Source organism: Pseudophryne corroboree, chromosome 3 (genome assembly GCF_028390025.1).
Source record: "Pseudophryne corroboree isolate aPseCor3 chromosome 3, aPseCor3.hap2, whole genome shotgun sequence".
Classification (NCBI taxonomy): Eukaryota; Metazoa; Chordata; class Amphibia; order Anura; family Myobatrachidae; genus Pseudophryne; species Pseudophryne corroboree.
The window spans coordinates 546,742,835-546,814,199 of record NC_086446.1 but is presented as its reverse complement, the minus strand read 5'-3'; the positions used below and the strand labels follow the sequence as shown (position 1 = coordinate 546,814,199).

Below are 71,365 nucleotides of genomic sequence, written 5' to 3'. Positions count from 1 at the left end.
AAAAAAGTACATAAATTGACATAAAATATTAATGAGAAAGGATTTTTTTTTTATTATTGATTTGCTGTTTAGTAGAGAAAAGTACTTTGACATCAATGACTTATTTTTTCTTAGGAAAAATAATTATGGCAGCAGTAGGTTTTGATCCAAAGCCTCCAAAGAAACTGGAACCTTAATCCAGCACCTTAGACACTGCTGATTTTTAGCTCATGCATCTGGATCATATCAATCAGAAAGGACTTTATTATTATTGTTTTTCTTATTAGTGGAGAAAAACATTTTGCCATCACTGACTGATGTTTTCATAGTAAAATCATTATGGCAGCAGTGGGATTTGAACCCACGCCTCCAGAGAGACAGGAGCCTAAATCCAGCGCCTTAGACCGCTCAGCCATGCTACCACATGAACCTGTCTGACTGAAAGCTCACAGTTCTGGATCATATAGTTGAGATTACAGGGGAAAAAAGTGTTGTTTTAAATCAATACTTGAAAAGAAGTTCATGTTACAAGTGTTTAAAACACAAAAAGTTAAGGAAGGATAAAAAAGGTACAAAATTAGTAGACAATATTAATGAGTAAGGATTTTTTATTATTGATTTGCTGTTTAATAGAGTAAAACACTTTGACTTCAATGAATGTACTTTTCTCTTGAAAATAATTCTGGCAGCAGTGGGATTTGAACCCACTCCTCCAAAGAGACTGGAGCTTTAATCCAGCACCTTAGACCGCTCGCCATGCTACCACATATCTATTTTTGCTCCAAAGGTCATAGTTTATTATTTTACATATTATTTTTAAAGTTTGAGAAGACTTGAAATTGTGATAAACTGTTTTAAAATCTAGGAAAGATGAACTTATCAACCTTCCAATATTTTACTTTAGCAACTTAGTGGCCTTAGACCGCTCGGCCATGGTACCACATGGACACTCTTAGCTCACAGATCTGGGTCATATAGCTCAGGTTACAGTAAAAACATTTTTTTAAATCAATATTTAAAAAGAAGTGTAATGCAAAAAGTGTTTAAATTATGTACAAAACGTTTTGTAAGGTTAAAAAAGTACATAAATTGACATAAAATATCAATGAGAAAGGATATTTTTATGATTGATTTGCTGTTTAGTAGAGAAAAACACTTTGACATCAATCACTTATTTTTTCTCAGGGAAAATAATTATGGCGGCAGTAGGTTTTGTACCAATTCCTCCAAAGAATCTGGAACCTTAATCCAGCACTTTAGACACTGCTAAATTTTAGCTAATGCATCTGGATCATATTGATCAGATGTTGAGGAGTAAGGACTTTATTGTTATTGATTTTCTTATTAGTGGAGAAAAACACATTGCCATCACTGACTGACGTCATAGTAAAATCTTTATGGCAGCAGTGGGATTTGAACCCATGCCTCCAAAGAGACTGGAGCCTAAATCCAGCGCCTTAGACCGCTCGGCATTGCTACCACATGGACCCACCTGACTGAAAGCTCACAGTTTTGGATCATATAGTTGAGATTACAGGAAAAAAATGTGTAGCTTTAAGTCAATACTTAAAAAGAAGTGTCATGTTAAAAGTGTTTAAAATACAAAAATGTAAAAAAGGTACAAAATTAGCAGACAATATTAATTAGAAAGGATTTTTTATTATTGACTTGCTGTTTAGTGGAGAAAAACACTTTGACATCAATGACTGTCGTTTTCTCTTGAAAATAATTATGACAGCAGTGGAATTTGAACACATGCCTTCAAACAGACTGGAGCCTTAATGCAGCATCTTAAACCGCTCAGCCACATTTCTACCTTGACTCCATAGCTCCTAGTTTATAATTTTACATATTATTTTTACATTTTGAGAAGACTCTTGAAATTATGATAAACTGTTTTAAATTCTGGGGCAGATGATGAACTTTTTAACCTACCAATATTTTATTTTAGAAGCTTAGTGGCCTTAGACCGCTCGGCCATGGTACCACATGGACACTCTTAGCTCACAGATCTGGGCCATACAGCTCAGATTACAGTACAAACATTTTTATTTTGTTTTAAATAAATACTTAAAAAGAAGTGTCATACCAAAAGTGTTTAAGTTATGTACAAAATGTTTTGGAAGGTTAAAAAAGTACATAAATTGACATAAAATATTAATGAGAAAGGATTTTTTTTATTATTGATTTGCTGTTTAGTAGAGAAAAGTACTTTGACATCAATGACTTATTTTTTCTTAGGAAAAATAATTATGGCAGCAGTAGGTTTTGATCCAAAGCCTCCAAAGAAACTGGAACCTTAATCCAGCACCTTAGACACTGCTGATTTTTAGCTCATGCATCTGGATCATATCAATCAGAAAGGACTTTATTATTATTGTTTTTCTTATTAGTGGAGAAAAACATTTTGCCATCACTGACTGATGTTTTCATAGTGAAATCATTATGGCAGCAGTGGGATTTGAACCCACGCCTCCAGAGAGACTGGAGCCTAAATCCAGCGCCTTAGACCGCTCAGCCATGCTACCACATGAACCTGTCTGACTGAAAGCTCACAGTTCTGGATCATATAGTTGAGATTACAGGGGAAAAAAGTGTTGTTTTAAATCAATACTTGAAAAGAAGTTCATGTTACAAGTGTTTAAAACACAAAAAGTTAAGGAAGGATAAAAAAGGTACAAAATTAGTAGACAATATTAATGAGTAAGGATTTTTTATTATTGATTTGCTGTTTAATAGAGTAAAACACTTTGACTTCAATGAATGTACTTTTCTCTTGAAAATAATTCTGTCAGCAGTGGGATTTGAACCCACTCCTCCAAAGAGACTGGAGCTTTAATCCAGCACCTTAGACCGCTCGCCATGCTACCACATATCTATTTTTGCTCCAAAGGTCATAGTTTATTATTTTACATATTATTTTTAAAGTTTGAGAAGACTTGAAATTGTGATAAACTGTTTTAAAATCTAGGAAAGATGAACTTATCAACCTTCCAATATTTTACTTTAGCAACTTAGTGGCCTTAGACCGCTCGGCCATGGTACCACATGGACACTCTTAGCTCACAGATCTGGGTCATATAGCTCAGGTTACAGTAAAAACATTTTTTTAAATCAATATTTAAAAAGAAGTGTAATGCAAAAAGTGTTTAAATTATGTACAAAACGTTTTGTAAGGTTAAAAAAGTACATAAATTGACATAAAATATCAATGAGAAAGGATATTTTTATGATTGATTTGCTGTTTAGTAGAGAAAAACACTTTGACATGAATCACTTATTTTTTCTCAGGGAAAATAATTATGGCGGCAGTAGGTTTTGTACCAATTCCTCCAAAGAATCTGGAACCTTAATCCAGCACTTTAGACACTGCTAAATTTTAGCTAATGCATCTGGATCATATTGATCAGATGTTGAGGAGTAAGGACTTTATTGTTATTGATTTTCTTATTAGTGGAGAAAAACACATTGCCATCACTGACTGACGTCATAGTAAAATCTTTATGGCAGCAGTGGGATTTGAACCCACGCCTCCAAAGAGACTGGAGCCTAAATCCAGCGCCTTAGACCGCTCGGCATTGCTACCACATGGACCCACCTGACTGAAAGCTCACAGTTTTGGATCATATAGTTGAGATTACAGGAAAAAAATGTGTAGCTTTAAGTCAATACTTAAAAAGAAGTGTCATGTTAAAAGTGTTTAAAATACAAAAATGTAAAAAAGGTACAAAATTAGCAGACAATATTAATTAGAAAGGATTTTTTATTATTGACTTGCTGTTTAGTGGAGAAAAACACTTTGACATCAATGACTGTCGTTTTCTCTTGAAAATAATTATGACAGCAGTGGAATTTGAACACATGCCTTCAAACAGACTGGAGCCTTAATGCAGCATCTTAAACCGCTCAGCCACATTTCTACCTTGACTCCATAGCTCCTAGTTTATAATTTTACATATTATTTTTACATTTTGAGAAGACTCTTGAAATTATGATAAACTGTTTTAAATTCTGGGGCAGATGATGAACTTTTTAACCTACCAATATTTTATTTTAGCAGCTTAGTGGCCTTAGACCGCTCGGCCATGGTACCACATGGACACTCTTAGCTCACAGATCTGGGCCATACAGCTCAGATTACAGTACAAACATTTTTATTTTGTTTTAAATAAATACTTAAAAAGAAGTGTCATACCAAAAGTGTTTAAGTTATGTACAAAATGTTTTGGAAGGTTAAAAAAGTACATAAATTGACATAAAATATTAATGAGAAAGGATTTTTTTTTTATTATTGATTTGCTGTTTAGTAGAGAAAAGTACTTTGACATCAATGACTTATTTTTTCTTAGGAAAAATAATTATGGCAGCAGTAGGTTTTGATCCAAAGCCTCCAAAGAAACTGGAACCTTAATCCAGCACCTTAGACACTGCTGATTTTTAGCTCATGCATCTGGATCATATCAATCAGAAAGGACTTTATTATTATTGTTTTTCTTATTAGTGGAGAAAAACATTTTGCCATCACTGACTGATGTTTTCATAGTAAAATCATTATGGCAGCAGTGGGATTTGAACCCACGCCTCCAGAGAGACCGGAGCCTAAATCCAGCGCCTTAGACCGCTCAGCCATGCTACCACATGAACCTGTCTGACTGAAAGCTCACAGTTCTGGATCATATAGTTGAGATTACAGGGGAAAAAAGTGTTGTTTTAAATCAATACTTGAAAAGAAGTTCATGTTAAAAGTGTTTAAAACACAAAAAGTTAAGGAAGGATAAAAAAGGTACAAAATTAGTAGACAATATTAATGAGTAAGGATTTTTTATTATTGATTTGCTGTTTAATAGAGTAAAACACTTTGACTTCAATGAATGTACTTTTCTCTTGAAAATAATTCTGTCAGCAGTGGGATTTGAACCCACTCCTCCAAAGAGACTGGAGCCTTAATCCAGCGCCTTAGACTTCTCAGCCATGCTACCACATACCTATTTTTGCTCCAAATGTCATAGTTTATTATTTTACATATTATTTTTAAAGTTTGAGAAGACTCTTGAAATTGTGATAAACTGTTTTAAAATCTAGGACAGATGATGAAATTTTCAACCTTCCAATATTTTACTTTAGCAACTTAGTGGCCTTAGACCGCTCGGCCATGGTACCACATGAACACTCTTAGCTCACAGATCTGGGTCATATAGCTCAGGTTACAGTAAAAACATTTTTTTAAATCAATATTTAAAAAGAAGTGTAATGCAAAAAGTGTTTAAATTATGTACAAAACGTTTTGTAAGGTTAAAAAAGTACATAAATTGACATAAAATATCAATGAGAAAGGATATTTTTTTTATTCATTTGCTGTTTAGTAGAGAAAAAACACTTTGACATCAATTACTTATTTTTTCTCAGGGAAAATAATTATGGCGGCAGTAGGTTTTGAACCAATTCCTCCAAAGAATCTGGAACCTTAATCCAGCACCTTAGACACTCCTGATTTTTAGCTAATGCATCTGGATCATATTGATCAGATGTTGAGGAGAAAGGACTTTATTATTATTGATTTTCTTATTAGTGGAGAAAAACACATTGCCATCACTAACTGACATTTTCATAGTAAAATCATTATGGAAGCAGTGGGATTCGGACCCATGCCTACAGAGAGACTGGAACCTAAATCCAGTGCCTTAGACCGCTCGCCCTTGCTACCCCATGGATACTTTTGACTCAAAGCTCAGAGTTCCGGATCATATAGTTAAGATTACAAGAAAAAATTGTGTAGTTATAAATCAATACTTGAAAAGAAGTGTCATGTTAAAAGTGTTTAAAATACAAAAATTTAAAAAAGGTACAAAATTAGCAGACAATATTAATTAGAAAGGATTTTTTATTATTGACTTGCTGTTTAGTGGAGAAAAACACTTTGACATCAATGACAGTCGTTTTATCTTGAAAATAATTATGACAGCAGTGGAATTTGAACCCATGCCTCCAAACAGACTGGAGCCTTAATGCAGCATCTTAGACCGCTCAGCAAAATTTCTACCTTGACTCCATAGCTCATAGTTTATAATTTTACATATTATTTTTACATTTTGAGAAGACTCTTGAAATTATGATAAACTGTTTTAAAATCTAGGGCAGATGATGAACTTTTTAACCTACCAATATTTTATTTTAGCAGCTTAGTGGCCTTAGACCGCTCGGCCATGGTACCAAATGAACACTCTTAGCTCACAGATCTGGGCCATATAGCTCAGATTACAGTACAAACATTTTTTTTTAAATAAATACTTAAAAAGAAGTGTCATACCAAAAGTGTTTAAGTTAAGTACAAAATGTTTTGGAAGGTTAAAAAAGTACATAAATTGACATAAAATATTAATGAGAAAAGATTTTTTTCTTATTGATTTGCTGTTTAGTAAAGAAAAACACTTTGACATCAATGACTTATTTTTTCTTAGGAAAAATAATTATGGCGGCAGTAGGTTTTGATCCAAAGCCTCCAAAGAAACTGGAACCTTAATCCAGCGCCTTAGACACTGCTGATTTTTAGCTCATGCATCTGGATCATATCAATCAGCTTTTGAGGAGAAAAGTCTTTATTATTATTGTTTTTCTTATTAGTGGAGAAAAACATTTTGTCATCACTGACTGATGTTTTCATAGTAAAATCATTATGGCAGCAGTGGGATTAGAACCCACGCCTTCAGAGAGACTGGAGCCTAAATCCAGCACCTTAGACCGCTCGGCCATGCTACCACGTGGACCTGTCAGACTGAAAGCTCACAGTTCTGGATCATACAGTTGAGATTACAGGAAAAAAATGTGTTGTTTTAAATCAATACTTGAAAAGAAGTGTCATGTTACAAGTATTTAAAATACAAAAAGTTAAGGAAGCATAAAAAAGGTACAAAATTAGTAGACAATATTAATGAGTAAGGATTTTTTATTATTGATTTGCTGTTTAGTAGAGTAAAACAGTTTGACATCAATAAATGTCATTTTCTCTTGAAAATAATTATGGCAGCAGTGGGATTTGAACCCACGCCTCCAAAGAGACTGGAGCCTTAATCCAGCGCCTTAGACTGCTCGGCAATGCTACCACATATCTATCTTTGCTCCAAAGGTCATAGTTTATTATTTTACATATTATTTGTAAAGTTTGAGAAGACTTGAAATTGTGATAAACTGTTTTAAAATCTAGGAAAGATGAACTTATCAACCTTCCAATATTATACTTTAGCAACTTAGTGGCCTTAGACCGCTCGGCCATGGTACCACATGGACACTCTTAGCTCACAGATCAGGGTCATATAGCTCAGGTTACAGTAAAAACATTTTTTTTAAATCAATATTTAAAAAGAAGTGTAATGCAAAAAGTGTTTAAATTATGTACAAAACGTTTTGGAAGGTTAAAAAAGTACAAAAATTGACATAAAATATCAATGAGAAAGGATATTTTTATGATTGATTTGCTGTTTAGTAGAGAAAAAACACTTTGACATCAATTACTTATTTTTTCTCAGGGAAAATAATTATGGCGGCAGTAGGTTTTGAACCAATTCCTCCAAAGAATCTGGAACCTTAATCCAGCACCTTAGACACTGCTGATTTTAGCTAATGCATCTGGATCATATTGCTCAGATGTTGAGGAGAAAGGACTTTATTATTATTGATTTTCTTATTAGTGGAGAAAAACACATTGCCATCACTGACTGACATTTTCATAGTAAAATCATTATGGAAGCAGTGGGATTCGGACCCACGCCTCCAGAGAGACTGGAACCTAAATCCAGTGCCTTAGACCGCTCGCCCTTGCTACCCCATGGATACTTTTGACTCAAAGCTCAGAGTTCCGGATCATATAGTTAAGATTACAAGAAAAAATTGTGTAGTTATAAATCAATACTTGAAAAGAAGTGTCATGTTAAAAGTGTTTAAAATACAAAAATGTAAAAAAGGTACAAAATTAGCAGACAATATTAATTAGAAAGGATTTTTTATTATTGACTTGATGTTTAGTGGAGAAAAACACTTTGACATCAATGACAGTCGTTTTATCTTGAAAATAATTATGACAGTAGTGGAATTTGAACCCATGCCTCCAAACAGACTGGAGCCTTAATGCAGCTCCTTAGACCACTCAGCCACATTTCTACCTTGACTCTATAGCTCATAGTTTATAATTTTACATATTATTTTTACATTTTGAGAAGACGCTTGAAATTATGATAAACTGTTTTAAAATCTAGGGCAGATGATGAACTTTTTAACCTACCAATATTTTATTTTAGCAGCTTAGTGGCCTTAGACCGCTTGGCCATGGTACCAAATGAACACTCTTAGCTCACAGATCTGGGCCATATAGCTCAGATTACAGTACAAACATTTTTTTTTTGTTTTAAATAAATACTTAAAAAGAAGTGTCATACCAAAAGTGTTTAAGTTATGTGCAAAATGTTTTGGAAGGTAAAAAAAGTACATAAATTGACATAAAATATTAATGAGAAAGGATTTTTTTATTATTGATTTGCTGTTTAGTAAAGAAAAACACTTTGACATCAATGACTTATTTTTTCTTAGGAAAAATAATTATGGAGGCAGTAGGTTTTGATCCAAAGCCTCTAAAGAAAATGGAACCTTAATCCAGCAATTTAGACACTGATGATTTTTAGCTCATGCATCTGGATCATATCAATCAGCTATTGAGGAGAAAAGTCTTTATTATTGTTTTTCTTATTAGTGGAGAAAAACATTTTGTCATCACTGACTGATGTTTTCATAGTAAAATCATTATGGCAGCAGTGGGATTTGAACCCATGCCTCCAGAGAGACTGGAGCCTAAACCCAGCGCCTTAGACAGCTCAGCCATGCTACCACATGGACCTTTCTGACGTAAAGCTCACAGTTCTGGATCATATAGTTGAGATTACAGGAAAAAAATGTGTTGTTTTAAATCATTATTTGAAAAGAAGTGTCATGTTACAGGTGTTTAAAATACAAAAAGTTAAGGAAGGATAAAAAAAAAGGTACAAAATTAGTAGACAATATTAATAAGTAAGGATTTTTTTTATTGATTTGCCGTTTAGTAGAGTAAAACACTTTGACATCAATGAATGTCATTTTCTCTTGAAAATAATTATGGCAGCAGTGGGATTTGAACGCTGGAGTCTTAATCCAGCGCCTTAGACAGCTCGGCCATGCTACCACATGTCTATTTTAACTCCAAAGCTCATAGTTTATTATTTTACATATTATTTTTAAAGTTTGAGAAGACTCTTGAAATTATGATAAACTGTTTTAAAATCTAGGACAGATGATGAACTTTTCAACCTTCCAATATTTTACTTTAGCAACTTAGTGGCCTTAGACCGCTCATCCATGGTACCACATGGACACTCTTAGCTCACAGATCTGGGTCATATAGCTCAGATAACAATTAAAACATTTTTTTAAATCAATATTTAAATAGAAGTGTAATGCAAAAAGTGTTTAAATTATGTACAAAACGTTTTGGAAGGTTAAAAAAGTACATAAATTGAATATAAAATATCAATGAGAAAGGAAATTTTTATTATTGATTTGCTGTTTAGTAGAGAAAAACATTTTGACATCAATCACTTATTTATTCTCAGGGAAAATAATTATGGCGGCAGTAGGTTTTGTACCAATTCCTCCAAAGAATCTGGAACCTTAATCCAGCACTTTAGACACTGCTAAATTTTAGCTAATGCATCTGGATCATATTGATCAGATGTTGAGGAGTAAGGACTTTATTATTATTGATTTTCTTATTAGTGGAGAAAAACACATTGCCATCACTGACTGATGTTGTCATAGTAAAATCGTTATGGCAGCAGTGGGATTTGAACCCACGCCTCCAGAGAGACTGAAGCCTAAATCCAGCGCCTTAGACCGCTCGGCCATGCTACCACATGGACCCACCTGACTGAAAGCTCACAGTTTTGGATCATATAGTTGAGATTACAGGAAAAAAAGTGTAGCTTTAAGTCAATACTTAAAAAGAAGTGTCATGTTAAAAGTGTTTAAAATACAAAAATTTAAAAAAGGTACAAAATTAGCAGACAATAATAATTAGAAAGGATTTTTTATTATTGACTTGCTGTTTAGTGGAGAAAAACACTTTGACATCAATGACTGTCGTTTTCTCTTGAAAATAATTATGACAGCAGTGGAATTTGAACACATGCCTTCAAACAGACTGGAGCCTTAATGCAGCATCTTAAACCGCTTAGCCACATTTCTACCTTGACTCCATAGCTCCTAGTTTATAATTTTACATATTATTTTTACATTTTGAGAAGACTCTTGAAATTATGATAAACTGTTTTAAATTCTGGGGCAGATGATGAACTTTTTAACCTACCAATATTTTATTTTAGCAGCTTAGTGGCCTTAGACCGCTCGGCCATGGTACCACATGGACACTCTTAGCTCACAGATCTGGGCCATACAGCTCAGATTACAGTACAAACATTTTTATTTTGTTTTAAATAAATACTTAAAAAGAAGTGTCATACCAAAAGTGTTTAAGTTATGTACAAAATGTTTTGGAAGGTTAAAAAAGTACATAAATTGACATAAAATATTAATGAGAAAGGATTTTTTTATTATTGATTTGCTGTTTAGTAGAGAAAAGCACTTTGACATCAATGACTTATTTTTTCTTAGGAAAAATAATTATGGCAGCAGTAGGTTTTGATCCAACGCCTCCAAAGAAACTGGAACCTTAATCCAGCACCTTAGACACTGCTGATTTTTAGCTCATGCATCTGGATCATATTAATCAGATATTGAGGAGAAAGGACTTTATTATTATAGTTTTTCTTATTAGTGGAGAAAAACATTTTGCCATCATTGACTGATGTTTTCATAGTAAAATCATTATGGCAGCAGTGGGATTTGAACACACACCTCCAGAGAGACTGGAGCCTAAACCCAGCGCCTTAGGCTGCTCAGCCATGCTACCACATGGACCTGTCTGACTGAAAGCTCACAGTTCTGGATCATATAGTTCAGATTACAGGGGAAAAAAGTGTTGTTTTAAATCAATACTTGAAAAGAAGTGTCATGTTACAAGTGTTTAAAACACAAAAAGTTAAGGAAGGATAAAAAAGGTACAAAATTAGTAGACAATATTAATGAGTAAGGATTTTTTATTATTGATTTGCTGTTTAATAGAGTAAAACACTTTGACATCAATGAATGTACTTTTCTCTTGAAAATAACTATGGCAGCAGTGGGATTTGAACCCACTCCTCCAAAAAGACTGGAGCTTTAATCCAGCACTTTAGACCACTCGGCCATGTTACCACATATCTATTTTTGCTCCAAATGTCATAGTTTATTATTTCACATATTATTTTTAAAGTTTAAGAAGACTCTTGAAATTGTGATAAACTGTTTTAAAATCTAGGACAGATGATGAACTTTTCAACCTTCCAATATTTTACTTTAGCAACTTAGTGGCCTTACACCACTCGGCCATGGTACCACATGGACACTCTTAGCTCACAGATCTGGGTCATATAGCTCAGAGTACAGTAAAAACATTTTTTTAAATCAATATTTAAAAATAAGTGTAATGCAAAAAGTGTTTAAATTATGTACAAAACATTTTTGAAGGTTAAAAAAGTACATAAATTGACATAAAATATCAATGAGAAAGGATATTTTTATTATTGATTTGCTGTTTAGTAGAGAAAAAATACTTTGACATCAATTACTTATTTGTTTCTCCGGGAAAATAATTATGGCGGATGTAGGTTTTGAACCAATTCCTCCGAAGAATCTGGAACCTTAATCCAGCACCTTAGACACTGCAGATTTTTAGCTAATGCATCTGGATCATATTGATCAGATGTTGAGGAGAAAGGACTTTATTATTATTGATTTTCTTATTAGTGGAGAAAAACACATTGCCATCATTGACTGACGTTTTCATAGTAAAATCATTATGGAAGCAGTGGGATTCAGACCCACGCCTCCAGAGAGACTGGAATCTAAATCCAGTGCCTTAGACCGCTTGCCCTTGCTACCACATGGATACTTTTGACTCAAAGCTCAGAGTTCTGTATCATATAGTTGAGATTACAAGAAAAAAATGTGTAGTTTTAAATCAATACTTGAAAAGAAGTGTCATGTTAAAAGTGCTTAAAATACAAAAATTTAAAAAGGGTACAAAATTAGCAGACAATATTAATTAGAAAGGATTTTTTATTATTGACTAGCTGTTTAGTGGAGAAAAACACTTTGACATCAATGACAGTCGTTTTATCTTGAAAATAATTATGACAGCAGTGGAATTTGAACCCATGCCTCCAAACAGACTGGAGCCTTAATGTAGCATCTTAGACCGCTCAGCCACATTTCTACCTTGACTCCATAGCTCATAGTTTATAATTTTACATATTATTTTTACATTTTGAGAAGACTCTTGAAATTATGATAAACTGTTTTAAAATCTAGGGCAGATGATGAACTTTTTAACCTACCAATATTTTATTTTAGCAACTTAGTGGCCTAGACCGCTCGGCCATGGTACCACATGGACACTCTTAGCTCACAGATCTGGGCCATATAGCTCAGATTACAGTACTAACATTTTCATTTTGTTTTAAATAAATACTTAAAAAGAAGTGTCATACCAAAAGTGTTTAAGTTATATAAAAAAAATTTTGGAAGGTTAAAAAAATTGACATAAAATATGAATGAGAAAGGATTTTTTTATTATTGATTTGCTGTTTAGTAGAGAAAAACACTTTGACATCAATTACTTATTTTTTCTTAGGAAAAATAATTATGGCGGCAGTAGGTTTTAATACAAAGCCTCCAAAGAAACTGGAACCTTAATCCAGCACCTTAGACACTGCTGATTTTTAGCTCATGCATCTGGATCATATCAATCAGATATTGAGGAGAAAGTACTTTTCTCTGACGTCCTAGTGGATGCTGGGAACTCCGTAAGGACCATGGGGAATAGACGGGCTCCGCAGGAGACTGGGCACTCTAAGAAAGAATTAGGACTACTGGTGTGCACTGGCTCCTCCCTCTATGCCCCTTCTCCAGACCTCAGTTAGAATCTGTGCCCGGCTCGAGCTGGTTGCACACTAGGGGCTCTCCTGAGCTCCTAGTAAAGAAAGTATTTATTAGGTTTTTTATTTTCAGTGAGATCTGCTGGCAACAGACTCACTGCTACGAGGGACTTAGGGAAGAGTAGCGAACCTACCTGCTTGCAGCTAGCTTGGGCTTCTAGGCTACTGGACACCATTAGCTCCAGAGGGATCGAACACAGGCCCAGCCTCGGTCGTCCGGTCCCGGAGCTGCGCCGCCGTCCCCCTAGCAGAGCCAGAAGCAAGAAGAACGTCCTGGAAATCGGCGGCTGAAGATTCCGGTCTTCATTAAGGTAGCGCACAGCACTGCAGCTGTGCACCATTGCTCCCCATGCACACCACATACTCCGGTCACTGATGGGTGCAGGGCGCTGGGGGGGGGGGGGCGCCCTGGGCTGCAATTAGATTACCTTAAAATGGCAAAAAACACATAATATAGTCTATTAAACTATATATGTGTAAAAATCTCCTGCCATAATATTAATATAAAGAGCGGGAGAAGCCCATCGAAAAAGGGGCGGGGCTATCTCCCTCAGCACACTGGCGCCATTTCCTCTTCACAGCTCCGCTGGAAGGACGCTCCCCAGGCTCTCCCCTGCAGTTTCCAGGCTCAATAGGGTAAAAAAGAGAGGGGGGGGCACTAAATTTAGGTGCAATACTGTGTATTATAGCTGCTATAGGGAAAATCACCTTGTGTAGTGTAAATCCCTGTTTATATAGCGCTGTGGTGTGTGCTGGCATACTCTCTCTCTGTCTCCCCAAAGGACTTTGTGGGGTCCTGTCCTCAGTCAGAGCATTCCCTGTGTGTGTGCGGTGTGTCGGTACGGCTGTGTCGACATGTTTGATGAGGAGGCTTATGTGGAGGCGGAGCAGGTGCCGATAAATGTGATGTCACCCCCTGCGGGGTCGACACCAGAGTGGATGGATATGTGGAAGGTATTAACCGACAGTGTCAACTCCTTACATAAAAGGTTCGATGACATAACAGCTGTGGGACAGCCGGCTTCTCAGCCAGTGCCTGCCCAGGCGTCTCAAAGGCCATCAGGGGCTCAAAAACGCCTGCTACCTCAAATGGCAGACACAGATGTCGACACGGAGTCTGACTCCAGTGTCGACGATGATGAGACTAATGTACATTCCACTAGGGCTATCCGTTGCATGATTACGGCAATGAAAAATGTGTTGCACATTTCTGACATTAACCCAGGTACCTCTAAAAAGGGTATTATGTTTGGGGAGAAAAAGCAACCAGTGGTTTTTCCCCCTTCAGATGAGTTAAATGAAGTGTGTGAAGAAGCGTGGGCTTCCCCTGATAAAAAAACTAGTGATTTCTAAAAAGTTACTAATGGCGTACCCTTTCCCGCCAGAGGACAGGGTACGTTGGGAGACATCCCCGAGGGTGGATAAAGCGCTCACACGCTTGTCAAAAAAGGTGGCACTACCGTCTCAGGATTCGGCCGCCTTAAAGGAGCCTGCGGATAGAAAGCAGGAGGCTATCCTGAAGTCTGTATATACACACTCAGGTACTATACTGAGACCTGCTATTGCTTCAGCATGGATGTGCAGTGCTGCAGCAGCGTGGTCTGATTCCCTGTCTGATAATATTGATTCCCTTGACAGGGACACTATATTGCTAACCATAGAGCATATTAAAGACGTAGTCTTATACATGAGAGATGCACAGAGGGATATTTGCCGGCTGGCATCTAGAATAAATGCAATGTCCATTTCTGCCAGGAGAGGATTATGGACTCGGCAGTGGACAAGTGATGCGGATTCTAAAAGGCACATGGAGGTTTTGCCTTACAAGGGTGAGGAATTGTTTGGGGATGGTCTCTCGGACCTCGTTTCAAACAGCGACAGCTGGGAAGGCGACATTTTTACCCCAGGTTCCCTCACAGCCAAAGAAAGCACCGTATTATCAGGTACAGTCCTTTCGGCCCCAGAAAGGCAAGCGGGTTAAAGGCGCGTCCTTTCTGCCCAGAGGCAGGGGTAGAGGGAAAAAGCTGCACCATACAGCCAGTTCCCAAGAACAGAAATCCTCCCCTTCTTCCACTAAATCCACCGCATGATGCTGGGGCTCCACTGGTGGAGCCAGGTGCGGTGGGGGCCCGTCTCCGGAACTTCAGCGACCGGTGGGTTCGCTCACAGGTGGATCCCTGGGTTCTACAAGTGGTATCTCAGGGATACAAGCTGGAATTCGAGACGTCTCCCCCTCGCCGATACCTCAAATCAGCCTTGCCAGCTACTCCCCCGGACAGGGAGGTAGTGCTGGCGGCAATTCACAAGCTGTTCCTCCAGCAGGTGATAATAAAAGTTCCCCTCCTTCAACAGGGACGGGGTTACTATTCCACAATGTTTGTGGTACCGAAACCAGATGGTTCGGTGAGACCCATTCTAAATTTAAAATCCTTGAACACTTATATAAGAAGGTTCAAGTTCAAAATGGAATCGCTCAGGGCGGTTATTGCAAGCCTGGAAGAAGGGGATTACATGGTATCACTGGACATCAAGGATGCGTACCTGCATGTCCCCATTTACCCACCTCACCAGGTGTACCTCCATTTTGTGGTACAAGACTGCCATTAGCAATTCCAGATGTTGCCGTTTGGTCTGTCCACGGCACCGAGGGTATTTACAAAGGTAATGGCCGAAATGATGATACTCCTTCGAAAGAAGGGAGTTATAATTATCCCATACTTGGACGATCTCCTTATAAAGGCGAGGTCCAGGGAGCAGTTGTTGGTCGGAGTAGCACTATCTCAGGAAGTGCTACAACAGCACGGCTGGATTCTGAATATTCCAAAGTCGCAGCTGGTTCCTACGACGCGTCTGCTGTTCCTGGGTATGATTCTGGACACAGAACAGAAGAAGGTGTTTCTCCCGGAGGAGAAGGCCAAGGAGTTGTCATCTCTGGTCAGAGACCTCCTGAAACCAAAAACAGGTGTCGGTGCATCACTGCACGCGAGTCCTGGGAAAGATGGTAGCTTCTTACGAAGCAATTCCATTCGGCAGGTTCCATGCAAGGATCTTTCAGTGGGATCTGTTAGACAAGTGGTCCGGATCGCATCTTCAGATGCATCGGCTGATCACCCTGTCCCCGAGGGCCAGGGTGTCTCTGCTGTGGTGGCTGCAGAGTGCTCATCTTCTAGAGGGCCGCAGATTCGGCATACAGGACTGGGTCCTGGTGACCACGGATGCAAGCCTCCGAGGTTGGGGGCAGTCTTGCAGGGAAGAAACTTCCAAGGACAATGGTCGAGTCAGGAGGCTTCCCTGCACATAAATATTCTGTAACTAAGGGCCATTTACAATGCCCTAAGTCAGGCAAGACCCCTGCTTCAAAACCAGCCGGTGCTGATTCAGTCAGACAACATCACGGCGGTCGCCCATGTAAACCGACAGGGCGGCTCAAGAAGCAGGATGGCGATGGCAGAAGCCACAAGGATTCTCCGATGGGCAGAAAATCACGTCATAGCACTGTCAGCAGTGTTCATTCCGGGAGTGGACAACTGGGAAGCAGACTTCCTCAGCAGGCACGACCTCCACCCGGGAGTGTGGGGACTTCATCCAGAAATCTTCCAACTAATTGTAAACCGTTGGGAAAGGCCACAGGTGGACATGATGGCGTCCCGCCTAAACAAAAAGCTAAAAAGATATTGCCCCAGGTCAAGGGACCCTCAGGCGATAGCTGTGGACGCTCTAGTGACACCGTGGGTGTACCAGTCAGTTTATGTGTTCCCTCCTCTTCCTCTCATACCAAAGGTGCTGAGGATAATAAGAAAGAGAGGAGTAAGAACTATACTCATCGTTCCGGATTGGCCAAGAAGGTCTTGGTACCCGGAACTACAAGAAATGATCTCAGAGGACCCTTGGCCTCTGCCTCACAGACTGGACCTGCTACAGCAGGGGCCCTGTCTATTCCAAGACTTACCGCGGCTGCGTTTGACGGCATGGCGGTTGAACGCCGGATCCTGATGGAAAAGGGCATTCCGGTTGAAGTCATTCCTACGCTGATAAAGGCTAGGAAAGAGGTGACAACAAAGCATTATCACTGCATATGGCGAAAATATGTTGCTTGGTGTGAGGCTATGAAGGCCCCCACAGAAGAATTTCAGCTGGGTCGATTTCTGCACTTCCTACAGTCAGGAGTGAATATGGGCCTAAATTTGGGATCCATTAAAGTCCAGATTTCAGCCCTGTCTATTTTCTTTCAAAAAGAACTGGCTTCACTGCCTGAAGTTCAGACGTTTGTTAAGGGAGTGCTGCATATTCAGCCCCCTTTTGTGCCCCCAGTGGCACCTTGGGATCTCAACGTTGTGTTGGATTTCCTAAAATCACATTGGTTTGAGCCACTTCAGACCGTGGAATTAAAATATCTCACGTGGAAAGTGGTCATGCTTTTGGCCTTGGCTTCGGCTAGGCGGGTGTCAGAATTGGCGGCTTTGTCCTGTAAAAGCCCCTATCTGATCTTCCATATGGACAGAGCAGTATTGAGGACGCGTCCCCAATTCCTCCCTAAGGTGGTATCAGCGTTTCATTTGAACCAAGCTATTGTGGTGCCTGCGGCTACTCGGGACTTGGATGCTTCCAAGTTGCTGGACGTAGTCCGGGCCCTGAAAATCTATGTTTCCAGGACGGCTAGAGTCAGAAAGACTGACTCGCTGTTTATCCTGCATGCACCCAACAAGTTGGGTGCTCCTGCTTCTAAGCAGACTATTGCTCGCTGGATCTGCTCCACGATTCAACTTGCACATTCTGCGGCTGGACTGCCGCATCCTAAATCAGTCAAAGCCCATTCCACGAGGAAGGTGGGCTCTTCTTGGGCGGCTGCCCGAGGGGTCTCGGCTTTACAACTTTGCCGAGCTGCTACCTGGTCGGGATCAAACACGTTTGCAAAATTCTACAAGTTTGATACCCTGGCTGAGGAGGACCTAGAGTTTGCTCATTCGGTGCTGCAGAGTCATCCGCACTCTCCCGCCCATTTGGGAGCTTTGGTATAATCCCCATGGTCCTTACGGAGTTCCCAGCATCCACTAGGACGTCAGAGAAAATAAGAATTTACTCACCGGTAATTCTATTTCTCGTAGTCCGTAGTGGATGCTGGGCGCCCATCCCAAGTGCGGATTGTCTGCAATACTTGTATATAGTTATTGCCTAACTAAACGGTTATTGTTATGAGCCATCTGTTCGTGAGGCTCAGTTGTTATTCATACTGTTAACTGGGTATAGTATCACGAGTTGTACGGTGTGATTGGTGTGGCTGGTATGAGTCTTACCCGGGATTCCAAATCCTTTCCTTATTGTGTCAGCTCTTCCGGGCACAGTTTCCCTAACTGAGGTCTGGAGGAGGGGCATAGAGGGAGGAGCCATTGCACACCAGTAGTCCTAATTCTTTCTTAGAGTGCCCAGTCTCCTGCGGAGCCCGTCTATTCCCCATGGTCCTTACGGAGTTCCCAGCATCCACTACGGACTACGAGAAATAGAATTACCGGTGAGTAAATTCTTATTTATTATTATTGTATTTCTTATTAGTGGAGAAAAACATTTTGCCATCACTGACTGATGTTTTCATAGTAAAAGCATTATGGCAGCAGTAGGATTTGAACCAACGCCTCCAGAGAGACTGGAACCTAAATCCAGCTCCTTAGACCGCTCTGCCATGCTACCACATGGACTTGGCTGACTGAAAGCTCACAGTTCTGGATCATATAGTTGAGATTACAGGGGAAAAAAATGTTGTTTTAAGTCAATACTTGAAAAGAAGTGTCATGTTACAATTGTTTAAAATACAAAAAGTTAAGGAAGGATAAAAAAGGTACAAAATTAGTAGACAATATTAATGAGAAAGGATTTTTTATTATTGATTTGCTATTTAGTAGAGTAAAACAATTTGACATCAATGAATGTCATTTTCTCTTGAAAATAATTATGGCAGCAGTGGGATTTGAACGCACACCTCCAAAGAGACTGGAGCCTTAATCCAGCACCTTAGACCGCTCGCCATGCTACCACATACCTATTTTGGCTCCAAAGGTCATAGTTTATTATTTTACATATTATTTTTAAAGTTTGAGAAGACTCTTGAAATTATGATAAACTGTTTTAAAATCTAGGACAGATGATGAACTTTTCAATCTTCCAATATTTTACTTTAGCAACTTAGTGGCCTTAGACCGCTCGGCCATGGTACCACATGGACACTCTTAGCTCACAGGTCTGGGTCATATAGCTCAGATTACAGTAAAAACATTTTTTTAAATCAATATTTAAAAATAAGTGTAATGCAAAAAGTGTTTAAATTATGTACAAAACGTTTTGGAAGGTTAAAAAAGTACAGAAATTGACATAAAATATCAATGAGAAAGGATATTTTTATTATTGATTTGCTGTTTAGTAGAGAAAAACACTTTGACATCAATTACTTATTTTTTCTCAGGGAAAATAATTATGGCGGCAGTAGGTTTTGAACCAATTCCTCCAAAGAATCTGGAACCTCAATCCAGAACCTTAGACACTGCTGATTTTTAGCTAATGCATCTGGATCATATTGATCAGATGTTGAGGAGAAAGGACTTTATTATTATTGATTTTCTTATTAGTGGAGAAAAACACATTGCCATCATTGACTGACGTTTTCATAGTAAAATCATTATGGAAGCAGTGGGATTCGGACCCACGCCTCCAGAGAGACTGGAACCTAAATCCAGTGTCTTAGACCGCTCGCCCTTGCTACCACATGGATACTTTTGAATCAAAGCTCAGAGTTCTGGATCATATAGTTATGATTACAAGAAAAAAATGTGCAGTTTTAAATCAATACTTGAAAAGAAGTGTCATGTTAAAAGTGCTTAAAATACAAAAATGTAAAAACAGTACAAAATTAGCAGACAATATTAATTAGAAAGGATTTTTTATTATTGACTAGCTGTTTAGTGGAGAAAAACACTTTGACATCAATGACAGTCGTTTTATCTTGAAAATAATTATGACAGCAGTGGAATTTGAACCCATGACTCCAAACAGACTGGAGCCTTAATGCAGCATCTTAGACCGCTCAGCCACATTCCTACCTTGACTCCATAGCTCATAGTTTAAAATTTTACATATTATTTTTACATTTTGAGAAGACTCTTGAAATTATGATAAACTGTTTTAAAATCTAGGGCAGATGATGAATTTTTTAACCTACCAATATTTTATTTTAGCAGCTTAGTGGCCTTAGACCGCTCGGCCATGGTACCACATGGACACTCTTAGCTCACAGATCTGGGCCATATAGCTCAGATTACAGTACAAACATTTTCATTTTGTTTTAAATAAATACTTAAAAAGAAGTGTCATACCAAAAGTGTTTAAGTTATGTACAAAATGTTTGGAAGGTTAAAAAAGTACATAAATTGTCATAAAATATTAATGAGAAAGGATTTTTTTATTATTGATTTGCTGTTTAGTAGAGAAAAACACTTTGACATCAATTACTTATTTTTTCTTAGGAAAAATAATTATGGCGGCTGTAGGTTTTGATCCAAAGCCTCCAAAGAAACTGGAACCTTAATCCAGCACCTTAGACACTGCTGATTTTTAGCTCATGCATCTGGATCATATCAATCAGATATTGAGGAGTAAGGACTTTATTATTATTGATTTTCTTATTAGTGGATAAAAACACATTGCCATCACTGACTGACGTTGTCATAGTAAAATCATTATGGCAGCAGTGGGATTTGAACCAACGCCTCCAGAGAGACTGGAGCCTAAATCGAGCACCTTAGACCACTCGGCCATGCTACCACATGGACCCTTCAGCCTGAAAGCTCACAGTTCTAGATCATATAGTTGAGATTACAGGAAAAAAATGTGTTGTTTTAAATCATTACTTGAAAAGAAGTGTCATGTTACAAGTGTTTAAAATACAAAAAGTTAAGGAAGGATTAAAATGGTACAAAATTAGTAGACAATATTAATGAGTAAAGATTTTTTTTTTTATTTGCTGTTTAGTAGAGGAAAACACTTTGACATCAATGAATGTCATTTTCTCTTGAAAATAATTATGGCAGCAGTGGGATTTGAACCCTGGAGCCTTAATCCAGTGCTTTAGAATGCTCGGCCATGCTACCACATGTCTAGTTTGGCTCCAAAGCTCATAGTTTATTATTTTACATATTATTTTTAAAGTTTGAGAAGACTCTTGAAATTATGATAAACTGTTATAAAATCTAGGACAGATGATGAACTTTTCAACCTTCCAATATTTTACTTTAGCAACTTAGTGGCCTTAGACTGCTCGTCCATGGTACCACATGGACACTCTTAGCTCACAGATCTGGGTCATATAGCTCAGATTACAGTAAAAAAAAAAATTAAATCAATATTTAAAAAGAAGTGTAATGCGAAAAGTATTTAAATTATGCACAAAACGTTTTGGAAGGTTAAAAAAGTACATAAATTTAATATAAAATATCAATGAGAAAGGACATTTTTATTATTGATTTGCTGTTTAGTAGAGAAAAACACTTTGACATCAATCACTTATTTTTTCTCAGGGAAAATAATTATGGCGGCAGTAGGTTTTGTACCAATTCCTCCAAAGAATCTGGAACCTTAATCCAGCACCTTAGACACTGCTGATTTTTAGCTAATGCATCTGGATCATATTGATGAGTAAGGACTTTATTATTATTGATTTTCTTATTAGTGGAGAAAAACACATTGCCATCACTGACTGATGTTGTCATAGTAAAATCATTATGGCAGCAGTTGGATTTGAGCCCACGCCTCCAGAGAGACTGGAGCCTAAATCCAGCGTATTAGACCGCTCGGCCATGCTACCAAATGGACCCTTCTGACTGAAAGCTCACAGTTCTGGATCATATAGTTGAGATTACAGGGAAAAAATGTGTAGTTTTAAATCAATACTTGAAAAGAAGTGTCATGTTAAAAGTGTTTAAAATACAAAATTTTTAAAAAGGTACAAAATTAGCAGACAATATTAATTAGAAAGGATTTTTTTTTTTTTTTTTAAAGAACTGATTTTTATTGAGGTTTTCCATATATGAGAAATATGCGTTTGACAATAAAACATCAACATCATAATGTGGCGATCTCTAGAACATAGGGAACGCATGAAGAATGGATCAATACAAGATTGTTTAAGCCAAACAACAATATGCAGTAGGAAAAATATGGAAGTATAGTCAAGCATGGGGTGGGGGGGGGGGGTGGGAGGGGGGGGGGTGGAAGGTCGGGGAGCTGTCGGCCCATCAAAGGCTGAAGAGCCCTGTTAGGGTGGGGTTATGAACATACAAACATACATCATTATACATAGTTCCTAATCAGTTAATTGTAACTGAGTTGGTATACTATTACATTATTAAATATGATGACAAGCTTGGCATGTAGAATATATATAAGACAAGAGAGGAGAAGGACTCTATTAGATTCTATAAGATTGACGAGGAGAGAAAAAGAAGAATAGGAGTAGGAGAAGAATGAAGTTAGGTTATCTGGACATTTTCCACTGAGAATTTTCAAATGCTGCAATTATCGTGGATTGAGTGGTCTGGTCTAGTGTAGCCATATAGGGGCCCCATTTTTTGTTGAACCCGGCGAGGCCAGAGGGACCCGTAAGAAGAGTGGACCTTCGATCAAAGTATAAATATTGTAGCATGATTTTCTGAACTTCAGCTAAGGAGGGGGTCGATCTAACAACCCAGTGTTTCAGAATTGCCTTTTTGGTTATTGTAAACAACATGGTCAACATAGGGAAAAGTAGGCTAATCCCTTTTTCTGATCTCCATATAGAGAAATTTATGCAAAGACATGCCAGCGGGTCTGGTCTCAGTGCCATGTGGAAATGGGTATTTATGAACACAAATAATTTGTTCCAGAAGCGTTGGATTCTGATACAGCTCCAAAGGCAGTGGTAGAAAGAGGCTTTAGCTCCTTTACATTTAGGGCACCTATTAGGGATTGCAGGATCAATGTGTATCTGTTCAAAGGGAGGCAAGTATGCTCTATGGATGGATTTTACATGTACCTCTTGTAGGTACGCAGAACTAAGAATTGACATGGTCCGGTGGTGGTGGTCTAAGAGGAGGTCACAGGAGGTCACGCTTGGGATGTCTGCTTGCCAGGAGGCAACCAGTCTGGGAATGTATGGCAAGGCTGGGATATTTACAATGAGTGAGTAAATTTGCTTTAGTTTGTAGGGATGGGATTCCCAGTGCTTTAGAACTTTTGCTAGAGGGGAAGAGGGAGACGAGGGGATAGAGTCGATGTGCAATGAATGGAGGTAGTGTCTCACTTGTAGATACATATAGAAGTGGGAGGACGGAATAGAGTACCTGTCTCTCAGTGTTGTAAATTGAGCCATGTGGCCACCCGGATCGAAGACCTGTGAAGCAGCACACAGCCCCCTCTCCCGCCATCGGACAAAAAGAGCATTGTGAAGGGAAGGAGGAAAAGAAGGGTTTCCCCAAAGGGATATATAAGAGGGAACAGTGTGGTCAGATTTGAGTTTTCTGTGTAATTTCACCCAGCTTAAGTACGTGTCTCGGAATAGAGGGTGTTTCAGGATTGAAGAAGGTATGTCAGTTTTTTTGGTGTGTAGGAGGGCACATGGGGAATATGGTCGAAAAGCATCAGTATCTAGAGCCAAGTCAGTGTATGTGCTTTTTCCTAAAAGCCAATCAGCTGCATATCGGAGAAAGATTGTAAGAGAGTAAGAAAGAAAGTCCGGGACACCCAGTCCGCCCAGTGACTTGTCCATTACTAGTTTTGCAAAGGCCACTTTTGGTTTCTTCCCATGCCATATAAATCGGGTCATAGCTTTGCGCAATACAGCGCCATCCGCTTCTCTGAGACTGAATGGAAGAGATTGCATAATATAAAAGATTTTGGGAAATATTATCGATTTTAGGACTGCAATCCTCCCAAGCAATGAGAGCGGAAGGGTAGCCCATCCCTCTAGCTTAGTAAGCACGGCTTTAATGGCCGGTGTGAAGTTGATTTCGTAGATCCGTGCAATATCACGTGCAATATTTACCCCAAGGTATTTAAAATGGGACTGAGTGATCGTGAAGGGTGATGCTTGAGTGAGAGAGGATAGTGTGGCAGGGGGGACGTGTATAGGAAGTAATTCTGATTTTGTGACATTGATCTTATAACCAGCCGTTTCACCAAAGTCTGAAATCAAACGCAGGATTTCCGGGACTGACGTGAGAGGGTTTGAGACAAATAACAACATGTCGTCAGCGAACAGGGCGACTTTAAGCTCAGTGTTACCGACAGAGATGCCAGTAATGGAAGGGGAAAGCCTAAGAGCTAATGCTAGAGGTTCTAGAGCGATGGCAAAGAGGAGTGGGGAGAGAGGGCACCCCTGTCTAGTACCTTTTTCTATATAGAAGGGGTTGGAAAGGAGACCGTTGCACGAAATTTGAGTGGCCGGGGCTGAATATAGTGCACGGATAGCCTTTATAAACGCATCAGGGAATTTAAATCGTGTCAGGGTTGCGTAGAGGTGAGGCCATTCGACGAGGTCGAAGGCCTTTTCCGCGTCCAAGGATATGATGGCATATCCAGAAGAGGACATGTCACCGTGGCAGGAGTGTAAGGCTGCTATCACCCTTCTCACATTGACCACCGAGTGTCTTCCTGCAATGAAGCCTGTCTGATCAGGGTGAACAATGTGGGGGAGTATGAGTTTCAGACGGTCGGCCAGTATCTTGGCGAACAATTTATAATCTAAGTTTAGCAAAGATATTGGTCGATAGGAGCCTGGGAGGGATAAATCTCTGCCTGGTTTAGGGAGCAATTTGAGGAGTGCCGAATTAAAGTGAGGTGGGGGAGTCTGAGCTAGTAATAATGAATTGAAAATGTCTACCAAAATGGAGTCAAATTTATGGGAGAGGAGTCTATAGAACTCCCCACTATAGCCGTCAGGGCCAGGGGCCTTATTGGGTTTTAATTGTTTGATCGCTGATCGGACTTCAGTGATAGTGATCGGGGATAGAAGTTGAGTGGCCATGTCATCTGTAAGAGCAGGGTAAGGTAGGGCTTCCCAAGAGAAAGGGGGGTTGGTAGACTTGTCAGCGGGGATGGGGGGAGGGTGTGGCGGTTGAGAGCAGGATGTCGAGGGGTGTGAAGGTGGCGAAGGCGGTTGCGGGGTGTTTGGAATGGTGGTTGAGTATAATTGTGAGAAATAAGACTGCATAATATGTGCAATCTGTTTGTTTGTGGAAGTCAGTGTGCCTTGCTGTGTGCGGAGAGGGTGAACCACGGCAGGTGAAAATGTGCCACGAAGTAAGTTAGAGAGTAAGCGGCCAGACTTGTTCCCGAATTTGTGGAACTTGTAGTGGACAGAAAAAAGGTATTTATTTCCCATTTCGGAAATGTGTTCGTCAAAGTGGGTTTTTGTGAGTAGATATGTTTGCTTAGTGACTGGTGAAGGCATTTGTTTGTATGCCTGAAAGGCCGCAGTGAGGGCGTTCTGGAGCGCCAGATACTGCTTTGAATAGTTCTTGTTGGAGGCTGCGGTAAAGGACATAATCGCCCCTCTGAGAACTGCTTTCGCTGACATCCAGAACAGAAAGGGATTCGTCTGAAGATGTTCAGAATTGGTAGAGTAAAAGTCGTCCCAAGCAGCCTCCAAGAAGGACTTGAAAGTATCAGAATGACAGAATCTATTTGGAAATTTCCATAACCTAGTCGTGTCTCCGTCATCTGGAAAGTGGATAGTCAAGGAAATCATAGCATGGTCTGACAGAGAGATGGGGGCGATAGAGCAGTCTGTGACCTGAGGGAAAAGAGCATGAGAGATGAAGAAATAGTCGATGCGAGAGAGAGAGCCGTGCGCCGCTGAGAGACAGGTGTACTCTCGTTCTGTTGGGTATAGGGCTCTCCACAGGTCAATAACCTGTAAGGTGGAGGTGAAGAGGGGGATGCCAACCTTAGGGAGTGGAGGAGGGGTCCCGCGGGTGTTTGATCTGTCTAATATGGAGGAAGAAATCAGGTTAAAATCTCCACCAATGATCAAATTGTCACCCATGAAGGGGGTCAGAAGGGTAATCAAGCTCTGGAAATATGACTTAGAGTAGGGAGGGGGAATATATACATTAGCCAGCGTGAGTCTCCTGCCCAATATATCCACCGAGACCACCACATATCTACCTGTATCGTCAGTAACAACGCGGTGTACCTCATGAGCCAGGTTGCGTTTTACCAGAATAACCACTCCTCTTGCCTTGGAACTGTAGGAAGAAGACGCCAATACAGACCATCCTAGCATTCCCAATTTTGCAGATTCAGCGGGAGTCAGATGAGTTTCCTGGAGGAATGCCACGTCCACGCCAGATTTTTGTAAGAAAATCAATATTTTCCTGCGTTTCGCCGGAGAATTAATTCCTCCAACGTTCCAGGTTGCATAGCGTAGACTAGGCATCCCTGCAGGGAACAGGGAAAAAAAGAAACATCATCTTAAAGCGTAAAAAGACACAGAGGGGAACTTTTAGCATAACGATGTCGAAGGATATCATACAGTCTCGCCAAGTTACATAGGGTAGGACAGCGCCCCCTGGGATTGGAGGGGGATACCAGGTAGTGAAGGAGGGGAGGGGTGTGCAGGAGGGGAGATAGGGAGCATAAATGAAAAGAGGCATACAAATGCCAGCATTTGATGCCAGACTTCCAAGTAAAAGCACATAGAGTAACATATCAAAAAGGACACACATCCAGCACGACGGGGCGTGTCCGCCCCCGATCCCTAACGTATTACAAAATACTGATGTAAAACTGTATAACTGTATAACTGTATAACTGGGGCCCGTAGGTCCTGGCAGCGCGTTACACCTAAGAACATTAAGATAACATATAATGTAGAGAAAATGAGCCACTAAATGTGGAGTGAGAAAAAAAATTAGCGGTTTAAACTCTGAAATCACTAAACAGACATGGGATCATGCAGAACAGGGAGAACTTAATAAGGCAGTTTAGAACAAGGAGCACAGTCCTTCATTTAGCTGAATCAGAGATGTCTGCATCCTTGGCCTGGGACAGCTCCTGGAGGTAAGCCACAGCGTCAGGCGGGTTGGAAAAGTCCTTAAATGAAGACCCGTCATAAATGCGAAGCCTGGCAGGATATAACAGGCCAAATTTGCGCCCTTCAGCGACTAATTGAGAGCAAACAGGGGAAAAGGATTTCCTGGCCCGTGATAATTCAGCGGAGTAGTCTTGAAAAATATGAAGCTTATGTCCTTCCCATGACAAAGATTTAGCTTTGCGAGAGGCCGACCATATCTCCATTTTGTGTAGGTAATTTAAGCAGCGGAACAGGGTAACGCGGGGTCTCGGCCTGTTGGGGGTCGGAGTCGGTCCTACCCTATGGACCCTCTCTATTACCATGTCCTGGCAAACCGCCTCTATGCCTAAAAGCGAGGGTAGAGTGTTGCGGACAAAATGGGCCATAGCGGGCCCCTTGATAGATTCAGGGAGGCCGACCAGCCTAATATTATTTCGACGCGATCTGTTCTCAATATCGTCTATCTTGTTCCACATCTGATAGGAATCGTTAGTGAGACGTTTCACGGTGTGTTGCAAGTCTCCTATGTCATGGGATACTACGCTGATCTGTTGTTCCGTGTTAGAAACCCTGTGGGTCAAATGTTGTAGCTGACTAGTGATATCAGCTACTGCTTTGGATAGAAGGGGAGTCATGGTAGCTGTAATGGCTGCTACCACCTCTGAGTAGGTCACAGGGGCATCGCAGCCCGCACTCACGTGTCCCCCAGGTCCTTCGGCCGCGGATTTCTTATGCAGAGGGGGTGCACTCTCCACTGCAGAGTCTGCCTGCATGGTCCCTGCAGCCCGGCGCTTCTCCTGGCGTGGAGGCTGCGGCGGCTGCTGCTGCTGCTGGTCCGTTTGGGGTTGCGGCGTCAGCGGTGCTAAAAAGCGGTCCATATTGGCTACGGAGGTGCAAGGTCACTGCAGGAGGATTCCGGGCTCAAAACGAGGCTTTAAAAGCCTAGTAAAAGGTGTCTGATGGGGAGCGGGGGACGGAGCTCAAAACGGAGCTCAGGTCTCCATGAAGCCGGAACCGGAAGTCTAGAAAGGATTTTTTATTATTGACTTGCTGTTTAGTGGAGAAAAACACTGACATCAATGACAGTCGTTTTCTCTTGAAAATTATTATGACAGCAGTGGAATTTGAACCCATGCCTTCAAACAGTCTGGAGCCTTAATGCAGCATCTTAGACCGCTCAGCCACATTTCTACCTTGACTCCACAGTTCATAGTTTAAAATTTTACATATTATTTTTACATTTTGAGAAGACTTGAAATTATGATAAACTGTTTTAAAATCTAGGGCAGATGATGAATTTTTTAACCTACCAATATTTTATTTTAGCAGCTTAGTGGCCTTAGACCGCTCGGCCATGGTACCACATGGACACTCTTAGCTCACAGATCTGGGCCATATAGCTCAGATTACAGTACAAACATTTTCATTTTGTTTTAAATAAATACTTAAAAAGAAGTGTCATACCAAAAGTGTTTAAGTTATGTACAAAATGTTTTGGAAGGTTAAAAAAGTACATAAATTGACATCAAATATTAATGAGAAAGGATTTTTTTATTATTGATTTGCTGTTTAGTAGAGAAAAACACTTTGACATCAATTACTTATTTTTTCTTAGGAAAAATAATTATGGCGGCAGTAGGTTTTGATCCAAAGCTTCCAAAGAAACTGGAACCTTAATCCAGCACCTTAGACACTGCTGATTTTTAGCTCATGCATCTGGATCATATCAATCAGATATTGAGGAGAAAGTACTTTATTATTATTGTTTTTCTTATTAGTGGAGAAAAACACATTGCCATCACTGACTGATGCTTTCATAGTAAAATCATTATGGAAGCAGTGGGATTCTAACCCACGCCTCCAGAGAGACTGGAACCTAAATCCAGTGCCTTAGACCGCTCGCCCTTGCTACCACATGGGTACTTTTGACTCAAAGCTCAGAGTTCTGGATCATATAGTTGAGATTACAGGAAAATCATTACTTGAAAAGAAGTGTCATGTTACAAGTGTTTAAAATACAAAAAGTTAAGGAAGGATAAAAAAAGGTACAAAATTAGTAGACAATATTAATGAGTAAGGATTTTTTTTATTGATTTGCTGTTTAGTAGAGTAAAACACTTTGACATCAATGAATGTCATTTTCTCTTGAAAATAATTATGGCAGCAGTGGGATTTGAACCCTGGAGCCTTAATCCAGTGCCTTAGAATGCTCAGCCATGCTACCACATGTCTATTTTGGCTCCAAAGCTCATAGTTTATTATTTTACATATTATTTTTAAAGTTTGAGAAGACTCTTGAAATTATGATAAACTGTTATAAAATCTAGGACAGATGATGATCTTTTCAACCTTCCAATATTTTACTTTAGCAACTTAGTGGCCTTAGACTGCTCGTCCATGGTACCACATGGACACTCTTAGCTCACAGATCTGGGTCATATAGCTCAGATTACAGTAAAAAAAATTTTTTAAATCAATATTTAAAAAGAAGTGTAATGCAAAAAGTATTTAAATTATGTACAAAACGTTTTGGAAGGTTAAAAAAGTACATAAATTTAATATAAAATATCAATGAGAAAGGACATTTTTATTATTGATTTGCTGTTTAGTAGAGAAAAACACTTTGACATCAATCACTTATTTTTTCTCAGGGAAAATAATTATGGCGGCAGTAGGTTTTGTACCAATTCCTCCAAAGAATCTGGAACCTTAATCCAGCACCTTAGACACTGCTGATTTTTAGCTAATGCATCTGGATCATATTGATCAGATGTTGAGGAGTAAGGACTTTATTATTATAGATTTTCTTATTAGTGGAGAAAAACACATTGCCATCACTGACTGACGTTGTCATAGTAAAATCATTATGGCAGCAGTTGGATTTGAGCCCACGCCTCCAGAGAGACTGGAGCCTAAATCCAGCGCATAAAACCGCTCGGCCATGCTACCAAATGGACCCTTCAGACTGAAAGCTCACAGTTCTGGATCATATAGTTGAGATTACAGGAAAAAAATGTGTAGTTTTAAATCAATACTTGAAAAGCAGTGTCATGTTAAAAGTGTTTAAAATACAGAAATTTAAAAAAGGTACAAAATTAGCAGACAATATTAATTAGAAAGGATTTTTTATTATTGACTTGCTGTTTAGTGGAGAAAAACACTGACATCAATGACAGTCGTTTTCTCTTGAAAATTGTTATGACAGCAGTGGAATTTGAACCCATGCCTTCAAACAGTCTGGAGCCTTAATGCAGCGTCTTAGACCGCTCAGCCACATTTCTACCTTGACTCCATAGCTCATAGTTTAAAATTTTACATATTATTTTTACATTTTGAGAAGACTCTTGAAATTATGATAAACTGTTTTAAAATCTAGGGCAGATGATGAATTTTTTAACCTACCAATATTTTATTTTAGCAGCTTAGTGGCCTTAGACCGCTCGGCCATGGTACCACATGGACACTCTTAGCTCACAGATCTGGGCCATATAGCCCAGATTACAGTACAAACATTTTCATTTTGTTTTAAATAAATACTTAAAAAGAAGTGTCATACCAAAAGTGTTTAAGTTATGTACAAAATGTTTTGGAAGGTTAAAAAAGTACATAAATTGACATAAAATATTAATGAGAAAGGATTTTTTTATTATTCATTTGCTGTTTAGTAGAGAAAAACACTTTGACATCAATTACTTATTTTTTCTTAGGAAAAATAATTATGGCAGCAGTAGGTTTTGATCCAAAGCCTCCAAAGAAACTGGAACCTTAATCCAGCACCTTTTACACTGCTGATTTTTAGCTCATGCATCTGGATCATATCAATCAGATATTGAGGAGAAAGTACTTTATTATTATTGTTTTTTTTATTAGTTGAGAAAAACACATTGCCATCACTGACTGATGCTTTCATAGTAAAATCATTATGGAAGCAGTGGGATTCTAACCCACGCCTCCAGAGAGACTGGAACCTAAATCCAGTGCCTTAGACCGCTCGCCCTTGCTACCACATGGGTACTTTTGACTCAAAGCTCAGAGTTCTGGATCATATAGTTGAGATTACAGGAAAAAAATGTGTTGTTTTAAATCATTACTTGAAAAGAAGTGTCATGTTACAAGTGCTTAAAATACAAAAAGTTAAGGAAGGATAAAAAAGGTACAAAATTAGTAGACAATATTAATGAGTAAGGATTTTTTTTATTGATTTGCTGTTTAGTAGAGTAAAACACTTTGACATCAATGAATGTCATTTTCTCTTGAAAATAATTATGGCAGCAGTGGGATTTGAACCCTGGAGCCTTAATCCAGTGCCTTAGAATGCTCAGCCATGCTACCACATGTCTATTTTGGCTCCAAAGCTCATAGTTTATTATTTTACATATTATTTTTAAAGTTTGAGAAGACTCTTGAAATTATGATAAACTGTTATAAAATCTAGGACAGATGATGAACTTTTCAACCTTCCAATATTTTACTTTAGCAACTTAGTGGCCTTAGACTGCTCGTCCATGGTACCACATGGACACTCTTAGCTCACAGATCTGGGTCATATAGCTCAGATTACAGTAAAAAAAAAAATTAAATCAATATTTAAAAAGAAGTGTAATACAAAAAGTATTTAAATTATGTACAAAACGTTTTGGAAGGTTAAAAAAGTACATAGATTTAATATAAAATATCAATGAGAAAGGACATTTTTCTCTAAAGAATCTGGAACCTTAATCTAGCACTTTAGATACTGTTGATTTTTAGCTAATGCATCTGGATCATATTGATCAGATGTTGAGGAGTAAGGACTTTATTATTATTGGTTTTCTTATTAGTGGATAAAAACACATTGCCATCACTGACTGACGTTGTCATAGTAAAATCATTACGGCAGCAGTGGGATTTGAACCAACGCCTCCAGAGAGACTGGAGCCTAAATCCAGCACCTTAGACCGCTCGGCCATGCTACCACATGGACCTGTCTGACTGAAAGCTCACAGTTCTGGATCATATAGTTGAGATTACAGGAAAAAAATGTGTTGTTTTAAATCATTACTTGAAAATAAGTGTCATGTTACAAGTGTTTAAAATACAAAAAGTTAAGGAAGGATTAAAATGGTACAAAATTAGTAGACAATATTAATGAGTAAGGATTTTTTTTATTGATTTGCTGTTTAGTAGAGTAAAACACTTTGACATCAATGACAGTCGTTTTCTCTTGAAAATTATTATGACAGCAGTGGAATTTGAACCCATGCCTTCAAACAGTCTGGAGCCTTAATGCAACGTCTTAGACCGCTCAGCCATGGGTACTTTTGACTCAAAGCTCAGAGTTCTGGATCATATAGTTGAGATTACAGGAAAAAAATTTGTTGTTTTAAATCATTACTTGAAAAGAAGTGTCATGTTACAAGTGTTTAAAATACAAAAAGTTAAGGAAGGATAAAAAAGGTACAAAATTAGTAGACAATATTAATGAGTAAGGATTTTTTTTATTGATTTGCTGTTTAGTAGAGTAAAACACTTTGACATCAATGAATGTCATTTTCTCTTGAAAATAATTATGGCTGCAGTGGGATTTGAACCCTTGAGCCTTAATCCAGCGCCTTAGACAGCTCGGCCATGCTACCACATGTCTATTTTGGCTCCAAAGCTCATAGTTTATTATTTTACATATTATTTTTAAAGTTTGAGAAGACTCTTGAAATTGTGATAAACTGTCTTACAATCTAGGACAGATGATGAACTTTTCAACCTTCCAATATTTTACTTTAGCAACTTAGTGGCCTTAGACTGCTCGTCCATGGTACCACATGGACACTCTTAGCTCACAGATCTGGGTCATATAGCTCAGATTACAGTAAAAACATTTTTTTAAATCAATATTTAAAAAGAAGTGTAATGCAAAAAGTGTTTCAATTATGTACAAAACGTTTTGGAACGTTAAAAAAGTACATAAATTGAATATAAAATATCAATGAGAAAGGAAATTTGTATTATTGATTTGCTGTTTAGTAGAGAAAAACACTTTGACATCAATCACTTATTTTTTCTCAGGGAAAATAATTATGGCGGCAGTAAGTTTTGTACCAATTCCTCTAAAGAATCTGGAACCTTAATCTAGCACTTTAGACACTGTTGATTTTTAGCTAATGCATCTGGATCATATTGATCAGATGTTGAGGAGTAAGGACTTTATTATTATTGATTTTCTTATTAGTGGATAAAAACACATTGCCATCACTGACTGACGTTGTCATAGTAAAATCAATACGGCAGCAGTGGGATTTGAACCAACGCCTCCAGAAAGACTGGAGCCTAAATCCAGCACCTTAGACCGCTCGGCCATGCTACCACATGGACCTGTCTGACTGAAAGCTCACAGTTCTGGATCATATAGTTGAGATTACAGGAAAAAAATGTGTTGTTTTAAATCATTACTTGAAAAGAAGTGTCATGTTACAAGTGTTTAAAATACAAAAAGTTAAGGAAGGATTAAAATGGTACAAAATTAGTAGACAATATTAATGAGTAAGGATTTTTTTATTGATTTGCTGTTTAGTAGAGTAAAACACTTTGACATCAATGAATGTCATTTTCTCTTGAAAATAATTATGGCAGCAATGGGATTTGAACCCTGGAGCCTTAATCCAGTGCCTTAGAATGCTCGGCCATGCTACCACATGTCTATTTTGGCTCCAAAGCTCATAGTTTATTATTTTACATATTATTTTTAAAGTTTGAGAAGACTTGAAATTATGATAAACTGTTATAAAATCTAGGACAGATGATGAACTTTTCAACCTTCCAATATTTTACTTTAGCAACTTAGTGGCCTTAGACTGCTCGTCCATGGTACCACATGGACACTCTTAGCTTACAGATCTGGGTCATATAGCTCAGATTACAGTAAAAACATTTTTTTAAATCAATATTTAAAAAGAAGTGTAATGCAAAAAGTGTTTAAATTATGTACAAAACGTTTTGGAAGGTTAAAAAAGTACATAAATTGAATATAAAATATCAATGAGAAAGGACATTTTTATTATTGATTTGCTGTTTAGTAGAGAAAAACACTTTGACATCAATCACTTATTTTTTCTCAGGGAAAATAATTATGGAGGCAGTAGGTTTTGTACCAATTCCTCCAAAGAATCTGGAACCTTAATCCAGCACCTTAGACACTGCTGATTTTTAGCTAATGCATCTGGATCATATTGATCAGATGTTGAGGAGTAAGGACTTTATTATTATTGATTTTCTTATTAGTGGAGAAAAACACATTGCCATCACTGACTGATGTTGTCATAGTAAAATCATTATGGCAGCAGTTGGATTTGAGCCCACGCCTCCAGAGAGACTGGAGCCTAAATCCAGCGCATTAGACCGCTCGGCCATGCTACCAAACGGACCCTTCTGACTGAAAGCTCACAGTTCTGGATCATATAGTTGAGATTACAGGAAAAAAATGTGTAGTTTTAAATCAATACTTGAAAAGAAGTGTCATGTTAAAAGTGTTTAAAATACAAAAATTTTAAAAAGGTACAAAATTAGCAGACAATATTAATTAGAAAGGATTTTTTATTATTGACTTGCTGTTTAGTGGAGAAAAACACTGACATCAATGACAGTCGTTTTCTCTTGAAAATTATTATGACAGCAGTGGAATTTGAACCCATGCCTTCAAACAGTCTGGAGCCTTAATGCAGCATCTTAGACCGCTCAGCCACATTTCTACCTTGACTCCACAGCTCATAGTTTAAAATTTTACATATTATTTTTACATTTTGAGAAGACTCTTGAAATTATGATAAACTGTTTTAAAATCTAGGGCAGATGATGAATTTTTTAACCTACCAATATTTTATTTTAGCAGCTTAGTGGCCTTAGACCGCTCGGCCATGGTACCACATGGACACTCTTAGCTCACAGATCTGGGCCATATAGCTCAGATTACAGTACAAACATTTTCATTTTGTTTTCAATAAATACTTAAAAAGAAGTGTCATACCAAAAGTGTTTAAGTTATGTACAAAATGTTTTGGAAGGTTAAAAAAGTACATAAATTGACATCAAATATTAATGAGAAAGGATTTTTTTATTATTGATTTGCTGTTTAGTAGAGAAAAACACTTTGACATCAATTACTTATTTTTTCTTAGGAAAAATAATTATGGCGGCAGTAGGTTTTGATCCAAAGCCTCCAAAGAAACTGGAACCTTAATCCAGCACCTTAGACACTGCTGATTTTTAGCTCATGCATCTGGATCATATCAATCAGATATTGAGGAGAAAGTACTTTATTATTATTGTTTTTCTTATTAGTGGATAAAAACACATTGCCATCACTGACTGATGCTTTCATAGTAAAATCATTATGGAAGCAGTGGGATTCTAACCCACGCCTACAGAGAGACTGGAACCTAAATCCAGTGCCTTAGACCGCTCGCCCTTGCTACCACATGGGTACTTTTGCCTCAAAGCTCAGAGTTCTGGATCATATAGTTGAGATTACAGGAAAAAAATGTGTTGTTTTAAATCATTACTTGAAAAGAAGTGTCATGTTACAAGTGTTTAAAATACAAAAAGTTAAGGAAGGATAAAAAAGGTACAAAATTAGTAGACAATATTAATGAGTAAGGATTTTTTTTATTGATTTGCTGTTTAGTAGAGTAAAACACTTTGACATCAATGAATGTCATTTTCTCTTGAAAATAATTATGGCAGCAGTGGGATTTGAACCCTGGAGCCTTAATCCAGTGCCTTAGAATGCTCAGCCATGCTACCACATGTCTATTTTGGCTCCAAAGCTCATAGTTTATTATTTTACATATTATTTTTAAAGTTTGAGAAGACTCTTGAAATTATGATAAACTGTTATAAAATCTAGGACAGATGATGATCCTTTCAACCTTCCAATATTTTACTTTAGCAACTTAGTGGCTTTAGACTGCTCGTCCATGGTACCACATGGACACTCTTAGCTCACAGATCTGGGTCATATAGCTCAGATTACAGTAAAAAAAAAAATTTAAATCAATATTTAAAAAGAAGTGTAATGCAAAAAGTATTTAAATTATGTACAAAACGTTTTGGAAGGTTAAAAAAGTACATAAATTTAATATAAAATATCAATGAGAAAGGACATTTTTATTATTGATTTGCTGTTTAGTAGAGAAAAACACTTTGACATCAATCACTTATTTTTTCTCAGGGAAAATAATTATGGCGGCAGTAGGTTTTGTACCAATTCCTCCAAAGAATCTGGAACCTTAATCAAGCACCTTAGACACTGCTGATTTTTAGCTAATGCATCTGGATCATATTGATCAGATGTTGAGGAGTAAGGACTTTATTATTATTGATTTTCTTATTAGTGGAGAAAAACACATTGCCATCACTGACCGATGTTGTCATAGTAAAATCATTATGGCAGCAGTTGGATTTGAGCCCACGCCTCCAGAGAGACTGGAGCCTAAATCCAGCGCATAAGACCGCTCGGCCATGCTACCAAATGGACCCTTCAGACTGAAAGCTCACAGTTCTGGATCATATAGTTGAGATTACAGGAAAAAAATGTGTAGTTTTAAATCAATACTTGAAAAGAAGTGTCATGTTAAAAGTGTTTAAAATACAAAAATTTAAAAAAGGTACAAAATTAGCAGACAATATTAATTAGAAAGGATTTTTTATTATTGACTTGCTGTTTAGTGGAGAAAAACACTGACATCAATGACAGTCGTTTTCTCTTGAAAATTGTTATGACAGCAGTGGAATTTGAACCCATGCCTTCAAACAGTCTGGAGCCTTAATGCAGCGTCTTAGACCGCTCAGCCACATTTCTACCTTGACTCCATAGCTCATAGTTTAAAATTTTACATATTATTTTTACATTTTGAGAAGACTCTTGAAATTATGATAAACTGTTTTAAAATCTAGGGCAGATGATGAATTTTTTAACCTACCAATATTTTATTTTAGCAGCTTAGTGGCCTTAGACCGCTCGGCCATGGTACCACATGGACACTCTTAGCTCACAGATCTGGGCCATATAGCTCAGATTACAGTACAAACATTTTCATTTTGTTTTAAATAAATACTTAAAAAGAAGTGTCATACCAAAAGTGTTTAAGTTATGTACAAAATGTTTTGGAAGGTTAAAAAAGTACATAAATTGACATAAAATATTAATGAGAAAGGATTTTTTTATTATTCATTTGCTGTTTAGTAGAGAAAAACACTTTGACATCAATTACTTATTTTTTCTTAGGAAAAATAATTATGGCGGCAGTAGGTTTTGATCCAAAGCCTCCAAAGAAACTGGAACCTTAATCCAGCACCTTAGACACTGCTGATTTTTAGCTCATGCATCTGGATCATATCAATCAGATATTGAGGAGAAAGTACTTTATTATTATTGTTTTTCTTATTAGTGGAGAAAAACACATTGCCGTCACTGACTGACGTTGTCATAGTAAAATCATTACGGCAGCAGTGGGATTTGAACCAACGCCTCCAGAGAGACTGAAGCCTAAATCCAGCACCTTAGACCGCTCGGCCATGCTACCACATGGACCTGTCTGACTGAAAGCTCACAGTTCTGGATCATATAGTTGAGATTACAGGAAAAAAATGTGTTGTTTTAAATCATTACTTGAAAAGAAGTGTCATGTTACAAGTGTTTAAAATACAAAAAGTTAAGGAAGGATAAAAAAGGTACAAAATTAGTAGACAATATTAATGAGTAAGGATTTTTTTTATTGATTTGCTGTTTAGTAGAGTAAAACACTTTGACATCAATGAATGTCATTTTCTCTTGAAAATAATTATGGCAGCAATGGGATTTGAACCCTGGAGCCTTAATCCAGTGCCTTAGAATGCTCGGCCATGCTACCACATGTCTATTTTGGCTCCAAAGCTCATAGTTTATTATTTTACATATTATTTTTAAAGTTTGAGAAGACTCTTGAAATTATGATAAACTGTTATAAAATCTAGGACAGATGATGAACTTTTCAACCTTCCAATATTTTACTTTAGCAACTTAGTGGCCTTAGACTGCTCGTCCATGGTACCACATGGACACTCTTAGCTCACAGATCTGGGTCATATAGCTCAGATTACAGTAAAAACATTTTTTTAAATCAATATTTAAAAAGAAGTGTAATGCAAAAAGTGTTTAAATTATGTACAAAACGTTTTGGAAGGTTAAAAAAGTACATAAATTGAATATAAAATATCAATGAGAAAGGACATTTTTATTATTGATTTGCTGTTTAGTAGAGAAAAACACTTTGACATCAATCACTTATTTTTTCTCAGGGAAAATAATTATGGAGGCAGTAGGTTTTGTACCAATTCCTCCAAAGAATCTGGAACCTTAATCCAGCACCTTAGACACTGCTGATTTTTAGCTAATGCATCTGGATCATATTGATCAGATGTTGAGGAGTAAGGACTTTATTATTATTGATTTTCTTATTAGTGGAGAAAAACACATTGCCATCACTGACTGATGTTGTCATAGAAAAATTATTATGGCAGCAGTTGGATTTGAGCCCACGCCTCCAGAGAGACTGGAGCCTAAATCCAGCGTATTAGACCGCTCGGCCATGCTACCAAATGGACCCTTCTGACTGAAAGCTCACAGTTCTGGATCATATAGTTGAGATTACAGGAAAAAAATGTGTAGTTTTAAATCAATACTTGAAAAGAAGTGTCATGTTAAAAGTGTTTAAAATACAAAAATTTTAAAAAGGTACAAAATTAGCAGACAATATTAATTAGAAAGGATTTTTTATATTGACTTGCTGTTTAGTGGAGAAAAACACTGACATCAATGACAGTCGTTTTCTCTTGAAAATTATTATGACAGCAGTGGAATTTGAACCCATGCCTTCAAACAGTCTGGAGCCTTAATGCAGTGTCTTAGACCGCTCAGCCACATTTCTACCTTGACTCTACAGCTCATAGTTTAAAATTTTACATATTATTTTTACATTTTGAGAAGACTTGAAATTATGATAAACTGTTTTAAAATCTAGGGCAGATGATGAATTTTTTAACCTACCAATATTTTATTTTAGCAGCTTAGTGGCCTTAGACCGCTCGGCCATGGTACCACATGGACACTCTTAGCTCACAGATCTGGGCCATATAGCTCAGATTACAGTACAAACATTTTCATTTTGTTTTAAATAAATACTTAAAAAGAAGTGTCATACCAAAAGTGTTTAAGTTATGTACAAAATGTTTTGGAAGGTTAAAAAAGTACATAAATTGACATCAAATATTAATGAGAAAGGATTTTTTTATTATTGATTTGCTGTTTAGTAGAGAAAAACACGTTGACATCAATTACTTATTTTTTCTTAGGAAAAATAATTATGGCGGCAGTAGGTTTTGATCCAAAGCCTCCAAAGAAACTGGAACCTTAATCCAGCACCTTAGACACTGCTGATTTTTAGCTCATGCATCTGGATCATATCAATCAGATATTGAGGAGAAAGTACTTTATTATTATTGTTTTTCTTATTAGTGGAGAAAAACACATTGCCATCACTGACTGATGCTTTCATAGTAAAATCATTATGGAAGCAGTGGGATTCTAACCCACGCCTCCAGAGAGACTGGAACCTAAATCCAGTGCCTTAGACCGCTCGCCCTTGCTACCACATGGGTACTTTTGACTCAAAGCTCAGAGTTCTGGATCATATAGTTGAGATTACAGGAAAAAAATGTGTTGTTTTAAATCATTACTTGAAAAGAAGTGTCATGTTACAAGTGCTTAAAATACAAAAAGTTAAGGAAGGATAAAAAAGGTACAAAATTAGTAGACAATATTAATGAGTAAGGATTTTTTTTTATTGATTTGCTGTTTAGTAGAGTAAAACACTTTGACATCAATGAATGTCATTTTCTCTTGAAAATAATTATGGCAGCAGTGGGATTTGAACCCTGGAGCCTTAATCCAGTGCCTTAGAATGCTCAGCCATGCTACCACATGTCTATTTTGGCTCCAAAGCTCATAGTTTATTATTTTACATATTATTTTTAAAGTTTGAGAAGACTCTTGAAATTATGATAAACTGTTATAAAATCTAGGACAGATGATGAACTTTTCAACCTTCCAATATTTTACTTTAGCAACTTAGTGGCCTTAGACTGCTCGTCCATGGTACCACATGGACACTCTTAGCTCACAGATCTGGGTCATATAGCTCAGATTACAGTAAAAAAAAAAAAATTAAATCAATATTTAAAAAGAAGTGTAATACAAAAAGTATTTAAATTATGTACAAAACGTTTTGGAAGGTTAAAAAAGTACATAGATTTAATATAAAATATCAATGAGAAAGGACATTTTTCTCTAAAGAATCTGGAACCTTAATCTAGCACTTTAGATACTGTTGATTTTTAGCTAATGCATCTGGATCATATTGATCAGATGTTGAGGAGTAAGGACTTTATTATTATTGGTTTTCTTATTAGTGGATAAAAACACATTGCCATCACTGACTGACGTTGTCATAGTAAAATCATTACGGCAGCAGTGGGATTTGAACCAACGCCTCCAGAGAGACTGGAGCCTAAATCCAGCACCTTAGACCGCTCGGCCATGCTACCACATGGACCTGTCTGACTGAAAGCTCACAGTTCTGGATCATATAGTTGAGATTACAGGAAAAAAATGTGTTGTTTTAAATCATTACTTGAAAATAAGTGTCATGTTACAAGTGTTTAAAATACAAAAAGTTAAGGAAGGATTAAAATGGTACAAAATTAGTAGACAATATTAATGAGTAAGGATTTTTTTTATTGATTTGCTGTTTAGTAGAGTAAAACACTTTGACATCAATGACAGTCGTTTTCTCTTGAAAATTATTATGACAGCAGTGGAATTTGAACCCATGCCTTCAAACAGTCTGGAGCCTTAATGCAGCGTCTTAGACCGCTCAGCCACATTTCTACCTTGACTCCACAGCTCATAGTTTAAAATTTTACATATTATTTTTACATTTTGAGAAGACTTGAAATTATGATAAACTGTTTTAAAATCTAGGGCAGATGATGAATTTTTTAACCTACCAATATTTTATTTTAGCAGCTTAGTGGCCTTAGACCGCTCGGCCATGGTACCACATGGACACTCTTAGCTCACAGATCTGGGCCATATAGCTCAGATTACAGTACAAACATTTTCATTTTGTTTTCAATAAATACTTAAAAAGAAGTGTCATACCAAAAGTGTTTAAGTTATGTACAAAATGTTTTGGAAGGTTAAAAAAGTACATAAATTGACATCAAATATTAATGAGAAAGGATTTTTTTATTATTGATTTGCTGTTAAGTAGAGAAAAACACTTTGACATCAATTACTTATTTTTTCTTAGGAAAAATAATTATGGCGGCAGTAGGTTTTGATCCAAAGCCTCCAAAGAAACTGGAACCTTAATCCAGCACCTTAGACACTGCTGATTTTTAGCTCATGCATCTGGATCATATCAATCAGATATTGAGGAGAAAGTACTTTATTATTATTGTTTTTCTTATTAGTGGAGAAAAACACATTGCCATCACTGACTGATGCTTTCATAGTAAAATCATTATGGAAGCAGTGGGATTCTAACCCACGCCTCCAGAGAGACTGGAACCTAAATCCAGTGCCTTAGACCGCTCGCCCTTGCTACCACATGGGTACTTTTGACTCAAAGCTCAGAGTTCTGGATCATATAGTTGAGATTACAGGAAAAAAATGTGTTGTTTTAAATCATTACTTGAAAAGAAGTGTCATGTTACAAGTGTTTAAAATACAAAAAGTTAAGGAAGGATAAAAAAGGTACAAAATTAGTAGACAATATTAATGAGTAAGGATTTTTTTATTGATTTGCTGTTTAGTAGAGTAAAACACTTTGACATCAATGAATGTCATTTTCTCTTGAAAATAATTATGGCAGCAGTGGGATTTGAACCCTGGAGCCTTACTCCAGTGCCTTAGAATGCTCAGCCATGCTACCACATGTCTATTTTGGCTCCAAAGCTCATAGTTTATTATTTTACATATTATTTTTAAAGTTTGAGAAGACTCTTGAAATTATGATAAACTGTTATAAAATCTAGGACAGATGATGAACTTTTCAACCTTCCAATATTTTACTTTAGCAACTTAGTGGCCTTAGACTGCTCGTCCATGGTACCACATGGACACTCTTAGCTCACAGATCTGGGTCATATAGCTCAGATTACAGTAAAAAAAAATTAAATCAATATTTAAAAAGAAGTGTAATGCAAAAAGTATTTAAATTATGTACAAAACGTTTTGGAAGGTTAAAAAAGTACATAAATTTAATATAAAATATCAATGAGAAAGGACATTTTTCTCTAAAGAATCTGGAACCTTAATCTAGCACTTTAGACACTGTTGATTTTTAGCTAATGCATCTGGATCATATTGATCAGATGTTGAGGAGTAAGGACTTTATTATTATTGGTTTTCTTATTAGTGGATAAAAACACATTGCCATCACTGACTGACGTTGTCATAGTAAAATCATTACGGCAGCAGTGGGATTTGAACCAACGCCTCCAGAGAGACTGGAGCCTAAATCCAGCACCTTAGACCGCTCGGCCATGCTACCACATGGACCTGTCTGACTGAAAGCTCACAGTTCTGGATCATATAGTTGAGATTACAGGAAAAAAATGTGTTGTTTTAAATCATTACTTGAAAATAAGTGTCATGTTACAAGTGTTTAAAATACAAAAAGTTAAGGAAGGATTAAAATGGTACAAAATTAGTAGACAATATTAATGAGTAAGGATTTTTTTTTATTGATTTGCTGTTTAGTAGAGTAAAACACTTTGACATCAATGAATGTCATTTTCTCTTGAAAATAATTATGGCAGCAATGGGATTTGAACCCTGGAGCCTTAATCCAGTGCTTTAGAATGCTCGGCCATGCTACCACATGTCTATTTTGGCTCCAAAGCTCATAGTTTATTATTTTACATATTATTTTTAAAGTTTGAGAAGACTCTTGAAATTATGATAAACTGTTATAAAATCTAGGACAGATGATGAACTTTTCAACCTTCCAATATTTTACTTTAGCAACTTAGTGGCCTTAGACTGCTTGTCCATGGTAGCACATGGACACTCTTAGCTCACAGATCTGGGTCATATAGCTCAGATTACAGTAAAAACATTTTTTTAAATCAATATTTAAAAAGAAGTGTAATGCAAAAAGTGTTTAAATTATGTACAAAACGTTTTGGAAGGTTAAAAAAGTACATAAATTGAATATAAAATATCAATGAGAAAGGACATTTTTATTATTGATTTGCTGTTTAGTAGAGAAAAACACTTTGACATCAATCACTTATTTTTTCTCAGGGAAAATAATTATGGAGGCAGTGGGTTTTGTACCAATTCCTCCAAAGAATCTGGAACCTTAATCCAGCACCTTAGACACTGCTGATTTTTAGCTAATGCATCTGGATCATATTGATCAGATGTTGAGGAGTAAGGACTTTATTATTATTGATTTTCTTATTAGTGGAGAAAAACACATTGCCATCACTGACTGATGTTGTCATAGTAAAATCATTATGGCAGCAGTTGGATTTGAGCCCACGCCTCCAGAGAGACTGGAGCCTAAATCCAACGCATTAGACTGCTCGGCCATGCTACCAAATGGACCCTTCTGACTGAAAGCTCACAGTTCTGGATCATATAGTTGAGATTACAGGAAAAAAATGTGTAGTTTTAAATCAATACTTGAAAAGAAGTGTCATGTTAAAAGTGTTTAAAATACAAAAATTTTAAAAAGGTACAAAATTAGCAGACAATATTAATTAGAAAGGATTTTTTATTATTGACTTGCTGTTTAGCGGAGAAAAACACTGACATCAATGACAGTCGTTTTCTCTTGAAAATTATTATGACAGCAGTGAAATTTGAACCCATGCCTTCAAACAGTCTGGAGCCTTAATGCAGCGTCTTAGACCGCTCAGCCACATTTCTACCTTGACTCCACAGCTCATAGTTTAAAATTTTACATATTATTTTTACATTTTGAGAAGACTTGAAATTATGATAAACTGTTTTAAAATCTAGGGCAGATGATGAATTTTTTAACCTACCAATATTTTATTTTAGCAGCTTAGTGGCCTTAGACCGCTCGGCCATGGTACCACATGGACACTCTTAGCTCACAGATCTGGGCCATATAGCTCAGATTACAGTACAAACATTTTCATTTTGTTTTAAATAAATACTTAAAAAGAAGTGTCATACCAAAAGTGTTTAAGTTATGTACAAAATGTTTTGGAAGGTTAAAAAAGTACATAAATTGACATCAAATATTAATGAGAAAGGATTTTTTTATTATCGATTTGCTGTTTAGTAGAGAAAAACACTTTGACATCAATTACTTATTTTTTCTTAGGAAAAATAATTATGGCGGCAGTAGGTTTTGATCCAAAGCCTCCAAAGAAACTGGAACCTTAATCCAGCACCTTAGACACTGCTGATTTTTAGCTCATGCATCTGGATCATATCAATCAGATATTGAGGAGAAAGTACTTTATTATTATTGTTTTTCTTATTAGTGGAGAAAAACACATTGCCGTCACTGACTGACGTTGTCATAGTAAAATCATTACGGCAGCAGTGGGATTTGAACCAACGCCTCCAGAGAGACTGGAGCCTAAATCCAGCACCTTAGACCGCTCGGCCATGCTACCACATGGACCTGTCTGACTGAAAGCTCACAGTTCTGGATCATATAGTTGAGATTACAGGAAAAAAATGTGTTGTTTTAAATCATTACTTGAAAAGAAGTGTCATGTTACAAGTGTTTAAAATACAAAAAGTTAAGGAAGGATAAAAAAGGTACAAAATTAGTAGACAATATTAATGAGTAAGGATTTTTTTTATTGATTTGCTGTTTAGTAGAGTAAAACACTTTGACATCAATGAATGTCATTTTCTCTTGAAAATAATTATGGCAGCAGTGGGATTTGAACCCTGGAGCCTTAATCCAATGCCTTAGAATGCTCAGCCATGCTACCACATGTCTATTTTGGCTCCAAAGCTCATAGTTTATTATTTTACATATTATTTTTAAAGTTTGAGAAGACTCTTGAAATTATGATAAACTGTTATAAAATCTAGGACAGATGATGAACTTTTCAACCTTCCAATATTTTACTTTAGCAACTTAGTGGCCTTAGACTGCTCGTCCATGGTATCACATGGACACTCTTAGCTCACAGATCTGGGTCATATAGCTCAGATTACAGTAAAAACATTTTTTTAAATCAATATTTAAAAAGAAGTGTAATGCAAAAAGTATTTAAATTATGTACAAAACGTTTTGGAAGGTTAAAAAAGTACATAAATTTAATATAAAATATCAATGAGAAAGGACATTTTTCTCTAAAGAATCTGGAACCTTAATCTAGCACTTTAGACACTGTTGATTTTTAGCTAATGCATCTGGATCATATTGATCAGATGTTGAGGAGTAAGGACTTTATTATTATTGGTTTTCTTATTAGTGGATAAAAACACATTGCCATCACTGACTGACGTTGTCATAGTAAAATCATTACGGCAGCAGTGGGATTTGAACCAACGCCTCCAGAGAGACTGGAGCCTAAATCCAGCACCTTAGACCGCTCGGCCATGCTACCACATGGACCTGTCTGACTGAAAGCTCACAGTTCTGGATCATATAGTTGAGATTACAGGAAAAAAATGTGTTGTTTTAAATCATTACTTGAAAATAAGTGTCATGTTACAAGTGTTTAAAATACAAAAAGTTAAGGAAGGATTAAAATGGTACAAAATTAGTAGACAATATTAATGAGTAAGGATTTTTTTATTGATTTGCTGTTTAGTAGAGTAAAACACTTTGACATCAATGAATGTCATTTTCTCTTGAAAATAATTATGGCAGCAATGGGATTTGAACCCTGGAGCCTTAATCCAGTGCCTTAGAATGCTCGGCCATGCTACCACATGTCTATTTTGGCTCCAAAGCTCATAGTTTTTTATTTTACATATTATTTTTAAAGTTTGAGAAGACTCTTGAAATTATGATAAACTGTTATAAAATCTAGGACAGATGATGAACTTTTCAACCTTCCAATATTTTACTTTAGCAACTTAGTGGCCTTAGACTGCTTGTCCATGGTAGCACATGGACACTCTTAGCTCACAGATCTGGGTCATATAGCTCAGATTACAGTAAAAACATTTTTTTAAATCAATATTTAAAAAGAAGTGTAATGCAAAAAGTGTTTAAATTATGTACAAAACGTTTTGGAAGGTTAAAAAAGTACATAAATTGAATATAAAATATCAATGAGAAAGGACATTTTTATTATTGATTTGCTGTTTAGTAGAGAAAAACACTTTGACATCAATCACTTATTTTTTCTCAGGGAAAATAATTATGGAGGCAGTAGGTTTTGTACCAATTCCTCCAAAGAATCTGGAACCTTAATCCAGCACCTTAGACACTGCTGATTTTTAGCTAATGCATCTGGATCATATTGATCAGATGTTGAGGAGTAAGGACTTTATTATTATAGATTTTCTTATTAGTGGAGAAAAACACATTGCCATCACTGACTGATGTTGTCATAGTAAAATCATTATGGCAGCAGTTGGATTTGAGCCCACGCCTCCAGAGAGACTGGAGCCTAAATCCAGCGCATTAGACCGCTCGGCCATGCTACCAAATGGACCCTTCTGACTGAAAGCTCACAGTTCTGGATCATATAGTTGAGATTACAGGAAAAAAATGTGTAGTTTTAAATCAATACTTGAAAAGAAGTGTCATGTTAAAAGTGTTTAAAATACAAAAATTTTAAAAAGGTACAAAATTAGCAGACAATATTAATTAGAAAGGATTTTTTATTATTGACTTGCTGTTTAGTGGAGAAAAACACTGACATCAATGACAGTCGTTTTCTCTTGAAAATTATTATGACAGCAGTGGAATTTGAACCCATGCCTTCAACAGTCTGGAGCCTTAATGCAGCGTCTTAGACCGCTCAGCCACATTTCTACCTTTACTCCACAGCTCATAGTTTAAAATTTTACATATTATTTTTACATTTTGAGAAGACTTGAAATTATGATAAACTGTTTTAAAATCTAGGGCAGATGATGAATTTTTTAACCTACAGTACCAATATTTTATTTTAGCAGCTTAGTGGCCTTAGACCGCTCGGCCATGGTACCACATGGACACTCTTAGCTCACAGATCTGGGCCATATAGCTCAGATTACAGTACAAACATTTTCATTTTGTTTTAAATAAATACTTAAAAAGAAGTGTCATACCAAAAGTGTTTAAGTTATGTACAAAATGTTTTGGAAGGTTAAAAAAGTACATAAATTGACATCAAATATTAATGAGAAAGGATTTTTTTATTATCGATTTGCTGTTTAGTAGAGAAAAACACTTTGACATCAATTACTTATTTTTTCTTAGGAAAAATAATTATGGCGGCAGTAGGTTTTGATCCAAAGCCTCCAAAGAAACTGGAACCTTAATCCAGCACCTTAGACACTGCTGATTTTTAGCTCATGCATCTGGATCATATCAATCAGATATTGAGGAGAAAGTACTTTATTATTATTGTTTTTCTTATTAGTGGAGAAAAACACATTGCCATCACTGACTGACGTTGTCATAGTAAAATCATTACGGCAGCAGTGGGATTTGAACCAACGCCTCCAGAGAGACTGGAGCCTAAATCCAGCACCTTAGACCGCTCGGCCATGCTACCACATAGACCTGTCTGACTGAAAGCTCACAGTTCTGGATCATATAGTTGAGATTACAGGAAAAAAATGTGTTGTTTTAAATCATTACTTGAAAAGAAGTGTCATGTTACAAGTGTTTAAAATACAAAAAGTTAAGGAAGGATAAAAAAGGTACAAAATTAGTAGACAATATTAATGAGTAAGGATTTTTTTTATTGATTTGCTGTTTAGTAGAGTAAAACACTTTGACATCAATGAATGTCATTTTCTCTTGAAAATAATTATGGCAGCAGTGGGATTTGAACCCTGGAGCCTTAATCCAATGCCTTAGAATGCTCAGCCATGCTACCACATGTCTATTTTGGCTCCAAAGCTCATAGTTTATTATTTTACATATTATTTTTAAAGTTTGAGAAGACTCTTGAAATTATGATAAACTGTTATAAAATCTAGGACAGATGATGAACTTTTCAACCTTCCAATATTTTACTTTAGCAACTTAGTGGCCTTAGACTGCTCGTCCATGGTATCACATGGACACTCTTAGCTCACAGATCTGGGTCATATAGCTCAGATTACAGTAAAAAAAAAAATTAAATCAATATTTAAAAAGAAGTGTAATGCAAAAAGTATTTAAATTATGTACAAAACGTTTTGGAAGGTTAAAAAAGTACATAAATTTAATATAAAATATCAATGAGAAAGGACATTTTTCTCTAAAGAATCTGGAACCTTAATCTAGCACTTTAGACACTGTTGATTTTTAGCTAATGCATCTGGATCATATTGATCAGATGTTGAGGAGTAAGGACTTTATTATTATTGGTTTTCTTATTAGTGGATAAAAACACATTGCCATCACTGACTGACGTTGTCATAGTAAAATCATTACGGCAGCAGTGGGATTTGAACCAACGCCTCCAGAGAGACTGGAGCCTAAATCCAGCACCTTAGACCGCTCGGCCATGCTACCACATGGACCTGTCTGACTGAAAGCTCACAGTTCTGGATCATATAGTTGAGATTACAGGAAAAAAATGTGTTGTTTTAAATCATTACTTGAAAATAAGTGTCATGTTACAAGTGTTTAAAATACAAAAAGTTAAGGAAGGATTAAAATGGTACAAAATTAGTAGACAATATTAATGAGTAAGGATTTTTTTTATTGATTTGCTGTTTAGTAGAGTAAAACACTTTGACATCAATGAATGTCATTTTCTCTTGAAAATAATTATGGCAGCAATGGGATTTGAACCCTGGAGCCTTAATCCAGTGCCTTAGAATGCTCGGCCATGCTACCACATGTCTATTTTGGCTCCAAAGCTCATAGTTTATTATTTTACATATTATTTTTAAAGTTTGAGAAGACTCTTGAAATTATGATAAACTGTTATAAAATCTAGGACAGATGATGAACTTTTCAACCTTCCAATATTTTACTTTAGCAACTTAGTGGCCTTAGACTGCTTGTCCATGGTAGCACATGGACACTCTTAGCTCACAGATCTGGGTCATATAGCTCAGATTACAGTAAAAACATTTTTTTAAATCAATATTTAAAAAGAAGTGTAATGCAAAAAGTGTTTAAATTATGTACAAAACGTTTTGGAAGGTTAAAAAAGTACATAAATTGAATATAAAATATCAATGAGAAAGGACATTTTTATTATTGATTTGCTGTTTAGTAGAGAAAAACACTTTGACATCAATCACTTATTTTTTCTCAGGGAAAATAATTATGGAGGCAGTAGGTTTTGTACCAATTCCTCCAAAGAATCTGGAACCTTAATCCAGCACCTTAGACACTGCTGATTTTTAGCTAATGCATCTGGATCATATTGATCAGATGTTGAGGAGTAAGGACTTTATTATTATAGATTTTCTTATTAGTGGAGAAAAACACATTGCCATCACTGACTGATGTTGTCATAGTAAAATCATTATGGCAGCAGTTGGATTTGAGCCCACGCCTCCAGAGAGACTGGAGCCTAAATCCAGCGCATTAGACCGCTCGGCCATGCTACCAAATGGACCCTTCTGACTGAAAGCTCACAGTTCTGGATCATATAGTTGAGATTACAGGAAAAAAATGTGTAGTTTTAAATCAATACTTGAAAAGAAGTGTCATGTTAAAAGTGTTTAAAATACAAAAATTTTAAAAAGGTACAAAATTAGCAGACAATATTAATTAGAAAGGATTTTTTATTATTGACTTGCTGTTTAGTGGAGAAAAACACTGACATCAATGACAGTCGTTTTCTCTTGAAAATTATTATGACAGCAGTGGAATTTGAACCCATGCCTTCAACAGTCTGGAGCCTTAATGCAGCGTCTTAGACCGCTCAGCCACATTTCTACCTTTACTCCACAGCTCATAGTTTAAAATTTTACATATTATTTTTACATTTTGAGAAGACTTGAAATTATGATAAACTGTTTTAAAATCTAGGGCAGATGATGAATTTTTTAACCTACAGTACCAATATTTTATTTTAGCAGCTTAGTGGCCTTAGACCGCTCGGCCATGGTACCACATGGACACTCTTAGCTCACAGATCTGGGCCATATAGCTCAGATTACAGTACAAACATTTTCATTTTGTTTTAAATAAATACTTAAAAAGAAGTGTCATACCAAAAGTGTTTAAGTTATGTACAAAATGTTTTGGAAGGTTAAAAAAGTACATAAATTGACATCAAATATTAATGAGAAAGGATTTTTTTATTATCGATTTGCTGTTTAGTAGAGAAAAACACTTTGACATCAATTACTTATTTTTTCTTAGGAAAAATAATTATGGCGGCAGTAGGTTTTGATCCAAAGCCTCCAAAGAAACTGGAACCTTAATCCAGCACCTTAGACACTGCTGATTTTTAGCTCATGCATCTGGATCATATCAATCAGATATTGAGGAGAAAGTACTTTATTATTATTGTTTTTCTTATTAGTGGAGAAAAACACATTGCCATCACTGACTGACGTTGTCATAGTAAAATCATTACGGCAGCAGTGGGATTTGAACCAACGCCTCCAGAGAGACTGGAGCCTAAATCCAGCACCTTAGACCGCTCGGCCATGCTACCACATAGACCTGTCTGACTGAAAGCTCACAGTTCTGGATCATATAGTTGAGATTACAGGAAAAAAATGTGTTGTTTTAAATCATTACTTGAAAAGAAGTGTCATGTTACAAGTGTTTAAAATACAAAAAGTTAAGGAAGGATAAAAAAGGTACAAAATTAGTAGACAATATTAATGAGTAAGGATTTTTTTTATTGATTTGCTGTTTAGTAGAGTAAAACACTTTGACATCAATGAATGTCATTTTCTCTTGAAAATAATTATGGCAGCAGTGGGATTTGAACCCTGGAGCCTTAATCCAATGCCTTAGAATGCTCAGCCATGCTACCACATGTCTATTTTGGCTCCAAAGCTCATAGTTTATTATTTTACATATTATTTTTAAAGTTTGAGAAGACTCTTGAAATTATGATAAACTGTTATAAAATCTAGGACAGATGATGAACTTTTCAACCTTCCAATATTTTACTTTAGCAACTTAGTGGCCTTAGACTGCTCGTCCATGGTATCACATGGACACTCTTAGCTCACAGATCTGGGTCATATAGCTCAGATTACAGTAAAAAAAAAAAATTAAATCAATATTTAAAAAGAAGTGTAATGCAAAAAGTATTTAAATTATGTACAAAACGTTTTGGAAGGTTAAAAAAGTACATAAATTTAATATAAAATATCAATGAGAAAGGACATTTTTCTCTAAAGAATCTGGAACCTTAATCTAGCACTTTAGACACTGTTGATTTTTAGCTAATGCATCTGGATCATATTGATCAGATGTTGAGGAGTAAGGACTTTATTATTATTGGTTTTCTTATTAGTGGATAAAAACACATTGCCATCACTGACTGACGTTGTCATAGTAAAATCATTACGGCAGCAGTGGGATTTGAACCAACGCCTCCAGAGAGACTGGAGCCTAAATCCAGCACCTTAGACCGCTCGGCCATGCTACCACATGGACCTGTCTGACTGAAAGCTCACAGTTCTGGATCATATAGTTGAGATTACAGGAAAAAAATGTGTTGTTTTAAATCATTACTTGAAAATAAGTGTCATGTTACAAGTGTTTAAAATACAAAAAGTTAAGGAAGGATTAAAATGGTACAAAATTAGTAGACAATATTAATGAGTAAGGATTTTTTTTATTGATTTGCTGTTTAGTAGAGTAAAACACTTTGACATCAATGAATGTCATTTTCTCTTGAAAATAATTATGGCAGCAATGGGATTTGAACCCTGGAGCCTTAATCCAGTGCCTTAGAATGCTCGGCCATGCTACCACATGTCTATTTTGGCTCCAAAGCTCATAGTTTATTATTTTACATATTATTTTTAAAGTTTGAGAAGACTCTTGAAATTATGATAAACTGTTATAAAATCTAGGACAGATGATGAACTTTTCAACCTTCCAATATTTTACTTTAGCAACTTAGTGGCCTTAGACTGCTTGTCCATGGTAGCACATGGACACTCTTAGCTCACAGATCTGGGTCATATAGCTCAGATTACAGTAAAAACATTTTTTTAAATCAATATTTAAAAAGAAGTGTAATGCAAAAAGTGTTTAAATTATGTACAAAACGTTTTGGAAGGTTAAAAAAGTACATAAATTGAATATAAAATATCAATGAGAAAGGACATTTTTATTATTGATTTGCTGTTTAGTAGAGAAAAACACTTTGACATCAATCACTTATTTTTTCTCAGGGAAAATAATTATGGAGGCAGTAGGTTTTGTACCAATTCCTCCAAAGAATCTGGAACCTTAATCCAGCACCTTAGACACTGCTGATTTTTAGCTAATGCATCTGGATCATATTGATCAGATGTTGAGGAGTAAGGACTTTATTATTATAGATTTTCTTATTAGTGGAGAAAAACACATTGCCATCACTGACTGATGTTGTCATAGTAAAATCATTATGGCAGCAGTTGGATTTGAGCCCACGCCTCCAGAGAGACTGGAGCCTAAATCCAGCGCATTAGACCGCTCGGCCATGCTACCAAATGGACCCTACTGACTGAAAGCTCACAGTTCTGGATCATATAGTTGAGATTACAGGAAAAAAATGTGTAGTTTTAAATCAATACTTGAAAAGAAGTGTCATGTTAAAAGTGTTTAAAATACAAAAATTTTAAAAAGGTACAAAATTAGCAGACAATATTAATTAGAAAGGATTTTTTATTATTGACTTGCTGTTTAGTGGAGAAAAACACTGACATCAATGACAGTCGTTTTCTCTTGAAAATTATTATGACAGCAGTGGAATTTGAACCCATGCCTTCAACAGTCTGGAGCCTTAATGCAGCGTCTTAGACCGCTCAGCCACATTTCTACCTTTACTCCACAGCTCATAGTTTAAAATTTTACATATTATTTTTACATTTTGAGAAGACTTGAAATTATGATAAACTGTTTTAAAATCTAGGGCAGATGATGAATTTTTTAACCTACAGTACCAATATTTTATTTTAGCAGCTTAGTGGCCTTAGACCGCTCGGCCATGGTACCACATGGACACTCTTAGCTCACAGATCTGGGCCATATAGCTCAGATTACAGTACAAACATTTTCATTTTGTTTTAAATAAATACTTAAAAAGAAGTGTCATACCAAAAGTGTTTAAGTTATGTACAAAATGTTTTGGAAGGTTAAAAAAGTACATAAATTGACATCAAATATTAATGAGAAAGGATTTTTTTATTATCGATTTGCTGTTTAGTAGAGAAAAACACTTTGACATCAATTACTTATTTTTTCTTAGGAAAAATAATTATGGCGGCAGTAGGTTTTGATCCAAAGCCTCCAAAGAAACTGGAACCTTAATCCAGCACCTTAGACACTGCTGATTTTTAGCTCATGCATCTGGATCATATCAATCAGATATTGAGGAGAAAGTACTTTATTATTATTGTTTTTCTTATTAGTGGAGAAAAACACATTGCCATCACTGACTGACGTTGTCATAGTAAAATCATTACGGCAGCAGTGGGATTTGAACCAACGCCTCCAGAGAGACTGGAGCCTAAATCCAGCACCTTAGACCGCTCGGCCATGCTACCACATGGACCTGTCTGACTGAAAGCTCACAGTTCTGGATCATATAGTTGAGATTACAGGAAAAAAATGTGTTGTTTTAAATCATTACTTGAAAAGAAGTGTCATGTTACAAGTGTTTAAAATACAAAAAGTTAAGGAAGGATAAAAAAGGTACAAAATTAGTAGACAATATTAATGAGTAAGGATTTTTTTTATTGATTTGCTGTTTAGTAGAGTAAAACACTTTGACATCAATGAATGTCATTTTCTCTTGAAAATAATTATGGCAGCAGTGGGATTTGAACCCTGGAGCCTTAATCCAATGCCTTAGAATGCTCAGCCATGCTACCACATGTCTATTTTGGCTCCAAAGCTCATAGTTTATTATTTTACATATTATTTTTAAAGATTGAGAAGACTCTTGAAATTATGATAAACTGTTATAAAATCTAGGACAGATGATGAACTTTTCAACCTTCCAATATTTTACTTTAGCAACTTAGTGGCCTTAGACTGCTCATCCATGGTACCACATGGACACTCTTAGCTCACAGATCTGGGTCATATAGCTCAGATTACAGTAAAAAAAAAATTAAATCAATATTTAAAAAGAAGTGTAATGCAAAAAGTATTTAAATTATGTACAAAACGTTTTGGAAGGTTAAAAGAGTACATAAATTTAATATAAAATATCAATGAGAAAGGACATTTTTATTATTGATTTGCTGTTTAGTAGAGAAAAACACTTTGACATCAATCACTTATTTTTTCTCAGGGAAAATAATTTATGGCGGCAGTAGGTTTTGTACCAATTCCTCCAAAGAATCTGGAACCTTAATCCAGCACCTTAGACACTGCTGATTTTTAGCTAATGCATCTGGATCATATTGATCAGATGTTGAGGAGTAAGGACTTTATTATTATTGATTTTCTTATTAGTGGAGAAAAACACATTGCCATCACTGACTGATGTTGTCATAGTAAAATCATTATGGCAGCAGTTGGATTTGAGCCCACGCCTCCAGAGAGACTGGAGCCTAAATCCAGCGCATAAGACCGCTCGGCCATGCTACCAAATGGACCCTTCAGACTGAAAGCTCACAGTTCTGGATCATATAGTTGAGATTACAGGAAAAAAATGTGTAGTTTTAAATCAATACTTGAAAAGAAGTGTCATGTTAAAAGTGTTTAAAATACAAAAATTTAAAAAAGGTACAAAATTAGCAGACAATATTAATTAGAAAGTATTTTTTATTATTGACTTGCTGTTTAGTGGAGAAAAACACTGACATCAATGACAGTCGTTTTCTCTTGAAAATTGTTATGACAGCAGTGGAATTTGAACCCATGCCTTCAAACAGTCTGGAGCCTTAATGCAGCGTCTTAGACCGCTCAGCCACATTTCTACCTTGACTCCATAGCTCATAATTTAAAATTTTACATATTATTTTTACATTTTGAGAAGACTCTTGAAATTATGATAAACTGTTTTAAAATCTAGGGCAGATGATGAATTTTTTAACTTACCAATATTTTATTTTAGCAGCTTAGTGGCCTTAGACCGCTCGGCCATGGTACCACATGGACACTCTTAGCTCACAGATCTGGGCCATATAGCTCAGATTACAGTACAAACATTTTCATTTTGTTTTAAATAAATACTTAAAAAGAAGTGTCATACCAAAAGTGTTTAAGTTATGTACAAAATGTTTTGGAAGGTTAAAAAAGTACATAAATTGACATAAAATATTAATGAAAAAGGATTTTTTTATTATTCATTTGCTGTTTAGTAGAGAAAAACACTTTGACATCAATTACTTATTTTTTCTTAGGAAAAATAATTATGGCGGCAGTAGGTTTTGATCCAAAGCCTCCAAAGAAACTAGAACCTTAATCCAGCACCTTAGACACTGCTGATTTTTAGCTCATGCATCTGGATCATATCAATCAGATATTGAGGAGAAAGTACTTTATTATTATTGTTTTTTTTATTAGTGGAGAAAAACACATTGCCATCACTGACTGATGCTTTCATAGTAAAATCATTATGGAAGCAGTGGGATTCTAACCCACGCCTCCAGAGAGACTGGAACCTAAATCCAGTGCCTTAGACCGCTCGCCCTTGCTACCACATGGGTACTTCTGACTCAAAGCTCAGAGTTCTGGATCATATAGTTGAGATTACAGGAAAAAAATGTGTTGTTTTAAATCATTACTTGAAAATAAGTGTCATGTTACAAGTGTTTAAAATACAAAAAGTTAAGGAAGGATTAAAATGGTACAAAATTAGTAGACAATATTAATGAGTAAGGATTTTTTTTATTGATTTGCTGTTTAGTAGAGTAAAACACTTTGACATCAATGAATGTCATTTTCTCTTGAAAATAATTATGGCAGCAATGGGATTTGAACCCTGGAGCCTTAATCCAGTGCCTTAGAATGCTCGGCCATGCTACCACATGTCTATTTTGGCTCCAAAGCTCATAGTTTATTATTTTACATATTATTTTTAAAGTTTGAGAAGACTCTTGAAATTATGATAAACTGTTATAAAATCTAGGACAGATGATGAACTTTTCAACCTTCCAATATTTTACTTTAGCAACTTAGTGGCCTTAGACTGCTTGTCCATGGTAGCACATGGACACTCTTAGCTCACAGATCTGGGTCATATAGCTCAGATTACAGTAAAAACATTTTTTTAAATCAATATTTAAAAAGAAGTGTAATGCAAAAAGTGTTTAAATTATGTACAAAACGTTTTGGAAGGTTAAAAAAGTACATAAATTGAATATAAAATATCAATGAGAAAGGACATTTTTATTATTGATTTGCTGTTTAGTAGAGAAAAACACTTTGACATCAATCACTTATTTTTTCTCAGGGAAAATAATTATGGAGGCAGTAGGTTTTGTACCAATTCCTCCAAAGAATCTGGAACCTTAATCCAGCACCTTAGACACTGCTGATTTTTAGCTAATGCATCTGGATCATATTGATCAGATGTTGAGGAGTAAGGACTTTATTATTATTGATTTTCTTATTAGTGGAGAAAAACACATTGCCATCACTGACTGATGTTGTCATAGTAAAATCATTATGGCAGCAGTTGGATTTGAGCCCACGCCTCCAGAGAGACTGAAGCCTAAATCCAGCGCATTAGACCGCTCGGCCATGCTACCAAATGGACCCTTCTGACTGAAAGCTCACAGTTCTGGATCATATAGTTGAGATTACAGGAAAAAAATGTGTAGTTTTAAATCAATACTTGAAAAGAAGTGTCATGTTAAAAGTGTTTAAAATACAAAAATTTTAAAAAGGTACAAAATTAGCAGACAATATTAATTAGAAAGGATTTTTTATTATTGACTTGCTGTTTAGTGGAGAAAAACACTGACATCAATGACAGTCGTTTTCTCTTGAAAATTATTATGACAGCAGTGGAATTTGAACCCATGCCTTCAACAGTCTGGAGCCTTAATGCAGCGTCTTAGACCGCTCAGCCACATTTCTACCTTTACTCCACAGCTCATAGTTTAAAATTTTACATATTATTTTTACATTTTGAGAAGACTTGAAATTATGATAAACTGTTTTAAAATCTAGGGCAGATGATGAATTTTTTAACCTACAGTACCAATATTTTATTTTAGCAGCTTAGTGGCCTTAGACCGCTCGGCCATGGTACCACATGGACACTCTTAGCTCACAGATCTGGGCCATATAGCTCAGATTACAGTACAAACATTTTCATTTTGTTTTAAATAAATACTTAAAAAGAAGTGTCATACCAAAAGTGTTTAAGTTATGTACAAAATGTTTTGGAAGGTTAAAAAAGTACATAAATTGACATCAAATATTAATGAGAAAGGATTTTTTTATTATCGATTTGCTGTTTAGTAGAGAAAAACACTTTGACATCAATTACTTATTTTTTCTTAGGAAAAATAATTATGGCGGCAGTAGGTTTTGATCCAAAGCCTCCAAAGAAACTGGAACCTTAATCCAGCACCTTAGACACTGCTGATTTTTAGCTCATGCATCTGGATCATATCAATCAGATATTGAGGAGAAAGTACTTTATTATTATTGTTTTTCTTATTAGTGGAGAAAAACACATTGCCATCACTGACTGACGTTGTCATAGTAAAATCATTACGGCAGCAGTGGGTTTTGAACCAACGCCTCCAGAGAGACTGGAGCCTAAATCCAGCACCTTAGACCGCTCGGCCATGCTACCACATGGACCTGTCTGACTGAAAGCTCACAGTTCTGGATCATATAGTTGAGATTACAGGAAAAAAATGTGTTGTTTTAAATCATTACTTGAAAAGAAGTGTCATGTTACAAGTGTTTAAAATACAAAAAGTTAAGGAAGGATAAAAAAGGTACAAAATTAGTAGACAATATTAATGAGTAAGGATTTTTTTTATTGATTTGCTGTTTAGTAGAGTAAAACACTTTGACATCAATGAATGTCATTTTCTCTTGAAAATAATTATGGCAGCAGTGGGATTTGAACCCTGGAGCCTTAATCCAATGCCTTAGAATGCTCAGCCATGCTACCACATGTCTATTTTGGCTCCAAAGCTCATAGTTTATTATTTTACATATTATTTTTAAAGATTGAGAAGACTCTTGAAATTATGATAAACTGTTATAAAATCTAGGACAGATGATGAACTTTTCAACCTTCCAATATTTTACTTTAGCAACTTAGTGGCCTTAGACTGCTCGTCCATGGTACCACATGGACACTCTTAGCTCACAGATCTGGGTCATATAGCTCAGATTACAGTAAAAAAAAAATTAAATCAATATTTAAAAAGAAGTGTAATGCAAAAAGTATTTAAATTATGTACAAAACGTTTTGGAAGGTTAAAAGAGTACATAAATTTAATATAAAATATCAATGAGAAAGGACATTTTTATTATTGATTTGCTGTTTAGTAGAGAAAAACACTTTGACATCAATCACTTATTTTTTCTCAGGGAAAATAATTTATGGCGGCAGTAGGTTTTGTACCAATTCCTCCAAAGAATCTGGAACCTTAATCCAGCACCTTAGACACTGCTGATTTTTAGCTAATGCATCTGGATCATATTGATCAGATGTTGAGGAGTAAGGACTTTATTATTATTGATTTTCTTATTAGTGGAGAAAAACACATTGCCATCACTGACTGATGTTGTCATAGTAAAATCATTATGGCAGCAGTTGGATTTGAGCCCACGCCTCCAGAGAGACTGGAGCCTAAATCCAGCGCATAAGACCGCTCGGCCATGCTACCAAATGGACCCTTCAGACTGAAAGCTCACAGTTCTGGATCATATAGTTGAGATTACAGGAAAAAAATGTGTAGTTTTAAATCAATACTTGAAAAGAAGTGTCATGTTAAAAGTGTTTAAAATACAAAAATTTAAAAAAGGTACAAAATTAGCAGACAATATTAATTAGAAAGGATTTTTTATTATTGACTTGCTGTTTAGTGGAGAAAAACACTGACATCAATGACAGTCGTTTTCTCTTGAAAATTGTTATGACAGCAGTGGAATTTGAACCCATGCCTTCAAACAGTCTGGAGCCTTAATGCAGCGTCTTAGACCGCTCAGCCACATTTCTACCTTGACTCCATAGCTCATAATTTAAAATTTTACATATTATTTTTACATTTTGAGAAGACTTGAAATTATGATAAACTGTTTTAAAATCTAGGGCAGATGATGAATTTTTTAACTTACCAATATTTTATTTTAGCAGCTTAGTGGCCTTAGACCGCTCGGCCATGGTACCACATGGACACTCTTAGCTCACAGATCTGGGCCATATAGCTCAGATTACAGTACAAACATTTTCATTTTGTTTTAAATAAATACTTAAAAAGAAGTGTCATACCAAAAGTGTTTAAGTTATGTACAAAATGTTTTGGAAGGTTAAAAAAGTACATAAATTGACATAAAATATTAATGAAAAAGGATTTTTTTATTATTCATTTGCTGTTTAGTAGAGAAAAACACTTTGACATCAATTACTTATTTTTTCTTAGGAAAAATAATTATGGCGGCAGTAGGTTTTGATCCAAAGCCTCCAAAGAAACTAGAACCTTAATCCAGCACCTTAGACACTGCTGATTTTTAGCTCATGCATCTGGATCATATCAATCAGATATTGAGGAGAAAGTACTTTATTATTATTGTTTTTTTTATTAGTGGAGAAAAACACATTGCCATCACTGACTGATGCTTTCATAGTAAAATCATTATGGAAGCAGTGGGATTCTAACCCACGCCTCCAGAGAGACTGGAACCTAAATCCAGTGCCTTAGACCGCTCGCCCTTGCTACCACATGGGTACTTCTGACTCAAAGCTCAGAGTTCTGGATCATATAGTTGAGATTACAGGAAAAAAATGTGTTGTTTTAAATCATTACTTGAAAAGAAGTGTCATGTTACAAGTGTTTAAAATACAAAAAGTTAAGGAAGGATAAAAAAGGTACAAAATTAGTAGACAATATTAATGAGTAAAGATTTTTTTTATTGATTTGCTGTTTAGTAGAGTAAAACACTTTGACATCAATGAATGTCATTTTCTCTTGAAAATAATTATGGCAGCGATGGGATTTGAACCCTGGAGCCTTAATCCAGTGCCTTAGACCGCTCGGCCATGCTACCACATGTCCATTTTGGCTCCAAAGCTCATAGTTTATTATTTTACATATTATTTTTAAAGTTTGAGAAGACTCTTGAAATTGTGATAAACTGTCTTACAATCTAGGACAGATGATGAACTTTTCAACCTTCCAATATTTTACTTTAGCAACTTAGTGGCCTTAGACTGCTCGTCCATGGTACCACATGGACACTCTTAGCTCACAGATCTGGGTCATATAGCTCAGATTACAGTAAAAACATTTTTTTTAAATCAATATTTAAAAAGAAGTGTAATGCAAAAAGTGTTTCAATTATGTACAAAACGTTTTGGAACGTTAAAAAAGTACATCAATTGAATATAAAATATCAATGAGAAAGGAAATTTTTATTATTGATTTGCTGTTTAGTAGAGAAAAACACTTTGACATCAATCACTTATTTTTTCTCAGGGAAAATAATTATGGCGGCAGTAAGTTTTGTACCAATTCCTCTAAAGAATCTGGAACCTTAATCTAGCACTTTAGACACTGTTGATTTTTAGCTAATGCATCTGGATCATATTGATCAGATGTTGAGGAGTAAGGACTTTATTATTATTGATTTTCTTATTAGTGGATAAAAACACATTGCCATCACTGACTGACGTTGTCATAGTAAAATCATTACGGCAGCAGTGGGATTTGAACCAACGCCTCCAGAGAGACTGGAGCCTAAATCCAGCACCTTAGACCGCTCGGCCATGCTACCACATGGACCTGTCTGACTGAAAGCTCACAGTTCTGGATCATATAGTTGAGATTACAGGAAAAAAATGTGTTGTTTTAAATCATTACTTGAAAAGAAGTGTCATGTTACAAGTGTTTAAAATACAAAAAGTTAAGGAAGGATTAAAATGGTACAAAATTAGTAGACAATATTAATGAGTAAGGATTTTTTTTATTGATTTGCTGTTTAGTAGAGTAAAACACTTTGACATCAATGAATGTCATTTTCTCGTGAAAATAATTATGGCAGCAGTGGGATTTTAACCCTGGAGCCTTAATCCAATGCCTTAGAATGCTCAGCCATGCTACCACATGTCTATTTTGGCTCCAAAGCTCATAGTTTATTATTTTACATATTATTTTTAAAGTTTGAGAAGACTCTTGAAATTATGATAAACTGTTATAAAATCTAGGACAGATGATGAACTTTTCAACCTTCCAATATTTTACTTTAGCAACTTAGTGGCCTTAGACTGCTCGTCCATGGTACCACATGGACACTCTTAGCTCACAGATCTGGGTCATATAGCTCAGATTACAGTAAAAAAAAAATTAAATCAATATTTAAAAAGAAGTGTAATGCAAAAAGTATTTAAATTATGTACAAAACGTTTTGGAAGGTTAAAAGAGTACATAAATTTAATATAAAATATCAATGAGAAAGGACATTTTTATTATTGATTTGCTGTTTAGTAGAGAAAAACACTTTGACATCAATCACTTATTTTTTCTCAGGGAAAATAATTTATGACGGCAGTAGGTTTTGTACCAATTCCTCCAAAGAATCTGGAACCTTAATCCAGCACCTTAGACACTGCTGATTTTTAGCTAATGCATCTGGATCATATTGATCAGATGTTGAGGAGTAAGGACTTTATTATTATTGATTTTCTTATTACTGGAGAAAAACACATTGCCATCACTGACTGATGTTGTCATAGTAAAATCATTATGGCAGCAGTTGGATTTGAGCCCACGCCTCCAGAGAGACTGGAGCCTAAATCCAGCGCATAAGACCGCTCGGCCATGCTACCAAATGGACCCTTCAGACTGAAAGCTCACAGTTCTGGATCATATAGTTGAGATTACAGGAAAAAAATGTGTAGTTTTAAATCAATACTTGAAAAGAAGTGTCATGTTAAAAGTGTTTAAAATACAAAAATTTAAAAAAGGTACAAAATTAGCAGACAATATTAATTAGAAAGGATTTTTTATTATTGACTTGCTGTTTAGTGGAGAAAAACACTGACATCAATGACAGTCGTTTTCTCTTGAAAATTGTTATGACAGCAGTGGAATTTGAACCCATGCCTTCAAACAGTCTGGAGCCTTAATGCAGCGTCTTAGACCGCTCAGCCACATTTCTACCTTGACTCCATAGCTCATAGTTTAAAATTTTACATATTATTTTTACATTTTGAGAAGACTCTTGAAATTATGATAAACTGTTTTAAAATCTAGGGCAGATGATGAATTTTTTAACTTACCAATATTTTATTTTAGCAGCTTAGTGGCCTTAGACCGCTCGGCCATGGTACCACATGGACACTCTTAGCTCACAGATCTGGGCCATATAGCTCAGATTACAGTACAAACATTTTCATTTTGTTTTAAATAAATACTTAAAAAGAAGTGTCATACCAAAAGTGTTTAAGTTATGTACAAAATGTTTTGGAAGGTTAAAAAAGTACATAAATTGACATAAAATATTAATGAAAAAGGATTTTTTTATTATTCATTTGCTGTTTAGTAGAGAAAAACACTTTGACATCAATTACTTATTTTTTCTTAGGAAAAATAATTATGGCGGCAGTAGGTTTTGATCCAAAGCCTCCAAAGAAACTAGAACCTTAATCCAGCACCTTAGACACTGCTGATTTTTAGCTCATGCATCTGGATCATATCAATCAGATATTGAGGAGAAAGTACTTTATTATTATTGTTTTTTTTATTAGTGGAGAAAAACACATTGCCATCACTGACTGATGCTTTCATAGTAAAATCATTATGGAAGCAGTGGGATTCTAACCCACGCCTCCAGAGAGACTGGAACCTAAATCCAGTGCCTTAGACCGCTCGCCCTTGCTACCACATGGGTACTTCTGACTCAAAGCTCAGAGTTCTGGATCATATAGTTGAGATTACAGGAAAAAAATGTGTTGTTTTAAATCATTACTTGAAAATAAGTGTCATGTTACAAGTGTTTAAAATACAAAAAGTTAAGGAAGGATTAAAATGGTACAAAATTAGTAGACAATATTAATGAGTAAGGATTTTTTTTATTGATTTGCTGTTTAGTAGAGTAAAACACTTTGACATCAATGAATGTCATTTTCTCTTGAAAATAATTATGGCAGCAATGGGATTTGAACCCTGGAGCCTTAATCCAGTGCCTTAGAATGCTCGGCCATGCTACCACATGTCTATTTTGGCTCCAAAGCTCATAGTTTATTATTTTACATATTATTTTTAAAGTTTGAGAAGACTCTTGAAATTATGATAAACTGTTATAAAATCTAGGACAGATGATGAACTTTTCAACCTTCCAATATTTTACTTTAGCAACTTAGTGGCCTTAGACTGCTTGTCCATGGTAGCACATGGACACTCTTAGCTCACAGATCTGGGTCATATAGCTCAGATTACAGTAAAAACATTTTTTTAAATCAATATTTAAAAAGAAGTGTAATGCAAAAAGTGTTTAAATTATGTACAAAACGTTTTGGAAGGTTAAAAAAGTACATAAATTGAATATAAAATATCAATGAGAAAGGACATTTTTATTATTGATTTGCTGTTTAGTAGAGAAAAACACTTTGACATCAATCACTTATTTTTTCTCAGGGAAAATAATTATGGAGGCAGTAGGTTTTGTACCAATTCCTCCAAAGAATCTGGAACCTTAATCCAGCACCTTAGACACTGCTGATTTTTAGCTAATGCATCTGGATCATATTGATCAGATGTTGAGGAGTAAGGACTTTATTATTATTGATTTTCTTATTAGTGGAGAAAAACACATTGCCATCACTGACTGATGTTGTCATAGTAAAATCATTATGGCAGCAGTTGGATTTGAGCCCACGCCTCCAGAGAGACTGAAGCCTAAATCCAGCGCATTAGACCGCTCGGCCATGCTACCAAATGGACCCTTCTGACTGAAAGCTCACAGTTCTGGATCATATAGTTGAGATTACAGGAAAAAAATGTGTAGTTTTAAATCAATACTTGAAAAGAAGTGTCATGTTAAAAGTGTTTAAAATACAAAAATTTTAAAAAGGTACAAAATTAGCAGACAATATTAATTAGAAAGGATTTTTTATTATTGACTTGCTGTTTAGTGGAGAAAAACACTGACATCAATGACAGTCGTTTTCTCTTGAAAATTATTATGACAGCAGTGGAATTTGAACCCATGCCTTCAACAGTCTGGAGCCTTAATGCAGCGTCTTAGACCGCTCAGCCACATTTCTACCTTTACTCCACAGCTCATAGTTTAAAATTTTACATATTATTTTTACATTTTGAGAAGACTTGAAATTATGATAAACTGTTTTAAAATCTAGGGCAGATGATGAATTTTTTAACCTACAGTACCAATATTTTATTTTAGCAGCTTAGTGGCCTTAGACCGCTCGGCCATGGTACCACATGGACACTCTTAGCTCACAGATCTGGGCCATATAGCTCAGATTACAGTACAAACATTTTCATTTTGTTTTAAATAAATACTTAAAAAGAAGTGTCATACCAAAAGTGTTTAAGTTATGTACAAAATGTTTTGGAAGGTTAAAAAAGTACATAAATTGACATCAAATATTAATGAGAAAGGATTTTTTTATTATCGATTTGCTGTTTAGTAGAGAAAAACACTTTGACATCAATTACTTATTTTTTCTTAGGAAAAATAATTATGGCGGCAGTAGGTTTTGATCCAAAGCCTCCAAAGAAACTGGAACCTTAATCCAGCACCTTAGACACTGCTGATTTTTAGCTCATGCATCTGGATCATATCAATCAGATATTGAGGAGAAAGTACTTTATTATTATTGTTTTTCTTATTAGTGGAGAAAAACACATTGCCATCACTGACTGACGTTGTCATAGTAAAATCATTACGGCAGCAGTGGGTTTTGAACCAACGCCTCCAGAGAGACTGGAGCCTAAATCCAGCACCTTAGACCGCTCGGCCATGCTACCACATGGACCTGTCTGACTGAAAGCTCACGGTTCTGGATCATATAGTTGAGATTACAGGAAAAAAATGTGTTGTTTTAAATCATTACTTGAAAAGAAGTGTCATGTTACAAGTGTTTAAAATACAAAAAGTTAAGGAAGGATAAAAAAGGTACAAAATTAGTAGACAATATTAATGAGTAAGGATTTTTTTTATTGATTTGCTGTTTAGTAGAGTAAAACACTTTGACATCAATGAATGTCATTTTCTCTTGAAAATAATTATGGCAGCAGTGGGATTTGAACCCTGGAGCCTTAATCCAATGCCTTAGAATGCTCAGCCATGCTACCACATGTCTATTTTGGCTCCAAAGCTCATAGTTTATTATTTTACATATTATTTTTAAAGATTGAGAAGACTCTTGAAATTATGATAAACTGTTATAAAATCTAGGACAGATGATGAACTTTTCAACCTTCCAATATTTTACTTTAGCAACTTAGTGGCCTTAGACTGCTCGTCCATGGTACCACATGGACACTCTTAGCTCACAGATCTGGGTCATATAGCTCAGATTACAGTAAAAAAAAAATTAAATCAATATTTAAAAAGAAGTGTAATGCAAAAAGTATTTAAATTATGTACAAAACGTTTTGGAAGGTTAAAAGAGTACATAAATTTAATATAAAATATCAATGAGAAAGGACATTTTTATTATTGATTTGCTGTTTAGTAGAGAAAAACACTTTGACATCAATCACTTATTTTTTCTCAGGGAAAATAATTTATGGCGGCAGTAGGTTTTGTACCAATTCCTCCAAAGAATCTGGAACCTTAATCCAGCACCTTAGACACTGCTGATTTTTAGCTAATGCATCTGGATCATATTGATCAGATGTTGAGGAGTAAGGACTTTATTATTATTGATTTTCTTATTAGTGGAGAAAAACACATTGCCATCACTGACTGATGTTGTCATAGTAAAATCATTATGGCAGCAGTTGGATTTGAGCCCACGCCTCCAGAGAGACTGGAGCCTAAATCCAGCGCATAAGACCGCTCGGCCATGCTACCAAATGGACCCTTCAGACTGAAAGCTCACAGTTCTGGATCATATAGTTGAGATTACAGGAAAAAAATGTGTAGTTTTAAATCAATACTTGAAAAGAAGTGTCATGTTAAAAGTGTTTAAAATACAAAAATTTAAAAAAGGTACAAAATTAGCAGACAATATTAATTAGAAAGGATTTTTTATTATTGACTTGCTGTTTAGTGGAGAAAAACACTGACATCAATGACAGTCGTTTTCTCTTGAAAATTGTTATGACAGCAGTGGAATTTGAACCCATGCCTTCAAACAGTCTGGAGCCTTAATGCAGCGTCTTAGACCGCTCAGCCACATTTCTACCTTGACTCCATAGCTCATAATTTAAAATTTTACATATTATTTTTACATTTTGAGAAGACTTGAAATTATGATAAACTGTTTTAAAATCTAGGGCAGATGATGAATTTTTTAACTTACCAATATTTTATTTTAGCAGCTTAGTGGCCTTAGACCGCTCGGCCATGGTACCACATGGACACTCTTAGCTCACAGATCTGGGCCATATAGCTCAGATTACAGTACAAACATTTTCATTTTGTTTTAAATAAATACTTAAAAAGAAGTGTCATACCAAAAGTGTTTAAGTTATGTACAAAATGTTTTGGAAGGTTAAAAAAGTACATAAATTGACATAAAATATTAATGAAAAAGGATTTTTTTATTATTCATTTGCTGTTTAGTAGAGAAAAACACTTTGACATCAATTACTTATTTTTTCTTAGGAAAAATAATTATGGCGGCAGTAGGTTTTGATCCAAAGCCTCCAAAGAAACTAGAACCTTAATCCAGCACCTTAGACACTGCTGATTTTTAGCTCATGCATCTGGATCATATCAATCAGATATTGAGGAGAAAGTACTTTATTATTATTGTTTTTTTTATTAGTGGAGAAAAACACATTGCCATCACTGACTGATGCTTTCATAGTAAAATCATTATGGAAGCAGTGGGATTCTAACCCACGCCTCCAGAGAGACTGGAACCTAAATCCAGTGCCTTAGACCGCTCGCCCTTGCTACCACATGGGTACTTCTGACTCAAAGCTCAGAGTTCTGGATCATATAGTTGAGATTACAGGAAAAAAATGTGTTGTTTTAAATCATTACTTGAAAAGAAGTGTCATGTTACAAGTGTTTAAAATACAAAAAGTTAAGGAAGGATAAAAAAGGTACAAAATTAGTAGACAATATTAATGAGTAAAGATTTTTTTTATTGATTTGCTGTTTAGTAGAGTAAAACACTTTGACATCAATGAATGTCATTTTCTCTTGAAAATAATTATGGCAGCGATGGGATTTGAACCCTGGAGCCTTAATCCAGCGCCTTAGACCGCTCGGCCATGCTACCACATGTCCATTTTGGCTCCAAAGCTCATAGTTTATTATTTTACATATTATTTTTAAAGTTTGAGAAGACTCTTGAAATTGTGATAAACTGTCTTACAATCTAGGACAGATGATGAACTTTTCAACCTTCCAATATTTTACTTTAGCAACTTAGTGGCCTTAGACTGCTCGTCCATGGTACCACATGGACACTCTTAGCTCACAGATCTGGGTCATATAGCTCAGATTACAGTAAAAACATTTTTTTTAAATCAATATTTAAAAAGAAGTGTAATGCAAAAAGTGTTTCAATTATGTACAAAACGTTTTGGAACGTTAAAAAAGTACATCAATTGAATATAAAATATCAATGAGAAAGGAAATTTTTATTATTGATTTGCTGTTTAGTAGAGAAAAACACTTTGACATCAATCACTTATTTTTTCTCAGGGAAAATAATTATGGCGGCAGTAAGTTTTGTACCAATTCCTCTAAAGAATCTGGAACCTTAATCTAGCACTTTAGACACTGTTGATTTTTAGCTAATGCATCTGGATCATATTGATCAGATGTTGAGGAGTAAGGACTTTATTATTATTGATTTTCTTATTAGTGGATAAAAACACATTGCCATCACTGACTGACGTTGTCATAGTAAAATCATTACGGCAGCAGTGGGATTTGAACCAACGCCTCCAGAGAGACTGGAGCCTAAATCCAGCACCTTAGACCGCTCGGCCATGCTACCACATGGACCTGTCTGACTGAAAGTTCACAGTTCTGGATCATATAGTTGAGATTACAGGAAAAAAATGTGTTGTTTTAAATCATTACTTGAAAAGAAGTGTCATGTTACAAGTGTTTAAAATACAAAAAGTTAAGGAAGGATTAAAATGGTACAAAATTAGTAGACAATATTAATGAGTAAGGATTTTTTTTATTGATTTGCTGTTTAGTAGAGTAAAACACTTTGACATCAATGAATGTCATTTTCTCTTGAAAATAATTATGGCAGCAGTGGGATTTTAACCCTGGAGCCTTAATCCAATGCCTTAGAATGCTCAGCCATGCTACCACATGTCTATTTTGGCTCCAAAGCTCATAGTTTATTATTTTACATATTATTTTTAAAGTTTGAGAAGACTCTTGAAATTATGATAAACTGTTATAAAATCTAGGACAGATGATGAACTTTTCAACCTTCCAATATTTTACTTTAGCAACTTAGTGGCCTTAGACTGCTCGTCCATGGTACCACATGGACACTCTTAGCTCACAGATCTGGGTCATATAGCTCAGATTACAGTAAAAAAAAAATTAAATCAATATTTAAAAAGAAGTGTAATGCAAAAAGTATTTAAATTATGTACAAAACGTTTTGGAAGGTTAAAAGAGTACATAAATTTAATATAAAATATCAATGAGAAAGGACATTTTTATTATTGATTTGCTGTTTAGTAGAGAAAAACACTTTGACATCAATCACTTATTTTTTCTCAGGGAAAATAATTTATGACGGCAGTAGGTTTTGTACCAATTCCTCCAAAGAATCTGGAACCTTAATCCAGCACCTTAGACACTGCTGATTTTTAGCTAATGCATCTGGATCATATTGATCAGATGTTGAGGAGTAAGGACTTTATTATTATTGATTTTCTTATTACTGGAGAAAAACACATTGCCATCACTGACTGATGTTGTCATAGTAAAATCATTATGGCAGCAGTTGGATTTGAGCCCACGCCTCCAGAGAGACTGGAGCCTAAATCCAGCGCATAAGACCGCTCGGCCATGCTACCAAATGGACCCTTCAGACTGAAAGCTCACAGTTCTGGATCATATAGTTGAGATTACAGGAAAAAAATGTGTAGTTTTAAATCAATACTTGAAAAGAAGTGTCATGTTAAAAGTGTTTAAAATACAAAAATTTAAAAAAGGTACAAAATTAGCAGACAATATTAATTAGAAAGGATTTTTTATTATTGACTTGCTGTTTAGTGGAGAAAAACACTGACATCAATGACAGTCGTTTTCTCTTGAAAATTGTTATGACAGCAGTGGAATTTGAACCCATGCCTTCAAACAGTCTGGAGCCTTAATGCAGCGTCTTAGACCGCTCAGCCACATTTCTACCTTGACTCCATAGCTCATAGTTTAAAATTTTACATATTATTTTTACATTTTGAGAAGACTCTTGAAATTATGATAAACTGTTTTAAAATCTAGGGCAGATGATGAATTTTTTAACTTACCAATATTTTATTTTAGCAGCTTAGTGGCCTTAGACCGCTCGGCCATGGTACCACATGGACACTCTTAGCTCACAGATCTGGGCCATATAGCTCAGATTACAGTACAAACATTTTCATTTTGTTTTAAATAAATACTTAAAAAGAAGTGTCATACCAAAAGTGTTTAAGTTATGTACAAAATGTTTTGGAAGGTTAAAAAAGTACATAAATTGACATAAAATATTAATGAAAAAGGATTTTTTTATTATTCATTTGCTGTTTAGTAGAGAAAAACACTTTGACATCAATTACTTATTTTTTCTTAGGAAAAATAATTATGGCGGCAGTAGGTTTTGATCCAAAGCCTCCAAAGAAACTAGAACCTTAATCCAGCACCTTAGACACTGCTGATTTTTAGCTCATGCATCTGGATCATATCAATCAGATATTGAGGAGAAAGTACTTTATTATTATTGTTTTTTTTATTAGTGGAGAAAAACACATTGCCATCACTGACTGATGCTTTCATAATAAAATCATTATGGCAGCAGTGGGATTCTAACCCACGCCTCCAGAGAGACTGGAACCTAAATCCAGTGCCTTAGACCGCTCGCCCTTGCTACCACATGGGTACTTCTGACTCAAAGCTCAGAGTTCTGGATCATATAGTTGAGATTACAGGAAAAAAATGTGTTGTTTTAAATCATTACTTGAAAAGAAGTGTCATGTTACAAGTGTTTAAAATACAAAAAGTTAAGGAAGGATAAAAAAGGTACAAAATTAGTAGACAATATTAATGAGTAAAGATTTTTTTTATTGATTTGCTGTTTAGTAGAGTAAAACACTTTGACATCAATGAATGTCATTTTCTCTTGAAAATAATTATGGCAGCGATGGGATTTGAACCCTGGAGCCTTAATCCAGCGCCTTAGACCGCTCGGCCATGCTACCACATGTCCATTTTGGCTCCAAAGCTCATAGTTTATTATTTTACATATTATTTTTAAAGTTTGAGAAGACTCTTGAAATTGTGATAAA

At 36.0% G+C, this 71,365-nt stretch overlaps 25 non-coding genes across 25 annotated transcripts; all 25 read right to left on the bottom strand.

Moving 5' to 3' along the window:
* Window positions 1-319: 319 nt before the first annotated feature.
* On the bottom strand, window positions 320-401 carry TRNAL-UAG (transfer RNA leucine (anticodon UAG)). The gene has a single exon. It is a non-coding gene; the product is annotated as a tRNA-Leu (tRNA).
* Window positions 402-2,425: 2,024 nt separating this feature from the next.
* On the bottom strand, window positions 2,426-2,507 carry TRNAL-UAG (transfer RNA leucine (anticodon UAG)). The gene has a single exon. It is a non-coding gene; the product is annotated as a tRNA-Leu (tRNA).
* A 976-nt stretch (window positions 2,508-3,483) lies between these two features.
* On the bottom strand, window positions 3,484-3,565 carry TRNAL-UAG (transfer RNA leucine (anticodon UAG)). The gene has a single exon. It is a non-coding gene; the product is annotated as a tRNA-Leu (tRNA).
* A 968-nt stretch (window positions 3,566-4,533) lies between these two features.
* Window positions 4,534-4,615, bottom strand: TRNAL-UAG (transfer RNA leucine (anticodon UAG)). The gene has a single exon. It is a non-coding gene; the product is annotated as a tRNA-Leu (tRNA).
* Window positions 4,616-6,653: 2,038 nt separating this feature from the next.
* TRNAL-UAG (transfer RNA leucine (anticodon UAG)) lies at window positions 6,654-6,735 on the bottom strand. Its single transcript has one exon. It is a non-coding gene; the product is annotated as a tRNA-Leu (tRNA).
* A 262-nt stretch (window positions 6,736-6,997) lies between these two features.
* TRNAL-AAG (transfer RNA leucine (anticodon AAG)) lies at window positions 6,998-7,079 on the bottom strand. Its single transcript has one exon. It is a non-coding gene; the product is annotated as a tRNA-Leu (tRNA).
* A 2,748-nt stretch (window positions 7,080-9,827) lies between these two features.
* On the bottom strand, window positions 9,828-9,909 carry TRNAL-UAG (transfer RNA leucine (anticodon UAG)). The gene has a single exon. It is a non-coding gene; the product is annotated as a tRNA-Leu (tRNA).
* A 1,319-nt stretch (window positions 9,910-11,228) lies between these two features.
* Window positions 11,229-11,310, bottom strand: TRNAF-AAA (transfer RNA phenylalanine (anticodon AAA)). Its single transcript has one exon. It is a non-coding gene; the product is annotated as a tRNA-Phe (tRNA).
* Window positions 11,311-20,818: 9,508 nt separating this feature from the next.
* TRNAL-UAG (transfer RNA leucine (anticodon UAG)) lies at window positions 20,819-20,900 on the bottom strand. Its single transcript has one exon. It is a non-coding gene; the product is annotated as a tRNA-Leu (tRNA).
* Window positions 20,901-32,056: 11,156 nt separating this feature from the next.
* On the bottom strand, window positions 32,057-32,138 carry TRNAL-UAG (transfer RNA leucine (anticodon UAG)). The gene has a single exon. It is a non-coding gene; the product is annotated as a tRNA-Leu (tRNA).
* Window positions 32,139-33,441: 1,303 nt separating this feature from the next.
* On the bottom strand, window positions 33,442-33,523 carry TRNAL-UAG (transfer RNA leucine (anticodon UAG)). The gene has a single exon. It is a non-coding gene; the product is annotated as a tRNA-Leu (tRNA).
* Window positions 33,524-37,654: 4,131 nt separating this feature from the next.
* TRNAL-UAG (transfer RNA leucine (anticodon UAG)) lies at window positions 37,655-37,736 on the bottom strand. Its single transcript has one exon. It is a non-coding gene; the product is annotated as a tRNA-Leu (tRNA).
* Window positions 37,737-40,712: 2,976 nt separating this feature from the next.
* Window positions 40,713-40,794, bottom strand: TRNAL-UAG (transfer RNA leucine (anticodon UAG)). Its single transcript has one exon. It is a non-coding gene; the product is annotated as a tRNA-Leu (tRNA).
* Window positions 40,795-42,724: 1,930 nt separating this feature from the next.
* TRNAL-UAG (transfer RNA leucine (anticodon UAG)) lies at window positions 42,725-42,806 on the bottom strand. The gene has a single exon. It is a non-coding gene; the product is annotated as a tRNA-Leu (tRNA).
* A 2,025-nt stretch (window positions 42,807-44,831) lies between these two features.
* On the bottom strand, window positions 44,832-44,913 carry TRNAL-UAG (transfer RNA leucine (anticodon UAG)). The gene has a single exon. It is a non-coding gene; the product is annotated as a tRNA-Leu (tRNA).
* Window positions 44,914-45,782: 869 nt separating this feature from the next.
* TRNAL-UAG (transfer RNA leucine (anticodon UAG)) lies at window positions 45,783-45,864 on the bottom strand. Its single transcript has one exon. It is a non-coding gene; the product is annotated as a tRNA-Leu (tRNA).
* Window positions 45,865-47,891: 2,027 nt separating this feature from the next.
* TRNAL-UAG (transfer RNA leucine (anticodon UAG)) lies at window positions 47,892-47,973 on the bottom strand. The gene has a single exon. It is a non-coding gene; the product is annotated as a tRNA-Leu (tRNA).
* An 868-nt stretch (window positions 47,974-48,841) lies between these two features.
* Window positions 48,842-48,923, bottom strand: TRNAL-UAG (transfer RNA leucine (anticodon UAG)). The gene has a single exon. It is a non-coding gene; the product is annotated as a tRNA-Leu (tRNA).
* A 2,028-nt stretch (window positions 48,924-50,951) lies between these two features.
* Window positions 50,952-51,033, bottom strand: TRNAL-UAG (transfer RNA leucine (anticodon UAG)). The gene has a single exon. It is a non-coding gene; the product is annotated as a tRNA-Leu (tRNA).
* An 869-nt stretch (window positions 51,034-51,902) lies between these two features.
* Window positions 51,903-51,984, bottom strand: TRNAL-UAG (transfer RNA leucine (anticodon UAG)). The gene has a single exon. It is a non-coding gene; the product is annotated as a tRNA-Leu (tRNA).
* A 2,028-nt stretch (window positions 51,985-54,012) lies between these two features.
* Window positions 54,013-54,094, bottom strand: TRNAL-UAG (transfer RNA leucine (anticodon UAG)). The gene has a single exon. It is a non-coding gene; the product is annotated as a tRNA-Leu (tRNA).
* A 4,135-nt stretch (window positions 54,095-58,229) lies between these two features.
* TRNAL-UAG (transfer RNA leucine (anticodon UAG)) lies at window positions 58,230-58,311 on the bottom strand. The gene has a single exon. It is a non-coding gene; the product is annotated as a tRNA-Leu (tRNA).
* Window positions 58,312-61,387: 3,076 nt separating this feature from the next.
* TRNAL-UAG (transfer RNA leucine (anticodon UAG)) lies at window positions 61,388-61,469 on the bottom strand. The gene has a single exon. It is a non-coding gene; the product is annotated as a tRNA-Leu (tRNA).
* A 4,135-nt stretch (window positions 61,470-65,604) lies between these two features.
* TRNAL-UAG (transfer RNA leucine (anticodon UAG)) lies at window positions 65,605-65,686 on the bottom strand. Its single transcript has one exon. It is a non-coding gene; the product is annotated as a tRNA-Leu (tRNA).
* A 3,076-nt stretch (window positions 65,687-68,762) lies between these two features.
* Window positions 68,763-68,844, bottom strand: TRNAL-UAG (transfer RNA leucine (anticodon UAG)). Its single transcript has one exon. It is a non-coding gene; the product is annotated as a tRNA-Leu (tRNA).
* Window positions 68,845-71,365: the final 2,521 nt, after the last annotated feature.